This window comes from Rhinolophus hipposideros (assembly GCF_964194185.1).
Source record: "Rhinolophus hipposideros genome assembly, chromosome: 9".
NCBI lineage: Eukaryota > Metazoa > Chordata > Mammalia > Chiroptera > Rhinolophidae > Rhinolophus > Rhinolophus hipposideros.
The window spans coordinates 53194634-53265814 of record NC_138055.1 but is presented as its reverse complement, the minus strand read 5'-3'; the positions used below and the strand labels follow the sequence as shown (position 1 = coordinate 53265814).

Here is a 71181-nt window from a genome sequence, read left to right as displayed (position 1 = left end):
AGCATCTATTAGGTTTAATGAGAAAGAGAAACACTGTCTGATCCTTAGTTTCCACGTGAGCCCCAGGATTCTAGTCTAAAGGATATCTGAGGTGGGGGCCTCAGGAGGAGCGCAAAGGCTTAGTTGTTGCCTCAAACAACCACCATACCCCAGAAACCAAGAGAAGGATTCACGAAGGGTGTTCCTGTGTGCTCCGCACCAGCTTCCCACCCTGCAGGCAGGGCCTGTTAGCGATCGGAGGGGAGCTCCCCTTATGTTCATCTCTCCGAGGCTGTAGGAGCATAGAGGCTGCCTGGAATTCCTCATAGGCTCTACCATTCTTTTTTGGATTGGGAGGGAGGATACCCAGCTAGTTCTACTGCACCACCAAGTTTCCCCTGTAACCTTGGCCAAGTCCTTTCCTCTCTTTATACCTATTTCTTTTTTGTAAAATGAAGGCGTCAGGCTGATGGTTTCTGTCACCTGTCCAGGTCTGACACTCTTTTGCAGGGAGAATAGTGGTCTGTAGGTATGGGAAGTCAGGGCCAGGAGCTTCCATTAAGATTCAGGAAGCTTCTCTCCCTGACTCTTGTCACACCACTGCCTTCCTTTGCTGCCCATGGGTCCAAAAGCTCCTATTTCAAGGAGATTGAAAGCCCCAAACCTACTCCAGGGCTGTAGTTCTGCATTCCTTTCGGGCCAAGGGCCGATGAGTGAAATTCTCCCTCCTTCCCTTTCTCTGCCCGAGGGGCCCTGCCTCTGTCCCACGCCCCTGTCATACTTCTGTGCTTCCCTGTGATATCTACCTCAAGACCTGGGAGATGCAGGGTGACATGGGGAGCAGATCTGCAAGGGCTGCCCCTACCAGTCACACCAGCAACTCCTTTCAAACCCTGCCTCCCACCACTGACCGAGATTGGGATCTGGTGGCTGATAACTGCCCTGGGCCTCTCCCTTTTGGCAGCCCTGGGTTTCAGTACCTGGGAGACAAGCAGGGCAAGCTGGGGACCTCAACTGACTTCTCCCTTTCCTTTTAAGGAGAGCAGGTAAGGGAGAGATGTGGAGAGGAGGAAGGGGGCAGCTCTCTCTCTCTCCAAAGACCCATCTCTTTTGCAACATATGTGGGTTCTGGAGTGGGAGTATCTGGGTTCAAATCTTCATTTCATCACTTTCATTTACGTGTTCTTGAATGAGTTACTTCTCCAAGTCTGTTTTCAACCACCTGTAAAATGAGGACAATAATAAGAATACCTTCCTTATAATGTTGGCTTTTAGATTTAATGAGACTGTTATAGACCTAGCACAGGGCACAGCCCACGGGAAGCACTCCACAAGAGGTTAGCTCTTATGATCATGACTATTATTATTCTTTTGTCCTCAGACTGAATGGAATCTGAAGAAGCCATTTCATTTGTTCTTCTGCTTCCTCCAGGCCAGTGGCGTCTAAATTTCTCTGCCCATTAAAACCACCTGGGAATTGAAAACAATTCCCAAACTCAGACTACACCCAGACCAGTGAAATCCAGTCTCCAGGGGTGGGCTCCAGCACCAGTGGTTTTGAAGGTCTCTGAGTGATATCAACGTGCAGCATTTTTACAAACCACAGCTCTTCGCTGTTCAACCAGTTGAGTGGTTTCCTTTGGGGAGAGCAGATTGCCCTAGAAACCTCATTCTAATATTTACCTGGGGTTAAGTATCTCCGTTGGGACAGTTAAATTTCTCAAGTTAAGCCAATTTTTTTTGTTTTGAGGGAGTAGAGAATGGCTGTCACCTGACGTCAAAAGCTCAGTTAGTCGTATTTGATGGGCACCTTACCCCCAGCCCTTTAAGTGAGTGACAGCAGCCCCTCAGGAGCCACCCAGCTGATGGGAAATAGATTGGAGTGTTGGCACTGGATGATGGCAGCTGGTCATGGCCAGAGACCAGAGAGACTTTCTAAATTCTGCTGCCTGGAGCTTCCGCTTTTGTTTGGTCACAATTGAATAATTCCCCATATTCAGCAGGAGGGTAAATATAAGCTGGGTGAGCTTCCTATGTATTTAGTTGGCAATAGAGACATTTGTGAAGGGGTTAATTATGTGCGTTCTTCACAACAGGGGCTGCAAGTGAGTAATGCAAAAAAAGCCCTGCAGCAGGTGAGAGATAGGTGGGCTCCTGAGGTCTAGAATCTTCATGGATGCTGCGGGAGGTGGCAGGGAAGGAACCCCACTTGTATGACTCTTTGGAGTTTCCAATGTGCTCTTCCATATTTGATCTCAGCTACTCATTATGGTCACCCCGTGAAGCTGGTATTTGATCCTTATTTTATAGGCCAGGAAACTGAGGCTCAATGAATGAAGTGTCCATCCAAGCCACGGGGTCAGAAAGGGCAGAGCTTGGCTTCAAAGCCAGGTATTCAAAGCTGAACTTAAGGATCTTTCACCACACCACTGCCGTTTCCACCCTTTCCCCAGACACCTTCAGTTTTCTGTGTCTTTTCTCTCTGCCTCTTCCTGACTCAGAATCCTTGCCTTCAGGCCGGTCTCTCACATGGACCTATCCCAATCCCTCCCTGCACTTCTCTTTCCTTCCTCTTGCTCTACTGGTTTTCTCCTTATGTTTCCTGCCCCTGGGGATTTCCCTTTCCTACTAGAAGCTCCCTGAGGGGGCTAGGACTAGGGCTGTGCAGACCTGAGGAGCCAAGACTTGGGTGACAACTGTCCTGATTGGCCCGGGACTATCTGGGTTTAAGCACTGAAAGTCCTGGCAAAGTGGGACCATTAGTCATCCGACCAGCATCTGAGAGTAGGTATATTTACGATCATTTAGTATATTACAGTGTTCTGTGTTTTTTCACGGGCCTTACAAGCATTGACTCCTTGAGAAATAGATACTCTGATTCCTTTAAGGATCGGAGACTCTAGAGTAGGCGACTTGCCTAAGATCACAGGCCAGTAGAAGCAAGGCTGGGAGCTGCAACCAGTTCTTGTGACGGTAAATTTCAGGTTCACTCTCTCTTTTATCCCACAGTGGCTCCTGGAGACGGTCCACTAAACAGTTACTGAGTCGCTATGAAGGTGTGGAGGCTTGAGGTTGCCCACAGAGCCCCTCCCAGCCCAAGCATGCCTTCTTCTCACTGCAGCTCCCAAAAACCTCTCGTGTTCTTTCCCACCAACCACCTTTTAAACTTCTCTAGCTGCTGGCAGCTGTGATTTCAGCCCCCACTTTTGCGAAAAATAATGACTTACGGCACAAATACAAAGGAAAAAAACATTAAAAATATTAGGGGAAACCTCTCCTATAATCTTTAATAATCAATTCACTTTCTATGTTACTTTTTAAGTCTGCCTTCTCTGCATTCTTAATTTTTAGGAATTCGCAGCAGACTCCATTCTTTCATTTAATATTGTGTCACAAGCATCTCCAATGCTGCTACATGGTCTCCATGATGATAATTTTAAATAATTGTATCCATGTGAGCAAGCCATTTGTCTGAGTGTGGACATTTAGGTTTCCCCCCGCGCCCCCCCAAATTCTTTGATATTTACCATCATCATCATCATCATCATCAAGTTTGGGATGATAGCTGCCATCTATTGGAGCGTGGAGGGCAAGTGCACATTTTTTGGTGGTCTACACTGATGCTCACTGAATGAGCTTCACCCCCTGGGTACTGTCTGGGACTCAACCGGAATGTGGGCCCACACACGAGTGCTGGTCCAGGGCACTTTGTTATTGGTTTGAGAATAAGAGTTACAGAATTTGAGAAGAAACATTTAGGAACGCAATTAAAATTTTTTTTCCTTTTTTGCAATAGAACAATTTTATGTATGTTGATACTAAATTAAAAAATTGGGGTTTGTATTTTGTATATCTTTAAAACATCTCCCTTTAAAGGTAATTCAGTTTTTATTCCATTTTACAAAAGCATTGGTCTACAATAGATCGGAAATGAAGAGAGAAAAAAACAGAGAGATTTGGGGATACTTGTCTTTGGGGCTAGCAGACAATGGGAGGTCCTGGTAGACGCTCAGTGAATCCACAACCACGGAACTTGAGTGCTACAGGACTTCGTCTGCTCCGTGTTTGAGCAGCCGGAGGCAGAGAAGCAGTGATGCCCCCAGCAAAATGTGGGTGCTTTTGGACATAGTCTCCTAGTTTTCACTTGCACTCAATGCCCACAATCCTGTGTTTTCATGTGATTAAAATTTGTACATGGTGATGGCAACAGTGGGGAGCAGAAGCAGGTAGTGGGGAGGCCAGAACAAACTTTTGCCCCACCATAATCCTATGGCAGCAGATGTCTCCACCTGTGTCCCCACTGTAGTCCCAAGGCAGATGGACATCCCCTACTTTTGCCCCGGATCTCCAGGGCACAGCTCAAAAACAAACAACTCAATGGGGGAGTTTCTTAGGAAGATATCAACTCATGACTTGGGGGAAACTTGTAGAGGAGTTTCCAGCGACTTGATCCTGGGAGATTACTGCACTCTGCTCTCTAAATGGCGAGAGATGAACGATAAATGATCAAGTTGGGGAAGTTTGTCCACAGTGCAATTCCGGCAAGTCATAGGTATGAGGTTTTAAACAGATGTTGCTGGCAGACAAACTAAACATAGATACTCCCTTCTCAGGTTTGGGAGGGTGCCCCGCCCAGCTAATGCGTGTGTGCGTGTGTGCGTGTGTGTATATATAGGGAGTGAGCCAGGCCTCTTGCAAAGGAGTCACCACTCTTTCCCACCCCTGTCTCTGCCTCCTTCCAGCTGTCCTTTCTCGTGTCTGCTTGCCTTTCTCGTGTCTGCTTGCCTGAATGCTCCAGCAACCATGAGCCGCCAGTTTAGCTCTCAGTCAGCGTTTAGCTCAAGGAGCAAGAGGGTTTACAGCCTTGGCTCTTCTGCAGGCTCTGGTGGTGGCAGTCAGGCTGTAGCTTCCGTGTGTCAGGCCCGAGGGAGGTGTGGCGGTAGTGGGTATGGGAGCCTGGGGAGGGGGTTTGGCTCTTGGAGCCTCTACAATTTGGGTGGCAGTAAAAGCATCTCCGTTAACCTAGTGGGGAGAGGCACCAGTGGTTTCTGCCAGGGTGCAGGAGCAGGAAGGGGGTTCGGAGGGGGCAGAAACTTTGGGGGCGGTGGTTTTGGAGGTGCTGGCTCTGGAGGTGGCGGTTTTGGAGGTGCTGCTTTTGGAGGTGGTGCTTTTGGGGGTGGGAGCTTTGGAAGTGGTGGCTATGGACGAGGTGGTTTTGGGGGTGCTGGGTTTGGGAGTAGTAATTTTGGGCTTAGGGCCTTTGGTCCGTCTTGTCCCGTGGGGGGCATCCAAGAGGTGACTGTTAACCAGAGCCTCCTGCAGCCACTTGACCTGGAGGTGGACCCTGAAATTCAGAGAGTCAAGACCCAGGAGCGGGAGCAGATCATGGTTCTCAACAACAAGTTCGCCTCCTTCATCGACAAGGTGAGTGCTCCAGGGGCAGGCGGAGACGCGGGTCCCTGACCAAAGGACCGAGAGGGCCGCGTGCCCGGCCACCTCTCACCGCACTGTGCTGTGTCAGTTGGTGGTGACAATCACTTCCAGATGTGTGTATCCTGGGACCTCAAGAAAACATTTACTTTGTTTAGGCCTCAATTTGACTTAATGAGGGAATTCATTTTTATCTTTTCCTTTTGGCAGGAAAGCAGATAAAAGGTGTGAAAACATCCAACAGACATGGTGTAGTAACCTTATTCTCATTCATCATTATTCACTTTCCATCCTTCCCTCCCTTCCTCCCTCCCTCCACTCATCCATCCCACAAACACTTACTAAGCATCTACTATATGCCAGACACCATACCACAGGGTGACAACAAGGTGACTAGGACACCAGTCCTGCCCTCCAGGAGCCATGGCAGAGCCCAGGTGAATGCCCTGGTGGGTATTGCTGGGGTGTGAAGTCAATAGCATATTAAGTAGGATTCTAACTGAACTCCTCCTTTTAGCTCGTTAAGGGCTCCAAAGAGGCCAGATGAAGCCACTGACGCCCTTTTCCCTAGCCTAGTTTCCTCATTAAATTTCAGATGAGGTCTGGTCCAGGCTGAAACCACTAAGCAGAGGCTGGTGGAAGACCTATGGTAAACACTTTCCTCCAGCGTTTCCTCTTGTCCAGAGGTGTCGGATCCCCAGAAGGTTTTGGCTCTTGGGAAGTAGTGGGAAGCACCCCAAAGGCCGCTGGTTGCTCAGTGACTTTCCCTCAGTCCCCACAGAAGTTCTGTGTTAAGGCCAGAGCTTAACCTGTGAGCTGACTGCAGAGCAGCCATGGCCACAGTCCAGCACTGGGCTGTATTTCTGGGTAAATATACCTGGGTAAATGCTGGGGACAGGCCAGAGTGTGTGAGCTGGGGGAGGAGGAGGCCTAGCGACAGCCACAAAAGAGTTCAACAGAACGAAATGCTTCTGGCTACTTCTGGTTATCTTGGGTGGGAAATTTGGCTGCATATGATCACATCTCAGGCACAGGCAGGGACTGGGACAGCGTGGCTGGAGCAAGGAGGTGACAGGTGAAGGAGAGGTCAAGGATAGGCCAAGGCAGGGTCGGGGACAAGAGCTGGTCGAGCAGTGGGAGTTAGTGACATGGCCGTGGCTGCGTGCAGCTGGTCTCCTGAGAGTCATCTGAGTGTGGTTCCTGTCATTGACAGGACAGCTGCTCAGTTTTGTGGCATGGGGCTGCCCGCAGAGGCCAAGATGCAGGAAACCGTGGCTTCTTGTCCTTCCCCAAGGGCATGGTTTGTGGTGACCACGAGGAGAGAATCTTTATCCAGGAGGGCCCTGGCCTGGTTGGAAGGGAGAAGCCTTCCATTGCAGTGACTCCTCACCCTAGTTTCTGATCTGGCCCTGCTCTCACCCTTAACCCCAGACAGCCTATTCTTAGCACCACACGGGAGACATCCTTCCAAACTATCATATTACTCCTCCGTTGGCTGCTTGCCACAGGTAGAATAAAAGCCAAGATCCTATGAGGCCCTGGATGATCTGGCTCTCCAATCCACAGCTGCTGCTATCCCTCGGCTTGCCGTGGTGAGAATTAGGCAACATTGCTACCATTGGAGGAAACGGCTCTCAAGCTGCACGTGTTAGTGAACAGAATGAGGGCTGGAATTTAGCTCCCCAGGGTACACACTCACGGTCTGCAGTGGTCCTGCACTCCCTCTCTGCTTCCTTTCCTGCTTTCCTCTTACTTACCAGCACACTATTGCATTCTTGTATCCTCCAGCACCCGAAGCGCGGTCCTGCCTCAGGGCCTTTACACTTGCTATTTCTTCTGCTTGGAACTCCTCTCTTCCAAAGAGTGGGTGGGCTTCCCCCATCATCTACTTCAGGTCTTTGCTCAGATGCCACTGTTTCAGTGAGGCCTTTCCTGAAATCTCTATTTAAAGTAACAAGCCCATCCCAGCATCTCTGTCCGCCATTCCTGTGTAATTTTTCTCCACAGCCGCTATCGCCATTTGATACACTGTATATTTCAACAATTTCTTTACAGTTATCTCTCTGAATAGAATGCAAACTCCTGGAAAGCAGGGTTTTTTCCTGTTTTGTTTATTATTGAATCTCTAAGCATCCAGAATAGTGTCTGGCACATGATAATTGTTCAAAAAATCTGTGTTGAATGAAAAACTGAGTCAGCCCTTCAGGTATCGGGCTTGACACTCAGAGAGTGGGAATGGGGACAAAGTCTTTTTTAAAGAACCAATGACAAGGGAAAGAGATCTCAGGAAGGAAAGGGAGGAATTTCAGCCTTTTTCATGGGGATACTGGTTTGTCTTTGTTCAGCTGAACTTGAGTCCTCTATGCCAGGGTAGCGCGTGGCCTGGAAAGTCTACACTAGCAGACAATTTCAAAGCCCTTAGCATTTCTTTAGTCTGTGATGCTTACAAACTGTCTTCTCTGTGTTGGGCACTGTGTGTCCATCGATCTAAACACCTTGTTTACTGGAGAACAAAGCAGACATGATTTGCCTTCCTGGGGCTCACACCAAAAGACATTATAAATGCTGCAGGGAAAGCAGAGGGGAGACACCAGGGGATGACACTTCAGTGGAGGTCTAAAGGATGAATAGGAGTTAGCCAGGCTAAGAATTGGGGAGATCTGGGCTGCTGTAAGTTTTATCTGTGTTAGCTGAGCTTCCCCTGAGTATTGCTGATGGGGAACACAGCTCAGGAGTGTTTTGGGGGCCTGGAGAAAGATCACAATGACTTTTAATGACTTATCTGGTGGTTTAATCCCATTAAAATTGTCTGGCAATCCGTGATGCCAGCCTCTGCCTTTGCAGTTTGGGTGGCCTGATGAGCACCACGAAAGCCAAAGTACCCAGAGGTGTCCTACTGTCCCCTCATTGTTTGATGTGGAAATTCACCGTGGGCCCATAAGATTCTTTCTTTTGATCCCCACAACACAGAGCACAGGGCTGTGAACAAGTGTTCAACAGATTTCTCCACTCCCTGGGAGTGCTGCCAGAGTGAAAAATAGGCCAGGTGGCAAGAATTTCTCACAGGGCTGTTACGAGCTGTGTGGACAAACCTGTGAGAGCTAGTTGCCTTATCTCTGGCTTTGATAAGTTGAACAAAAATAAGCCATGAGTAACAGTGTTCTCTGCACTCATTTTCCAGCCTAGAGTCAGAATCTAAGGGGGATTGAAAAGGACTGGATCCTCAGATGGGCAGTCTCAAGGGCTGGGGATTCTGAGCACCCTCCTTAGTGCCGTATTGTAGGGGGCTGTCTTCAGCCTTCTGAAGCAGGGGGTTTGTCCCCAGATACAGCCCCCAGACAGATCCTGGGGAGTGTGTGTGTGTGTGTGTGTGTGTGTGTGTGTGTGTGTGTGTGTGTGAGTGTACCTGAACAAAGCATAGAGGCATCTAAGGTCTTCACCTAAGACATGGGGGGGCTCCATATGTGTGCCGCCAGTAGAGGTAAGGTGAGGTTTGATCATTATCAGGCAACTTGCTCTTGGTCTGCTCTTGGTCTGCACAGCCCGCAGCCTCTGGACGCTGTACCTGACCTTTGTGTCCACAGTTTTGGGGAACAGATTGTGAGAATATAGGATGATGTCCACTTTCCATTCTCTGTGAGCATGGAGGAAATAGAACCTGGGTAGTCCCTGAATACTACATAACCCCAAAGTTCTGACTGTGGGGCACTGGAATGCATTATATAACATGAAAAAAAAAGAGAACATTTATTTACTGTTAAAATTCTGTCTGGGTTATAAGAGCCTTTACATGAGGTAACCTTCCTGAAAAACATAGTGGCAGACAGCAGAGGTGGTGGGGCCTGCAGGGAGGGGACACCCAGGCAAGTTTGCGCAGGAATCAGTGTAATACTCTAAGTCAAATTGTTCCTTCCCTCCTTTGATTTTTCTCCTCTCCTCAGTCACATAATGTAGTTCAACCACAAAGAGAAATGAGCCTTGGCTGTGTCAGATGCTCTGATCACCATTTCCTCATGTTGGCATGAATAAACTGAGTGACAGCTCTATGATGTAAATGGGGGTAGTTAAAGGAAACAAGGAGCCTGTTGGAGGGATTTACCTTCAACACCGAAGTTAGCTTAGTGTTAATTTCCGGTGAGTTGACCTGACAGCCATTTATCAACCATCAGCCACCACACTGTGCTCATGTGTTCTGGTCCCAGAGAAAGGGGAGCTCTGACCCCTAGAGGGGCCATCCTGATTCTCTGAGTCCTGGATATGCTGTGGGGCTGCCCATCCTCCTCCCCGTGGGGGTACTTCTCAGATCCACAGCCTGGCGTGAACTTGGACGTCTCTTCCTCTTAGGTGCGATTCCTGGAACAGCAGAATCAGGTGCTACAAACGAAATGGGAGCTGCTGCAGCAGGTAAACACGTCGACGTGGACCAACAACGTGGAGCCCTTCTTAGAGAACTACATCAGTGAGCTGAGGAGGCAGGTGGATTTTCTCAACGCGCAGCAGATGCGCCAGAACACGGAGGTCATGAGCATGCAAGATATGGTGGAGGACTACAAGAATAAGTAAGGCTCCAGGCGGGGCGAAGGGCCTGGGGAGAAGCATGGCAGGGAACTGATTCACAGGGCAAGACCTTCTGCTCCAGTGTTAATGTGTAAGGGGTGGGAGCAGGCCCACCAGACACAGCCATGCAGGCTCCGCACTGCACAGCTGCAGGGGGGGGGGCATTTTGCATATGGTCGCCCCGGTAGGATGGCATTGCCAGTCAGCTCTCAATTGCATTGCGTGGGGAGGGGCTGACTAGCTTCGTGGGTGTTGGAACCAGATACGTCTTGGTTCCGGTGTGGGCTTTGCCACTTTCTGGCTGTCTAAGCCTTTAGTTTTCACATTAGTAAAGTGGGGATAGTGAGTACCCTTCTTGTTGGATTGTCGTGAGGGGTAGGTCTGTGGCTTTCGAACATGAGCATGTCTCAGCTTGTGAAAATCAGATTGATCAAGTAGGTCTGGGATGGGGATGGAGTATTTTCGCCTCTAATGTTTCCAAGTGATGCTCATGCTGGGTACTGGGGATCACATTGGGAGAGCCACTGGTTTAGATGAAATTATTCTGAATAAGTTCGTAGGCTGTGCCTGCACTTGCTAAGCGCTCAGTAGGCACTGGCTATTTAATAACGATAGGAGTAACAGGACTTATCTAATTCTAGGTCAGCTGCTCCTACCCCTGCAGACAAGTGGTCTCTCCCTCCCCATGCTGAGGGGCGCAGGGCGCTTCTCTAAACATCACCCTGACATGCTTATTGCCTTGGGCCGGTACACAGTCAAGTGTGTGTGAGTTAATAAGGGAGAAATGAAATTCGCACTGAAGGTGTTGGGGGGCAGAATAATAGATGAAATTTTTTTTCTCTTAAAAAGATTTAGCAAAAGTGGTTACTTTAAGTTCTCAATTAAAAAAATTAAATGATTGAGCTTGACAAATTTACAAATAAAAATGGGGCTGTAGGTTTTCCACGTTGGGTCGTTGTCCCCTTTGTTGACCTGCAGAACCAGGAACTGGCTCCAGCTGCTTGTCAGTGAGAGAAGCAAGCCCTGGTAGGGGGAAGCCAGAGTCCAAGACAGTAATAATTTAAGGAATTCCAAGCCTTCCACTGCAGGAGAAATCTCAAAGAGTCAAGGTCAGCCCCTGCAGCCTGTCCTGTTTCTTATCTCCGCCCACAGATATGAGGAAGAAATCAACCGGAGGACCAACAATGAGAATGACTTTGTCATCCTGAAGAAGGTGAGAAATGGGGGTATCCCGAAGGGGACAGTCGGCCCAGGAGGCTGAATAGAGCGAGGAATTCCTGTGAAATGCTGTGTGACTGAGGGATAGACAGGGTGACCTTGGGGGCCAGCTTGTTGAGTGTGCTGGCCAAATGCTGGGACTCTTACACCAAAGGGGAAAGTCTGAAAGTGATATTAATATGAATCTTTAGGAATCCTTGAGTGTTTAATCTCTCCAGGGTCCTGAAAGTGAAATTAAATTAACGGACAGCTTTTGAGTGTCTGTTATTTGTGGCCTTGGGACCTGGGGAGTGACCTGGGATGTTGTGTGTGATTGACCAAGATGAAGAGCTTGGTGTCACACTTCCTTCTGGCCAGAAGAACCAAGGTTTGTAGGTCTCTTATTTGAATAAGAGAAGGAAACAAACCCAGAGGGGCATTGCCACTTGCCTGGGCCACCCCGCCAGGTGGTATCGGGCAACACCAGGCAAAAAGTCAGACTGTCTTTCCTTGCTCTTCAGGATGTGGATTCTGCCTTTATGAACAAAGTGGACCTGCAGTCCAAGGTGGATTCTCTGTTTGGGGAGGTCAATTTCCTGAAGCAATTATTTGAGATCGTGAGTTCAATCCTCATAAGAAACCCTTGTCTTTTCTCATATCTTACATGGGGAATGGGCTGTTAAAAGGGGAGGCCTGAAACCCAACGTTGCCTACTAGGGACTCCTCTCCCCAGTCACCTCAACTCTGTGGACCAGGAGTCAGCCATTCTCTTAACCCTCAGTGCTTATGATTCCTGGATGGGGGTACTGGAGAAGGGAGGCATGGAGAGTCCTGAGGTAGGAGAAGGTGAAACCGTCCCCACTTCTGTCTAAGAAATGAGGTTAATACCTGGGACATGTAGGGGCAAAACCAACCAGAAATCTTCATCAGCACTGGCACGTTGAGGGGGCTATTGAGGAACTCCATGCAAGAGGGCAGTGTGGATTTTAGAGGGACTGAGGATGAAGACAGTAGTGGTGACAGATAATATGCTCTTAGCACCTCTGGTCCTACAGTCACCCATGTCTAAACTGGGGCCACTGCTCTGGGCCAGATGCTGTGCTAGGAGCTTCACTATATGCTGGGTATCTCCACTCTACAGACGAGGAAACTGAGGCACTGAGAGTCAGTCACTTGCTAGGTTACCTAGCTAGTCAACGGTAGAGCCCAGACTCAGAAGTGAGGGTGAGTGGCAGCAGAGGTGTAGTTTTTTCCTATGGCCTCCGAGAGCTCCTGTGGTTTCAAGGAGCAAGTCTGCCTGTCAGAGGGCCCAGCTCAAGATGGTAGCCAAGCCAGAGTAAGGCAGATATACAGGGCACAGGAGCAGCATGTCGGGCAGGTGGTATCTACAAGGGCTCTGAATTCAGGCTCTCTCTTCTCCCTGGAACTAGGTCTGGGAGCCTTTACCTTTAGTTAAGGTACCTCTCAGTGGACAACAAAAATTCAAAGAATTTTCCCCTAAGACTCCTACCTGGCCCAGGCTTCTGGCTTCTCCAAAGAGCCTCGAGGGGGGGCAGAAAAGGGAAACTGAGGCCTTAGGAGGACAGTGGACGGAGTTAACCTGTGATCCTTGCCTCGCAGGAGCTGTCCCAGATGCAGACCCACATCAGTGACACCAATGTCATCGTGTCCATGGACAACAACCGCTCCCTGGACCTGGACAGCATCATCAGCGCTGTGCAGGCCCAGTATGAGATGATTGCCCAGAAGAGCAAGGAGGAGGCGGAGGCGCTGTACCAGACCAAGGTGAGTGCTGTGGGCCCCTGGCCAGACTTGGTACCCAAAGCCAAACATACCTCCTGGAACTTGTATTGTCTTTCTCTTATTTCTGAAGCAAAACATGCTTGTTACAGAAAACTGCGAAATTACAGGTCAAGATTACTCATCTCTCGCTCCCAATAGTACTATGTCAGCATATGTTCTACCAGTTCTTTGTACCTAACGTTTCTTGAAAACTCATGTGTTCCAGGCACCGCACTAGGGGCTTTATATATATATTGTGTAGTTTACTCCAACCCTATGAGGCAAGGATTTCATTATTCCTACTTTACAGATAATAGAGTATGAGATGACCTAATTTCTCTAAGGTCTTGCGGCTGGGGCAGAACTTAATTAAACTCAGGTGTGTCTTCTAGCAACCCATGCTCTCCACCATTATCATGTTTCTATTCTTATTTGTTCATAGTGAGGTCTTTTAAAATATAGGTTTGTACTTTTTTATTTATCACTTTGAATGTCTTTCTGTGACATTAAATATTCTACATCACCTTTCACAGCAGTGTGGTATCGATGGTAGGAATATACTCTTACTCATCAGATAAACATCTTTGAAATTAAGTCTTTGGGCACAACTTTGTTTACTTCTTTAATATACATTGACTTGGACCTTTTTGGAGGGTGAAGAATCTGTCTTTGAGGATCAAGGGTTAGTCAGTAAATTCTGAACTCCTGGCATTTGAGATCTGATTTGTGGATGGATTACCTGTGGCCAACTCCAATTCCTGCTGGCCTCTGCCCCCTGTCCTGCAGGAGGATGTTCTGAACGGCATGGATTTCAGCAACAGATTGGGGAGGTAGATGGCTAACAGTGAAAACATCAGAATGCAGAGATTTCCTTGAGCCAACCATCCCCCTTGCTTCCTCCAGAGTCATGGCCTGTGGGTAGAGTTCCTATTGCTGGGGCCACATAGACATGGAAAAGGAGATAGAGAAGAAAATGAGAATAAATATGGAGTGTGCCAAGGGCCCCTGAGGAAATGAGGGCCTGACTGCTAGGAAAATCATTCTGGAAAAGGGTAGGAAGGAATATGGCAGAGTGGAAAAAGTGAGGAGGGGTCCCAGTGTGGTAAAGATCAGTGTAAAGTCTTAGATATGGGAAAAAAGAGGTAAAAAGAACATTACCAAGCAACTTTGTTTGTCTGGGACGTGGGGCTGACCCAGAGACCGGTGGGAATGAGGGAGGCTTTATATAGATGTGTGTATGTATGTGTGTTCAGAGCTCAGATGAGGGAGGTTTGGTACAGGTGTGAGTGTGTGTGCATGGGAACATAGCTGGGTTCTCTGGGAACTTTCCCTGGGCAGAGCGGTCTGGGCAGGGTCTGGGAAGGCAGACCCCCTCCCTCCTGGAAGGGCTCATGGTGAGCAGCGGGCTGACTGTTGCTGCTTTTGACCTTCAGTACCAGGAGCTCCAGATGACAGCGGGAAGACATGGAGACGACCTGAAGAACAGCAAGATGGAGATTGCAGAGCTCAACCGCACTATCCAGAGGCTGCAGGCAGAGATCAGCAACGTCAAGAAGCAGGTAAGATGGGTGTTCAGGGTGGGCTGTCCAGACATGTCACCTCCCATAATGCTCTGCCAGATGGGGCTCTTCAAACTCAACCGCCCCCTTCCCCCCTTCCCCGTCCCGGCACTGCCCCGCGTCTTCTCCATGACCATCTCCTGAGCAGATTGACCAGATGCACTCAGTCATTTCGGAAGCAGAGGAGAGAGGACAGCGGGCCCTTCAGGATGCGGGGCAGAAGCTGCAGGGCTTGGAGGTGGCCCTGCAGCAGTCCAAGGAGCACATGGCCCGGCTGCTGCGTGACTACCAGGCACTGCTGGGAGCCAAGCTGTCCCTGGATGTGGAGATTGCCACCTACCGCAGGCTGCTGGAGGGCGAGGAGAGCAGGTGGGCCATATTTTGGGAGCAAAGCGCAGGTTGTACCCTTAGAGCTGTGGGACTGACTATTTGGAGGGAATAGCTTTTCTGGGAAGATTGGTAACCCAGGGTGAGCAGAAACATTCAAGTCAGAAGCGAGCATGTGTGCTTTGGCAGGGTCAGTGTCATTCTCTTATCTCTAAGCAGAATGTTCCTATATCCCAACCCAAGCCATTACAGCCAGGTGGTAACCCCACCCCCCACCTCCCAATGCTAAAGTCTTGAAGAAAATGCTTAAAATCCTTTCTGGCCTCCCTGGCCCCCTGACCTCTCTGCCCATGCACAGACACACCTTTCCCATGTGCAACAAAGCTTGGGGACATCTCCGCTCCTGATGTCACCAGGCTGCTGCCTGCTCTCCTTTTGGCTTTGCAGGTCTGGCTCATGTGTGTGCTTTGCTTTTACAGGATGTCAGGAGAGCTGCAGAGTCACGTGAGCATCTGTAAGTAGCAAAGCCCAGGGCTGGGGCGGGTTGGTACTGAGTGGAGGGAAGGCCCAGCAGGGTTGCCCAGCAGAGAACTGGCAAGGGGGCATTTTAGTTTCCAGTCCCACACCGTGAGAACCAAATGAGCAAACACAACTGCAAAGCCTAGAGAAATTTGTTGAAATAAATGATTTTAGCGCTTCTTAACCTTAGTTTTTATGATCCCAAATACAATAATTTGGGGTATATTAATAATAATTTTGGGTACATTAAGGTTATATCAATACTGCAAATGTACCCGGAATCTTTTTGTAGCATGAAGAATGCTTTGGAAATGAATATACTTTTATCTAGTTTTTGCAAGTCCGATGCTGCCAGTGATGAAGGACATAGGAGGCTGTCCGGAGGGTGGGTGCAGGCAGGTACCCCTGCCCAGTCCTTCTGACCCCTGACTGGGCTGCCCTCTCCCCCAACAGCTGTGCAGAGCAGCCAGATGACCCTCGGTGGCGCAGGAGGCGGAGGTGGTCGAGGCTCTGGAGGGTATAGCGGCGGTGGCCTCGGCGGCAGCAGCTGGGGCTACGGAGGCAGCGGCGCGGGGAGCTCTCTCGGGGGCGGTGCAGGCTACGGAGTGGGCAGTGGAGGTGGTTATGGGATCGGCAGCGGTGGGAACTACGGAGGGAGCAGCAAGTCCAAGGGCAGAAGCGGTGGGGGATCCGCCCGCCTGCAGATCATCCAAACTTCTACCAACACGTCCCACAAGCGAATCGTGGAGTAGAGGTGGCTCACTCCTGATCCCTTTTCTACCTCCTTCTGACTTCCTCTCACTTCCTTTTCCTGATGGGTCTCAGCAGTTTCGCCAATCAAGTCCACTCTAGATGGGGAAGTAGTAGGTCTATCTATGGAGAGCATTGGCTGGCAGTCAGGACACAGCCAGTCTCATTTTCAACTCAGACTCTCCCTGGCCCTGCTCCTGTCCCTGGGGATGCCCAGGGCCCCATTTAGCCATGGAGTGTAGAGCATCTACAAGGCAGATAATGGAGAGTTGATGTCAAGCACACCAGGTTTCTCAGTTCCAGGCCCCCTTTCCTATGCCTGAGCTGCCTGGAAATAAGAATCCATCCCTCAAGGAGCCACAAAACGAGGCCTTTGGGTGAGTGGCTGATGGCAAGGCAAGCCAGCTTGGTATGGGGCAATTCCTGCCTTTTGGTGTATAACCTCACACTGTCATGGAGAGTGTGGATTGGCTGCCCACGTCACATATCTGTAAGTCACGTCTGGGCCTGATTCGCCATCTCTGTCTCAGGAAGCATTATGCCCAGGGTTAGTAACCCCAGGTGGGAGTATTTCAGAGGGCACGAGTCCTTGTCCACAGGGAGGACTGGAATGAGCAGTGAAGGGAGGAGATGACGGACAAGCAAACAAGTTCTGTTCTGTCTTGTGCCTCCTGACAGCTCCATTCTTTGGAAGCCTGGCCCTTCCTGAACTCTGTTCCATAACGACTCATCTGAGACCTGTCCAACATGCTTGGTATATACAGCCTAACTCTACTCTGTCCAGGTGCCCAGACCTTGAAGAGTTTGAGTATCAGACTTGGGTCTTGGGAGGTTCAATTCTAAACCAGGCTGCAAGCTGCCTGTTATTTGCAAGGTAGCTTAATGCTCTTTTCCAGACTGCAAAGTCCCTTCTGCCTCCTGTTCTCTGTGACTGAACACTTTGTGAGAACGACTCTTTGTTTTGGGCCTTACATAAGATGCTTGAGATGTGCTGGAGGGGAAAGGAAGAGGACATTATTGGCCAACTAATGGGTCGTGAGAGAGAGAGGGTGGCTTTGCTTCTAAGATCTGGAGTCACCTTCACTGCTTGCTGAGTCCTAACACAAACTCCCCGTCCATGATTCTCTTGGGGCATCTGATGAGCTCAGCATAGGTCCTTTGGGGAGTGCTGTGACATCATCATTTCCTGGCTGAAGGTGGTACCTCGAAATTTCTGGTGTTTCTACAATAAACTTTTCTGTGATCTCAAACTGCTGTTTGGTCAGGAGATGAGTTATTTCTTCTGTAGTTTCTGCAGGCCTCTGAAATTATTCATATTTGGGAAGTAAAGTTCATTATTTTTTATTGTATTTTTTGCATTTATTGTAGACATAATCTTACAAATCCTTAAAGTGACCAACCATTCAAAAGTCAGTTACACATTTTTCAATAGGCATTTATTTAGCTCCTACTATGTGGTAGACAGTGGTCTGGGCACTGGGAATGCAATGGTGAATGAACACATTTCTTAATCTGAAGGATGCTAAATAACTCAAGTGACATAGGGGAGGTGAGGGGGAGAAATCAGAACAGGGCCTATTCTGTGGACACAGGGAGCTGCAGCACAATAGGAGCAGTGGGATTCACAGCAGTTGACAGTGTTGGGGAAGGGAAGTCCCAACTGATTCCTAGAAGGCTGGAAAGTGGAGCAGGGCTCGGGAACAGAGTTGGGCAGGTATGGGCAGCGAGTCAGGGAAGGGCCCTCCAGAGAGTCTGCTCAGAGACTCATAGATAAGAGAAGGGGAATGTGTGTGAATCAGAGGGGGCAGCTGCAGAGGAGAAACTGAGCTGGGGAGATGAGAGATGAGCCCATTAACCGGGGGTGGGGGTGTTATGGGCATGAGTTTCTTTCATTGATGCCCCTAAGAAAAGTATAGATGCAGAAATTCAAGAATGGAGCAAGATAAGCTATCACCTCATCATTTGTGACATTTTTGAGTCTGTGTAAAGAATTCATATAAAAGATGTGGCCTGGAAGTCCTAGCCACAGCTGTCAGACATGAAAAAGAAATAAACGGCATCCAAATGGGAAAGAAAGAAGTAAAACTGTCATCATTTGCAGATAACATGATACTATACAGAGAGAACCCCAAAGATTCCACCAAAAAACCATTAGAACTGATAAATGAATTTAGGAAAGTAGTGCAATACAAAATTAATATTCAGAAATTGGTTGCATTTTTATACACCAATAACAAACTATCAGAAAGAGAAATTAAGAAAACGATCCCATTTATAATGGCATAAAAAATATTTAGGAATAAATTTAACCAAGGAACTAAAACACCTGTACTCAGTAAATTATAAAACATTGAAGAGAGAAATTAAAGAAGATACAAATAAATGGAAACATATCTCATGCTCATGGATAGGAAGAATTAATATAGTTAAAATGTCCATAATACCCAAAGCAATCTATAGATTCAGTGCAGTCCGTGTCAATGGCATTTTTTACAGCACTAGAACAAATAATCTTACAATTTGTATGGAACCATAAAAGATTCTGAATAGCCACTACAATCCTGAGAAAGAAGAACAAAGCTGGAGGTATCAAGCTTCCTGATATCAAATTATACTATAAGACCATAGTAATCAAAACAGCATGGTGTTGACATAAAAACAGACACATAGATTAATGGAACAGAATGGAGAGTCCAGAAATAAATCTATGCCTATATGGTCATTTAGTCTATGACAAAGAAAACAAGAACTTACGCTGGGGTAAAGACAGTCTTTTCAATAAATGGTGCTGGGAAAACTGGACAGATACATGCAAAAAATGAAACTGGACCCTCTTATTACGCCATATACAAGAATAAACTCAAAATGGATTAAAAACTTAAATGTAAAACCTGAAATGACAAAACTACTAGAAGAAAATATTGGAAGTAAACTCTCAGACATTACCCTTAGTAACACTTTTACTGATATATCTTCTCGGGCAAGGGAAACAAAAGAAAAAATAAACAAACGGGACTACAACAAACTAAAAAGTTTTTGCATAGCACAGGAAACCATCAACAAAATGAAAAGACATCCTGCTGAAAGGGAGAAGATATTTGCCAATGATACATCTGATAAGGGGGTTAATAGCAAAACATTTATAAAAAAGTTCATACAACTCAACACCAAAAAAATCATACAATCCAATTAAAAAAATGGGCTGAGCACCTGAAGAGACATTTCTCCAAACAACACATACAGATGACCAATAGACATATGAAAAGATGCTCAATGTCACTAATCATCAGAGAAAGGCAAATAAATACCATAATAAAATACCACCTCACTCCTGTCAGAATGGCTATCATCAATAAATCAACAAACAACAAGTGTTGGTGAGGATGTGGAGAAAAGGGAAACATGGGGCACTGTTGGTGGGATTGCAAATTGGTGCAGCCACTATGGAAAACAGTATGGCGGTTCCTCAAAAAATTAAAAATAGAACTACCGAATGACCCAGCAATTCCATTCCTGGGTACTTATCCAAAGAAATCCAAAACACTAATTAGAAAAGATATATGCACCCCTATGTTTACTGCAGTGCTAGTCACAATAGCCAAGATATGGCAACAACCGAAATACCCATTGGTAGAAGACTGGATAAAGAAATTGTGGTACATATATACAATGGAGTATTACTTTGCTACAAGTGAGAATGAAATCTTACCATTTGTGACAACATGGATGAAATATTATGCTAAGGGAAATAGTCAGACTGAGAAAGGAAAAATAAACATATGATCTCACTTATAAGTGGAATCTAAAAAACAGAATAAATGAACAAGCAAAACAGAAATAAATTCATGGATACAGTGAACAAACTGATGGTTGCTAGATGGGAGGGGGTGGGTGAGAAAGGTGATAGGAAGTACAAACTGGTAGTCATAAAATAGTCACGGGGATGTGAAATACAACAAGGGGAATATAGTCAATAATGTTGTAAAAACTAAGTAGTGCCAGATGGGTACTAGACTTATGGGGGATCACTTCATAAATTATATAAATGCCTGACCACTGTGCTGTACACCTGAAACTAATATAAAATGGTATTGAATGCCAACTATAATTAAAAAATTATATAGTCACGGAATGCAAAGTGCAGCATAGGGAATATAGTCAATGGTATTGTAATAGCTATGCACAGTGAGTGTCAGGGGGGTAGGAGACTTGTTGGGGTTATTCTTTTGCGAGGGTGTAAATGTCTAATCATTATGTTGTTTTTATCCACCTGAAACTAATAACAAGATAAAAAAGATGTGACCTACTTTCTCATTCCCTGAAGGAATACAGATAGGACTTGGATATGAGAATCACTCAAATATGACTACAACTCATATCGATAAGGCATTGTGTTCTCAGGCACACCCCTACGTTCTCTCTGAGAAGTTTCTGCCCCCTCACTTGTCTTGGCAGCAGGCCTGTGGGAGGAGGGGCTGGGAAAGGGAAAGGTAGATGAGGGGCTGCCTGACGGGAAGGAGAGAGGGGGCAGACAGATAAGCAGTTCTTACGCTTTGAAATCAAAGAGCAAGAGCATGAGGACCAGGACAGGAAGACAGGGATAAACAGCAGTGGGTGTAAACATGATAATTTAGAGTGTTCAGCTGACAGTGACGACACAGGAGAACCAATAGGGTGTGGTGGCTGCTGGGGACAGGCATGGGGACCAGGAAGAGAGTAGTGTGCAGAGCTTGCTTTGGCTCTTTTGTAATCAGACCACTTTGAGGATTTCTAAATAAGAGTCCATTCAGAGGACAGTGGCCAGGGCGGCGGTGGTGGTGAATGAGAAACCCGGCCACGTGAGGACAGTGGAAGGCCCTGGAGGAGAGAAGTCTCGGCGCAGATGTGATGGCTACTGCAAAGATCTGAAGAGTTTCCCTAGCAGAGAGGGGGTTCAGCATAGCTGATGATCCACACGGACAGGTTGGAACTGCAACAGATTTCTCTCAACATAAGAAGCACCTTTTTATTAATCCTGAGATAGGAGAGGCCATGTGGGGAGTTAACACATTTCAAGAAGAGGTTGGCTAATCACTTGGCAGGAGGTTGAGAGAGGACATGAAACATGGGTGGGGATATGTGTATGGCAACACTTCACGTCTTTGCTGCCTTAAGAATTCATGTAATGGAGCCTGAGAAAAAAGGAATTCTAGTCTCTATTTTATATTTGGGAAAATTAAAATCAGATGCCAGGGAAGGATCAAGTCATAGAGAGACCAAGGGCTCTAGCTAGGACTGTAAAATGAACCCAAGTTATCTGGCATCACTAGAACTATTACAGGGTATGATTTGATTATCCCGGTACATGCTTGTGTGTATGATGTTCTTAGGGAATCCACGTTGGCTCGGGGATAAAACACAAGGTCAAGGCCAACCTGAGGTCATCTTTCCCATCCTTCTCCTTCTGCACAGGAATTAGGGTTGTCTCAGAAAACATGGACTGGTCTTTTCTCTTCAGAAGCCTTCACCATCTCAGTCATAGTCATATGTCTGAATTCTAGGAATATTGGAACAGAGATTCCACAGAGTAGGGGTGTGAGAAACGAAGGCCACGGAGAGGGAGTTAATCAAGGAGGATCTTGGAGTCTAAATGAGAAGTCGTGATGTGATATTCTGGGCCTGAGCAATGGGGGCTAGCACTGAAAGATACCAGGAGAGGTTTCCTGGGATAAACACTATTCCTATTACAGGTAAGAAGCAATTCCATTGGGAACAATGAGCAATTCCCTAGCCCTTTACCATATACAAAATGCTCCTACATGCATTATTTCATATGATTCTCAGTGGCCCTGGGAGAGGGCTAGGGAGACCATATGTGGGTGCTCTGTGGTCCTTCTAGGGATCATGGAGCACTCTATTCCTGCTTCTGGTCAATGCTATTCCCACAAGGCAGATACTCAGAGGGAGAACGAAGCAGGCCCATTCATTAATCAACAGAGGGGAAGCAGGAAGGAACATGGCACTCAGTGCAGCAAGATTCCCAGGGTAAGTTTGCCAGCTGCTCCTCCCTCTTAGAGGCCACCCCAGGGCGGTGCACTCTGGGAATCTAAATTTAATTCCACCAGCTTGTCATCTACATAGATTTCAATCTGGGAACATGGTGAACAGGAGGAACAACCGTTGACTTCATAAAATTCCAACTCTGTCTGACCTAGGACAAGGTGCGTTTCTGGGCTGGAGAGTCCTTGGTTTAAGGAAATCTCTCAAGAATGCTGCCTCACACTCAATGCCCAGCCAAGTGGCCCAGGATGTGTCTTCAAATTATGAGCCGTGTGCTTTGACAGTCTCTCTCCCAGCTCAGTAAAGCCCCCATGATTTTGTTGGCTCTGTTGCCCTGGTTTTATCAGTTTCCTGATCAGTGCAGGGTACTGAATGTCTTTGGGTTGGTCAATGTTCTGTTACAAGGCTGAGCTCGGCCCTTGGGATGTTGGCAGGTTCTCCAGCATGGAGGGTCAGTTCTGAATGTCCCAGTGCTGGGCCTGACGGGCTTATGAAGGATTCAGAGTGTGTGGCCAGCTTCCATACTCATCCTAGCGTGCTTAGTCCTGGGGGTCATCCCCACCCTGCCGAGCAGGCATTCCACAGTGGGCGTAATTCCCAGTCTAGCCTCACTTCCTTCTGCTTCAGGTGCGCTCAGCAAGCCTTCCTGTATGCGATGGGCCCCTGGTTTCCCTAGTACAGATTTATGGTCCTCTGAAGGCCTTCTCCTAAAACATGGCCTCTTTTCAAGAATCTAAACTTTCTTTCTGGGTCTTTCCACTGTTTCCAGTGCACCAGGGCTTGTTGGAAAGCTTTACCTAATAGTTAGATCATTTACTGCGTCCGTCTAAGTACAAGGGTGAGAGAGAATTCCTCCTCCTCCCTCTACCTATTATCCACTGCACTTCAATTTTCCTGTAAGGTAGATACAGTCCTTATTTCACAGACGAGGAAACTTAGGCTCAGAGAGGGCAAATGACCTGCTTACAGTCACACAGCTACACATTTGCTGTCAGGAGTGGGGCCCAATCTGGATGACTCCATGCCTCAAAGTAAGACAACCTGCACCTCCTTCCCCTACGTGCTTATCGGCGCCTTCCTCCTTTCCGGGCTCTACTCTGCTCAGCACTATAGTGAGTGGCTCCTGGGTGCTTCCTTCTTTGCTGTCTACCCTGAACAGGCTGCTCCTCGTTCTGTACCTGTCCCTGCTGTATAAGAAGCCTTGGCCCCTCCTCTGCTGGCTGCCAGCTTTCAACATCTCACCCCGCCTCCCCATTGTTTATGATTCTCCTTTACGCCTCCCAGGTTTCAGCTTTCCCCAGTCCCCTGAAATTTCCTTCTCCCACGTTCCTGGTGGAGTCCCGCAGGGCTGGGTGGCTTGTCACTGCTTGCGTCTCTTTAACTTTTTCCTTAGTCCCATCCCCCCAAATGTTCTCAAAACCACCACACCTGTCCCTGCCGTGGCCTGCCTGTGACAGCCTCATCTCCGCGACCAGTTCTGGGGTGTGTGTGTGTGTTCTTGGGGTGGGAGGTACTCTGGCTTTCTGTTATCCAGCACTGATGGGGGTACCCCTCAAGTACAGGGGACCATGTGGGGTAAGCGGCGGTGCTGGGAGGGCACCCAAGGATGTGGAGGACTTAGTCTTGCTTTTACAAGGCTTATAGAGCAATTGAGGGACCAGAAAACACACACACATGCGTGCACTCACATACACACACGCATATGCACACACATATGAAAATGAGCCCATCGGTATATAAATACACACTTGAATCTGGTAGCAACTTGAGTTTAGGAAAAGAAACCAACAGAACAGCTGAGTAGTGTTAATCGAAGAAAACTCCCTGGAAGAGCCAGCCTATCCAGTGCCTGTGGAGCAGAGGAGATGTAGGCATTTGCCCTCAAGGCCTGATGGACCCAAACCAGATTCAGACCCAAATGTCAGGAATTGAACCCTTAGGTGGCTCCAGAGCTAGACTATAGATCTGAGTTTGAAGAGAGTTGCCAAGGCAACTGGAAGGCCTTTCAGAGAAAAGAAGAGCAAGAGTGGGTTTGGAAGATGGAGAGGAACAGAGAAAAAGGGCAGAAGAGGACTGAAGAGTCTCCCTCAGCAAAGCATGGGAATGGAAAAGTCAAGGTGTAAGGCTCGATGAGAAGGTGATCAGGAAAGCTGTAGGTGATGCAGGTTGTTGACAAGAGGGGGCCTATGGGATGAAGGCAGGCATGTACTTGGAGTCCGATAAAATTGGCTTCTCAGTTACCACCTGAGGGAGTTGGGCATGGATCTGGGAACCTAAGTTGTCTTTCCTTTAAAATGAGACTAATAACTACCGTTTTGTGGACTTTTTGTGATGTTTAAATGAGAGGTAGCTCCTCGCACCTGGTTGTTTTCTGCAGATATTAATGCCTCTTTCCTCTTTCATGTAGTCTTTATTTTCATTTGGTCTTTATTTTATAACTTCGAAATACACAAACAAGCCAGGAATGAGAGTGCGTGGTTCACACCTTTCTCCCACTTTAACATCACCACACACCCTCCACAACCCTGGCGACACAGAAAATGATGAGCTTGGTTAACTGGCAGCAGGGCAGTTTCCAGCCTTAGTGGAGTGCCTCAAAAGTAAGCAGTGGAAAGAGAATAGGAGTTTGGTTCAGCAATTGGAAGATTCCCCAAGCATTGATTGCATGACTTGGAGATATGTTTTCGGCTTCTTTGGATCTGGCTTCTCTCTTCTTTGATAGGTAGGTCCGATGGTGAGGACCTTTGAGCTCCTGCAGACGGGAATATGCTGTGATTCTCTGTGCACTCATTTATGAGAGCCAGTTCCAGTTACTTGTTCTTGAGCTTCTTCTCCAGCTTAGGAGGAAGAACACTTGAATCGAAATCACAAAACTCAGGTTCTTGTCCCAGATGTGTCTTTCCCCAGCTCTAATGTCTAAGCCAGTCATTTCATCTCTCTGATCCTCAGTCTTCTGTTCTGTAAAATGGATTAAAAATAGCCCGACCGTCTAGTTCTCAGGGATCTTGTAGGGACAGCATTTGTGTATGTTCTTGGTGAGGTGAGCTATGCAAATACAAGCCGGTAGTGATTTTTATGTCTTCCTGTTCTTTCTAGTTTCGGTGTCTTTTTCTCCTCATGGTAGCAGCTAGAGTAAGTCATATAGCTCTGCAAATTTCTGTCGATTTCCTGACCGTCCACCTCTTTGATTTTTCTCTCTGTTGGTGTCTTAGTTTGAGGATGGAAGCATGAATCACTGCAAAGATTTGTTGTTGGCTGGCAGAGGTGAGAGGATGAATACACACACGCATGCATACACATATGCACACCCCTCCAAAATGCTGGAAGGAATCAATTGCGCAGTGTGATACGTCTCATGAGGGAGGGTGCTGAACTGAAATAATTTCGATTGCCTGTGAGAAGACAATTAGGTAACAGTCATTACCACGCCAAGACTATCCCAGGTAGTCCCATTGTTCCTACTCAGGAACAAGATCTGGATTACTCATTCCCATAGACATAGGTGGCTTAGCAACCCCAGGATGCTGTTAGGACAGTTTCAGACAACAGTGCCATGGAGATGGTAGGGAAGGAGAGGCAGCAGTGGAGAGGTGAGGGGCACTTTCTAGAGGGGTGTAGGGCAAAAACTGGGGGAGAAGAGGAGGGGTGAGTCTCAGTGCCTGGAGAGGCCTGACACTCAGCTGTCTCGGTTCAGAACCATAGGGCAACAGGACAAGATAGTCTTCACAGATTCCTTTTTTCCTGTGTATCTTGTATTCCACAGTGGAGACCACCCATACGGGTCTATGATTCACTGCTTAGAATTGCTTAGAGCGAGCTGAAATTGGCACTGGCTTCTCCACACTGAATCTTCAATTCTGTATTCATATGCAAGTGTGGGGAGCCTGCCAGACTTCTAAGAAGCCTCAGAATGAGTCTGTGTGGGGTTCAGTTCATTCCAGATCTCAATGCTACTACTTCCCATTAAGATTGATGAAATGCTGCTCTCCAGGAAGGGCTTCTAGGATTTCCGGGCCATCGCACTGCATGCGGGGCACTCTTGCACCTGGATGGAAGCAAAATCTCCCCATGATCTCTGTGCCTCCAATCTCCCCTTCTTGGAGTGAATTGAAGAAACGTTTTCCAAGCATGTGTCTGGAGCCAAGGATGCAAAGGGATAAGATGGGCCTCCTGCAGCCCTCTGGAGTGGGACAGCTTCCCATATTGTCTGGCTTCACACACAGTGGGCAGCACACCCTGAATCCAGTCGCTGTGCTGTCACACGACACACTGATTAGGATCTTGCACACTGTAGCTCGGCACGCTGGGTTCTAATCTCAGCCATGCCACCTACCATCTAGGTAACCTTGGGCAGGGGATTCAACCTCTGGGCCTCAGTATCCTCATTTTAAAGATGGGTAGCAGCATAGTGCCAATCTCAAAGTTGTGAAAATCAAGTAAGTTAATATGTATAGAATGTGTAGAACAGTGCCTGGTATGTGGTCAGTTTTGTTTTTTGTTTTTAACTTTTTTATTAGTTTCAGGTGTACAAAGCAACATCATAGTTAGACCCCATAATTTACACCCTTCATATGGTCAGGTTTTTTTTTTTTGTTGTTACATGTTAGCTATTATTACTACTACTACTACTGCCACGACTATTGTCCAGAAACAATTTAAGATTCTCAGCTCAGGCTTCCCAGACTCCCTTCTAAATGTACATTTATCTTTCCATATAGTCTAGTGTGAGACTTAAACCACCTGTCAAGTCGTACCTCCACCCCTTTCTTTACAAAATGTATGAAATAGCTTTTATTGGCTCATCTCACTGCTTTATATGCTTGTCATGCCTTTGTTTGCACCTGTTTTCTGTTACTGGTGACTCTTTGAGGAAAAGGAATCACTGGAACACTTAGAAAAGAACATGTCTTTCCCTCTGGTCCTTCCAGCTCACCTGCCCATTCATCCTGTTTGATGACAGCTTCTCCTCCTCTAATATTAATGCAGTGCACTTATAAAGCTAACATTTAATAAAAATGATTTCTTTTGATTGTTCACTTGTTTAAGCTCTGACTTTGTGTCAGGAGACATAATGTGGTGAGCTCTGGGGTTTGGAGGGCAGATCTCAGAAATGGGTGCGAGAGCTCTTTCTGAGATTCGAGTATGGGGAAGTGTACCTGCCATGCCCGAGGACAGAATGTCTTCGTAGGGCAAGGCAAGAATGGAAAGTTGCATAGCTTTGTGACAGGAGGTTATGAAATCCTATCAAGAAGTACCAGGTGGCAGATGTAGGGTCCTATTTTCCCAAAGTTGCAAGCACTTGAAGAGAGATTTTGTCTGATAAAATGATAACTACAAGAGAAATCTTGCATGCACAGCAATTTTGAGAGCCATCCTGGGAGCGAGGTGTGTTGTGTTTATTGTATTGTCGAGGCTCGTAAAATTCTTGTATGGCTGCAGGCAAGTCAAACCTTTCAGTGGCACTGCACCCCGCTGACTCGAGGACCAAGCCCAATCACTCCCTGTATATAAGGGGAAGTCTCTGTGCTTGGGGTAGAGGAGTGTTTGCTCCTTTCTTTTCTCCACTTTGCTCCTACTCTCTCTAAGACAACATGAGTCGCCACTTTAGTTCCAGGTCTGGGTACCGGCGTGGAGGAGGCTTCAGCTCTGGGTCTGCCGGGGTGGTCAGCTTCCAGCGCAGGGCCACTAGCTCCTGTGCGCGCCGTAGTGGAGGAGGTGGCGGGCGATTTTCAGGTGGAGGATGTGGTGGTGGGGGTGCTGGTGGTGGCTTTGGAAGTCGAAGTCTTGTTAATCTTGGAGGCAGTAAAAGTATCTCCATCAGTGTAGTTGGAGGAGGTAGACGTAGTGGTTTTGGTGGTGGTTATGGTGGCAGTGGCTTTGGAGGTGGCAGTTTTGGCTTTGGGGGTGGTTTTGGCAGTGGTGGTTTAGGTGGTGGCTTTGGCAGTGGAGGTGGTTTTGGGGGAGGTGGTTTTGGGGGTGGTTTTGGGCCTGTCTGCCCCCCTGGTGGCATACAGCAAGTCACCATCAACCAGAGCCTCCTGCAACCCCTCAATGTGGAAATTGACCCTGAGATTCAAAGAGTAAAGTCTCAAGAAAGGGAGCAAATCAAGTCACTCAATAACCAATTTGCCTCCTTCATCGACAAGGTGAGTTTGTCAGCTCAGTGCACCGGGAGAGCTGTTCCTGGTCCATTTGAGATGGGCGCAGCCAAGACGCGTTTGGGTTTGAGCCTCAACTTTCTGTGTTTAGAGGATTAAAAGGTATTTGGTGAAATTGTCTTCTAGGAGGTATGTTAGAAGTATGCTTGTGAATGATGCTAATGACAACTCTCCTTGACAAAGGGGTCTGCGGGCTACCTAAACGCGTGTGAATTTGACATCACCTTAATGTGGTTTTTAATTCAGCCCTTGCACTGAATTGGGACTCACATGAATGAGGATAACAGAGAAGAGGCTAACTCATCCCATTTGTAGGGTGCAAATGAGAGCCCCGGAAAAGTCTTCCTAGCTATAAAAAAGGAGTTGAGTGTAAACAGAGCGCAACGGATATTGTTGTAGAAAGTATGTAGTCAGTGCCAAACATCTTTTGCTGTCAGAAGAAGTCTGCCCTCTGAGAATTTTACACTGGTACCAGATCAGGGTCAAGATATTTTTATACTTATACTTCCAAGTATCTGCTCTGGAAAAACATGTAAACCATTTTTTACTTTTTGATTAATCATCAATAATGCCAACTCAAGTTATCCATGATAGATTTGGAATCCAGTTTTGGATTTTCCCCATATACTTTTGAACTGTGTGCTTAGGGAATGCAAACAAATTTTTACGGCAACCTACCTAAAAAAAATTCGGAAGGCAAACCTCTTAAGCGTCATGTACCTGTTTCAAAGCGTGATTGTAGTCCATTTTTTTAATGTGTATTTTGCTATTTAGTTTTTGTGCAGCTACTCCCTTCTAAAGTTCCAACTGAAATAGTACTTTAACTGCCATTCTCAGGGAAATGAACGCTTGACTGAATTAACAGAGAGTTGGGTTTTACAATGAAGATCATATGAACTTGATCATCTTTTTCCTATTTTTCTGTTTGTCATGGCCAGGAAAACAGGAATCGAAGTTCTTTTCTAAGTCAAGTATGGCCTTGCTGTGTGGTAGCCCTTGGTGCTCAATGGCCATAGGACTCTACTTCTGCACCAGTGAGTAATAGGGTCTTGTGTTTTTAGGTGAGGTTCCTGGAGCAGCAGAACCAGGTGCTGCAAACAAAATGGGAACTGCTGCAGCAGGTGGATACCTCCACTAGGACCCACAGCTTGGAGCCCTACTTTGAGGCATATATCAATAATCTTAGAAAGAGAATGGACCAACTGACGAGTGACCGATCTCGGATGGATATGGAGTTGAAGAACATGCAGGACCTGGTGGAAGATTACCGGAACAAGTAAGGGAAGCTGACGGGGCAACTCTTGACTTTCGTTATAAAATATTTCCAGACAGTGACGAGCGAAGACAACGGTGTGCAACAGTGTCTTGTCTTAGGTTAGAGGCAAATCAATTTGGCCTTTTCAGGTATCTTCATCTTTTCAGAAGCTAGAAAGAGTGTCATGGTTTTTATTGCTGCAAAGAAAGGGGTGGTTAAGATGTCCCAGGCTTATAATACAAAAGCAATGACAGGCAGTGCCAATTTTAGTCTAGAAAGCAGAACTTCAGGGCTCCCCTTCTCTGAGTTCACTTCTGATTTCCTCGCAGATATGAAGAAGAAATCAACAAACGGACTAATGCAGAGAACGAATTTGTGACCATCAAAAAGGTGAGCAACTTCTGTAGGATGGACCTCACATCTGAAATAAACAATAGAAGAAGGTCTCCAAGTACTAAGCAGAAAGAAGTCAAGATGTGGAGAACCAGGTAGTGGGCCTGGTGAATAGCTGAAGGAGAGTTTCCCCATCCCCCCCACATGAGCATGAACCTGGACTTATCCAGGCACTCGACTTCTCCAGATCCCTCAGCACTTCATGTAGTAAGTGGGGAGGCAAGTTCTCAGCAAATCTGGCAAACTCCTTTGTGACTGTGATCCTAGGGGTGGGGCAATTTAGGGATTGTGATCCATCTGTGATATAAAGGTGTAGAGTAGGCCCCAAACAACATTTCTACATGGAAAATCCCCTCACAGCTGGTGAGAGGGACTCACCCTGGAAAGAGTATGACTTCATGATGTCTATTGTTCCTCCAGGATGTGGATACTGCTTATATGACCAAGGTGGACCTTCAGGCCAAAGTTGACAACTTGCATCAGGAAATTGATTTCCTTACAACGCTCTACCAAGTGGTAAGTCCTCTAATTTCGACCATGTTTACCCAAATGGAGAGCTTTTAAGCCTGAACCCACCACTATCCAGAAGAATAGAGCTATACCTTCCACCTTTTTAAAAAATTTATTGGGGTGACAGTTGTTAGTGAAATTACATAGATTTCAGGTGTACAATTCTGTATTACATCATCTATACATCACATCGTGTGTTCACCTCCCAGAGTCAGTTCTCCTTCCATCACCATATATTTGATCCCCCTTACCCTCATCTCCCTCCCCCCACCCCCTTTACCCTCTGGTAACCACTAAACTATTGTCTGTGTCTATGAGTTTTTGTTTCTCATTTGTTTGTCTTGTTCTTTTGTTGTTTTTGGTTTCTATCCCACATATCAGTGAAATCATAGGGTTCTCTGCTTTTTCTGTCTGACTTATTTCGCTTAGCATTATACTCTCAAGATCCATCCATGTTGTCACAAATGTTCCTATATCATCTTTTCTTACCGCCGAATAGTATTCCATTGTGTATATATACCACAACTTCTTTATCCATTCATCTATCGAAGGACATTTTGGCTGTTTCCATGTCTTGGCCACTGTAAACAAAGCTGAAATGAACATTGGAGCACACGTGTCTTTATGTATAAATGTTTTCAGATTTTTTGGATAGATACCCAGGAGAGGGATTGCTGGGTCATATGGTGATTCTATTCGTAATTTTTTGAGGAACCTCCACACTGCCTTCCATAGCGGCTGCACCAGTCTGCATTCCCACCAGCAGTTATACCTTCCATCTTGAGACCCTTCCCTCTGTCTAAGGTGTTTTTTGTGTTAACACTACAAGAGTCACTGAACTATTATGTCTTGCAGGAGCTGTCCCAGATGCAGACTCATATCAGTGACACCAATGTGGTCCTGTCCATGGACAACAACCGCTGCCTGGACCTGGACAGCATCATCGCCGAGGTCAAGGCCCAGTACGAGGAGATCGCCCAGAGGAGCAAGGCTGAGGCCGAGGCCCTGTACCACACCAAGGTGAATGGACTGGCCTGCTTTCCTGAAATGTCTTGTCTTGCTATCCTGTGTTTTCTCTTATATTTGTGTGCGTGAGCCAGAGTGTACTCTGCCACATCTAACTGACTTGATCCACCATCTTTAGTATGAAGAGCTCCAGATCACTGCTGGCCAACATGGGGACAATTTGAAAAATTCAAAGATGGAGATTTCAGAGCTGAATCGGATGATCCAGAGACTTAGATCTGAAATTGACAGTGTCAAGAAACAGGTACTTGCTTCCACCTGCTACTGGACTGGGGAGAAGGGGACCCACAGGTAATTAAGCGGAGGGCATTTTTCTGATTTTGAATCTTGCAATTCACATCAAGGTTATCGTATTATTTCTAGTTCTTTTGGTGACTATACTGATTACCAGAATTCAGCCATCACTGAGGGCTCTCTTTAAGGAAACTTGTGAAAATGACCTAGTAGAGAAATAGAAGGGATTGTCGTGAGTGACCTAGCCCATGAGCCAAAGTGAGACTTACGTGGTGGTGAATGAGAAGAAAGGCAGCCCGAAGGTTTCAGGGTACACAGTTAGAAGAATGTCAAGGGGTAGAGGAGCCTCAACTCATGACCAAGAGAAGCTGCTGTATCACTTTTAAGGGTGTTTAGGAAAATGAACACGGTGATATGCTACGGTATCTGGCAGCAGGAGAATATATGAGATGACTGCAGCTCTGGTGGTTCTGTTGCACCCAGAGTAGAGGCCTCACAGGGTTGAAGAGATCAATTTGATATAAGAAGGCCAAGGTGGGATTAGGTGATAGGAGAGTGTGTAACGTGCTGGATTCTCCTTTCTCAGATATCTGGGCTGCAGCAGTCCATCAGCGATGCTGAACAACGAGGTGAGAATGCCCTCAAAGACGCCCAGGGCAAGCTGAATGAGCTGGAGGACGCCCTGCAGAAGGCCAAGGAGGACATGGCCCGCCTGCTGCGTGACTACCAGGAGCTGATGAATGTCAAGCTGGCCTTGGACGTGGAGATTGCCACCTACAGGACCCTCCTGGAAGGAGAGGAAAGCAGGTGAAAAAGGGACCCTGGACAGTTTGCCCCATCTTATGTTCTTCCTCCCTTGCAAGCTGACTGCTGTTGAAGATGCAAACATGTGATTGCTACTTGTCCTGGGTATGGGGAAAGGAAAGGCAGATGGTGCAGGGGGAAAGGCTCAGTTCACTTTGGGAACCAGGGTCACCCATTTGTCTCTTTTGAGGGCTAAAGCGTCTTTATGAAGTGCTTTGAGGTGGAGAAATGTATTCTTCATCTGGGCTGCTCAGATGGCACCTGGCCTAAAGTTAGTGCCTTTAAAGGAAACCTGCCACTAGCTGCAACACTTGTCTAACTTCTATGGAGATTTCTCCCTGTTTGTGAAAAACATACTAGAGGTTTGGAGGCGAGAGGGGACTGGATTAGATTTCCAATCAAGGAGAAGCCTCAGACAGGGAGTTTTGGGAGGGCTGAGAGGGCTTGGGGAAGAGGTTTGCAAAGCTGGAGAATGATGAGGGATTTGTTATTCCTTCTACAGGATGTCAGGAGAGTGTGCCCCCAACGTGAGTGTGTGTAAGTACAAGCTGATTTCTCTGGGGCCTGTGCAGGTTTTGCTGGGTTGGAAAGGGAGCTGGGTTGGAGATAACTGAGTGTTCCCTTGCAGCTGTGAGCACCAGCCATTCCAGCATCAGTGGAGGAGGTGGCCGAGGAGGCGGGGGTTACGGCTCGGGCGGCGGCGGGGGTAGCTACGGAGGTGGCAGTTACGGTTCCAGAGGTGGCGGCGGCAGTTACGGCTCCGGAGGTGGCGGCGGTGGCAGCTACGGCGGCGCCGGAGGCAGCAGTGGGGGACACAGAGGAGGTTCTGGAGGGGGCGGCGGCAGCTCTGGCGGCAGGGGTGCTGGCGGCGGAGGCAGCTCCGGAGGCAGCTGGGACTCCACGGGAGGCCAGGGTTCCAGCTCTGGGGGCACCAAGACCTCTGGTGGCAGTTCCAGCGTGAAGTTTATTTCCACCAGCTATTCCCGAGGGACCAGATAAAGAGGCACTCTCTATACTGTTAGCTCTCTTTCTCCGTCACTCCCAAATATGCTTGGCAAGACCAAGGTCAATTGTCCCCGCCTTATTGAATCAAAAAGCTATGATTAGTTACATTGGTTGATCATACGGCCCCAGCTCTTTCCTTTCTGCTCTGCTTCCCAAAGAAAATTGTAAGTCAGTGGCAAACTCAGTCTCTGGCGATGACCCTGCTTTGTGCTTTGCCTCAGAAACAGTTCAGCCATCACTACTATACACAATACATTTCAAAGCACCTCCTAAGTCCGCCGGGGGAGGGCTGGTTAGACCCACCCCTTCTTTGTCATGCACGGAGCACATCTGTTCTGGACTCCTTACTATCCTATCTCTTGCAGCAAGCGCTGTTTTTGTACATATGGTGCTTTGGTTTTGTACATATGGTGTAAGCAAGTTGACTGTCTTTTGAGGAGAGATCTTGTGTGGCTGCAATAAACTGCATTTGAAATTCTCTCTGAGTCTTACATTTCTTAGTTCATGGCACTGCCTCTCCGGGATGGGTGCTTTGTGGGAGGGAAAGAAGACCCTCGAACCAGATGGCCTGTGGGGGAGTTGGGACACATGACCATGAGGAAGATGGGAGACTGGTCAGGCAACAGTTAGCTTTAAACATTTCACCAGAACGAGCTCTTTCCCAGAGGGTGGAGATGTTACAGAGAAATGGAGAGACTAGGGTAGCAGGTTTTATTTCTGAGAAGGTTTTCTTGAAAAGAGCAGTGAGCAATCAGGTTGGGAAGGAGGAGTTTAACATTGAGAAGAGGGCAAAGTATTGCATGGAAAAGTAATTGTTCATGTGGAACAGCCGGTGATGGGAAGGGTGTGGGTAATGCAGGGTCAGCAGCTACGACAGCCAGAATACAGACTTTGGCCTGGGGGGTTCAAGAACCAAGAGTGGTAATGGAGAGCTGTATATCCATTTCCCCTCTCTTTCAGACCACTACCCAAAGCTCCACTTAATTCCCTATGGTTATTCCTAAAGTTCATTTGTGGACATACAGCCTGTACTGTATGGAGGCCAGAAGCATGGACATTTGGATTCAGATATACTTGGCTTTGGATATTACCATAGTACCGTTTACCAGCTCTGTGATAATGTACAGGGTACAGACCTCTCTGTACCTCAGTTTTACCATCTCTAAAATGGGGATAATAATGCCTTCCGTATGGGAATTATTGTGAGACTTAAAAAAGATGATCAGCATATAGTAAGCACTCCTTGAGTGTCAATGTTAATGATAATGGTGATGATGATGATGGTGACGATGACCTGGCTGTTGTAACATTGCTGCTCAGTCTCTAGACCGCTCAGTAAATACTTGCTTTAAGGCACAAATGAACATCAGCTTCCCAGTGGTCCTCTGACCATGAAAAAGTCAGTCAATTTCTCTGAGGGTCAGTTTTTATAGCTTCCCATTAGGAAAAATATTTCTAGCTCCAGTGTCAACCAGAGCCGAGGGGACTAGAGAGTATAGATCCACAAGGATTCTGCAAGCACAACTCGGTGAGCTCTATTTCTCCTCCCCATCATGCCTTCATCAGAGCTGCTTCCTGTTTGGACCGATGTGAGAGTCTGGATAACATGACGGTGGATAGAAAAAACAAGGAACTTGGATTCTGAGTTTCATCTACTGTGGTATTTAAGGGGCAGTGACAGGAAAATAATTCACAGCTTACAGAATGTGTGGCTCCTTGGACAAGTCACTTGACCCTTCTGAGCCTCAGTTTTCTGGTAGGTGAAATGGGGATGAGAATATTTACCTCTAGACATTAAGAGGATAAAATACAGAACGTGAAAGTACTTTGTGAACTATAAATGTAGTATATAGAAGTAGTTAAGTGAAATTAAAAGGGAGTGACAAAGAAGTAGAAGGCAGTGGCTGGCTGTCAGGGCCACCAAGGAGGGAAGTTACTTGATATGGTCACTGTGGCCCAGTGATAGCTCTGTAGGGAATGAAATTGATTTTCTCAATGCACTCAAGTTGAATCTGCTCTGGAGAACAGATATTTCTAAATCAAACACATAAGAGATGAATGTGTGAACCAGAATGTCTGTGTATTAGCTTGTGGGGGAATCTACAGTTTCAGTGACTGAAATACCAGCGCCTCCCCATCCTGCTATCAAGGTACCTGGAAAACTGAAGTAGTCACAAAAGGCAGATTTAGAACAATGGGAGTTGGGTGGCCTTGAGGGGGGAGATGGTATGCCTTCTCCACAGCAGAATGGACCTCTGGGGCCATGAGATATAGCATCTAGGACACTGTTGAATGAACAGTGACGTATTCTAGCACTTGGACACATATTTTCTAAATTTTTTCTTAGATTACAACTTTCTTTAGTCACATTTCATCTTGTTTACTTGGTAAGGTCAGACATGAAACAGAGACCAGTACAATTTACAGTGACACTTATCAAAACTTGTAAGGTCATAAGAACTAAAGGAAAACCCGCTGTAAGTCAGTGTACAACATAGAAGTAAACTGAGTAAGATCAAGTGCCCAAATGCATTAGTGTTAGAAAGACAGTAAAGGAAAAATCTGGATTCCGTTCAGTTCAACAAACAGTTCCTGCACACATACCATGTGTGAGGGATGAGGCCACACATTAGACATTGGGGTACTATGATGAGTGTGACATGGTCTTGTTCTCAAAGAGCTTAGATACTTGGGTGACGGGGAGTATGTAAACATGTCATTACAATGCACATGACCCTCGCAATGACAGAAACACAGACAAGGCCTAGAGATGGTACATATGGATGTGAGGGTTATTAAAAGTGATGCTGGGCAGGATTTTAGAGGATAAATAGGAGTTTGTCAGGCAGACAAGGACATTTAAGGCAGAGAAGGACACTCTCGCAGAAGGAATACTATGGGTGAAAACATGGAAGAGTGAAATTGCACAAAGTATTTGATCATCTGAAGGAACATGAAGTTAGTGACAAGAAATGAGTGTGAAGAGTTAGTTAGATCCAATCAAGAAGGACCTTGTAGGCATTCAGTGGAGTCTGGACTATTGTTTGCATGTCAGAAGTTCTCAGATGGGGTTTTGGGACCTACTGACTTATTACAACCTCAACCTACTCTGTATTCGGCCAATGAGAAGGAAAGGGGTTGCTCCAACCCCACAGACCTCACTCTCCACTCCATTCGGATTTGAATTGCATGGTCTTCAGCAGATAAGCCTTTTGGAATCTGGCTGTGGCTTCTGCCCATATGCCCCAGCCTATGACCCAATACCAGCATTTCTCCCTAACCTTAGGATATCTGTACACACCTCTTCTCCCTGGGTCTAGATCCTTGTGTCTTCCTCCTAGAGTTTCAGCTAGAAGGACAGATTGCTTCCCTCGCTTCATTGGCCAACAGAGCGTCGGGGCACCTTTCGGGACATTCTTCTTCTTTGGATGGCTGCAGCATTGCAGCTGTCAGTTTGGTGGACAGTCTCCCTTCCATAACCGGCCAAAGTTTCTTTCCAGAACGGTGTGGCTCTTACGCAGCCATCTCTCTAATAGAGCTCTGGGATTCATCTAACTCTAGAGAAGAACAATCTTCCCACCTTCTCCCCACACACTAACTGCCTCCTCTCCCACAATTCCAGGCCTAAGACAATCATCTAGTGCCCCTGGGAAAACAGCAGAAACCAGCAACTCTTTCTGTAACTCTTGATTCTCAGATGCAAGCTCAGTTTAGTTCAATGCCACCATCCCACTCCTTTCCTTGGGAGAGGGTCTTCATTAGTCTTAGGGGGGTTCACCAGCCCGAAGGAGAGGGAATCCAAAAGATGTTCTTATACAAAAGCCTGTGGGTTTGCATGGAATTTGAGGCACCAAATCCCCAGGACAGACTTCATTGGAATGAGGACTTTCTCGGGGTCCCTTGGAGGGATTATGAGAAAGCCTCATACAACTGGCCAGTTCTATCAAACTGTGTACATTTTAACAGGGACTTTATGGTTATTGATGAAAGTTTCTTTTGAAAAAGAATATTGTTTCTTTAGGTCAGTAATTCTAAAGGTATGACTCTTATTGACCTCTGTTTTATAACAAAAATTAAAGTAACACCGTTTTGCTGCCAAGAAAAGAAAAACATAGATGGTATACCTATGATCACGCATAATTTACAAGTATCAACACAATGCCTTAACTGCAATATAAAGGAGACGCAAAAGGGAAAAACCGAGTAATATTATCATATATATTTTGTAAGTTCTCAGGCAAGACTGTATTAGAAGACGCACTGGAGCATTAGATGTTTGCACTGATAGGTAGAATTACCATGCGTTCAATTAGCTACAAATGCAGGGTAATGCACATATGCTGTACTGGGAACTTAAATAAAATGAGCAAGTTTGCCATTGACAATACAGTTTTCCGAAAAGGTAACAACCTCTGACACTTCCCTCTGAAGAGAACATACAGCCTTTTCTGGATGTACGCAGTAGTTTCATTTCTCAGCAACTCAGTATATCTGAAAACACAGCAAAAGCACTTGGCATGTGTCTGTGATGTGATGTGGGGTAGAATGTCCTGGGCTGAACCATAATAAATGGTGGAGCTTTCAAAGGGCTCCTGCTCACCAAATGTCAGTAACAGCCCTCCATATCACGGAGATAAGCAAGAAATGTCTCCGCAGAATTTCAAAAGATCATTGGGCAGTACTGCTGTTTTGGGACATTTTGTGGCTGAGGACATTTTTAGAGCCTCCAGGGGAGAATATCAGGCACATATTTTCAGTTGTCCTCTTGTGTGTGTGTGTGTGTGTGTGCTGAGGAGGAGAGGCTGTGGAAAGGCCATATCTCCATCTGAGAGTATATTACGTGAACCCCTGAATTGTGTAACTATTTCCATTAGTTTCTGTTTTATTTACCATTAAAAGAACTTATTTTCTTGAGAGAGAGAGAGAGAGGAGAATCAAGAACAAACTCTCAAGACCACTCTGCCTAAGGACCAGACAAAGACAGAGAAATCAGTAATGAGTATAAAGGAGTAGTCATGGAAGATGGGAGAAGTGAGAGAGCACAATGTCATGGAAACCAGGAAGGAAGCACATTTCAAAGGCAGCCAGGAAAAGAAGTCAAGTGTGAGCGGAAGTTTTCTGGAGGAACTACGTTGAGAAGAGCCTAGAAATATGGTCAGGATTTGGGTAGGTGGAAGGGATGCAGTAGCATCACAGGCCCCTTTCCTTGTGAAGAGGGCATGGCTAATACATTGAGTACAGTTGGAAGCCAGAGATGTGGTCTATAAAGTTGCTTCTTGGAGTCAGTTGGCTGGAGTCTTATGCCAAACGAAAGGGAGGGTAAACGTGTCCAAGAGACATTTGGGCGCTGTTGGCAATTTTTCGTTGTTTATTGGAAGTGTGGATACCCAAGATGCCTTGGGATGCTCTGTGTAACTGTGCTTGCCTCTCCCATATCCGCTGGAGTGAACGTGTCACTCCTTGCCGATCCATTATTAGAAAAATGGCACAGTCTTAGACAACTTATGACCTTCTCAGGTTCATGTAGTGTTATTCCCACCCCTCCCTCGTGCCCACGCCCAGTTTCCAATCTGTCAATGGGCCCTGTTAGTTGTGTCTAGACAGTATGGAGTGTCCTCTGCTGGTACAAAGGCTCCTTTACACACAACGATGGGACCTGTATTGGTTACAAGGCAGTAGCTCCCAGGGGTGGTAAGACTGAAGATGATATAATATGGATATTTCGGAAAGCTGCTTGGGAATAACTAAAAAAAAAAAAAAAGACTTTTCCTTGGTTCTGTTCTGTTGGTCATAGAGACATAAAAAAGAAGCTAAATTCTTCTTGGTACAGAGAGTATCTGACAGTGGGAGAAAGATCTCTCCCCTGGGTATTGTGCTCAATCCTGATCAGTTGGAAAGTTCTGAGCGACCCACGGGAAAGCTAGTGTGAGCTCAGGGACAAGAACTGGGGCAGAGAAGGGGCTCGGAAGGAAATCAAAGATGACTGAGGGTGGGTGTGACCGTCACGCTCACTGAAGATGGATCACACCGTTGGTGTATGGAAGACGGTCAGGCTTGTTCTTGCTTGGAAGTGACAGGGGTCACTCTGAAGAACCTTCAGCCAGGTCTGTTGTCTGATGGTGGTAGGGGATGCCCTGTGAGATGCTGAGTGAGTTTCCATTGGAGACACACAAGTCGGCTGGCCTTTCCCGAAGCAGGGGTGCTTCAGAAGAGAAGCAAACCCTGGATGGAACTACTTCCAACTTGAGATCCCATGGTTACCTGCTTTCCCCACAATCTTCCCAAATCCTCCCTAGTCTTCTCCCTCTTTTCCTACCTCAAGTCCCAGATTCAACTTCCAGAATATTTTGACCAGTTATTTAAAAAGTATAAAAGTTTGGTCTTGGTTTGAGCTGATCTGATTGGTGATTTGGAGAACATTTTTGTTTGTTCAATTAAGAAAATAGCAGAATTCAGTCTTTGAGCATGGGTTGTTCATGGCAAGATGTACTCGAGATGAAGACTGAGGGGAGGCCATCTTGCCTCTCTTTCAGCTCTAGGTCCTTAATTAATTTCAATTATTTGGAAGGTGAGAAGGGATGTGGGAGGGGCAGGTCCCTCGCTTAGCTTTTTGGATCTGACAACCTATATATTCCTACTATCCACCTTCCTACTCTGTACGCAATGGGGTAATTGATTAGCCTCTTTCCTTATCAGCCTTAAGTTTCTCCTGTTGTCAGCACATTTGATCTCCTTTTGTTCTAAACCTGGTGGAGCTAGAACAACATTCTGGGCAAGTGGAGAATGCAGTGCATTACCTGCATCCCTGAAGGAAGCATGAGATGGTTCTGCAATTGAAATCACCCCTTATCAACCTTCGTAGGTTAACATTTGAGTGTCTTCACTCATATGTGCTAACTGCTGAGGTGTGCTTGGGATCCAGGGTGAGGACTCTGTTTTTGGCTGCCTTCTCTTCAGCAATTTTCTCTCTTGGTTTGATAATACATAAACAGGGTTTCCATGGTGAGGACATCAATCTATGAGGCAAGGTGGTGTGGCAGATGCCTCATGCCACCTCATTCATTGGCCCTTGTGCCCTGCCATGTGCCACCATGGAGGAGTGTGCCCCCAGCAGGACCAGGGGAAGAAATGCAGTCCATCTCATGGCAGGACAATCACCAACATGTGGTTATTGAGGGTCTGATGAAGCAAGGGTTGGATTTATCTTGCTTCTGGACCCAACCTATTATCCCCTTCCCTGGCCACCCACAGATATGTGACTAGGAAGGAGCAGTTGGTTTGACATCTTAACAGCCCAGGGGAAGTGTTTCAATGTAATATTTAGAAGCCTGGAAAAGACACAGCTCCTGTTTACTTCCTATCTTCTATCATTGTGGGTAGCTGGGTGTTGACTCTGTTTATTAAACCCCTGCTCTTCATCTACCTGAGGCCTTTTCTAGCTATGGAATTCCATGCTGTCGGGTGGTAGGATTTGGTGGCAGAGCTGCTGGGCTGGGTTCCTGCTCTGTTACCCTTTAGTCATGAGACCTTGACAAGTCACTGAACTTAGTCTCTTCATCTTAAAAATGAAGGTATCAGTTGGGGTGATCTCTAACATGTTTCTGAGCTGTTATTTGGTACATATACTAGAGTGGGGGGGAGAGCCATTCAGACGGACAGATTACTTTTATTAAATCTCTGTATTGGGAGCAAGGATTAGGCAGAAGAGGGTGGAGTGGGTAGAAGTGGGGCTCATGAAAGGATGTGGAGCCCGAAGACATTGGTCAAGTCCTAGATCTGCCATGTGCTGATCTGTTGATCTCAGGCAGGTCTCTTTATTCTTTCAGAGGCTCCATTTACTCATGTGTGAAATGGGCATAATAATATTTGCCCAACTTATTTCAGAAGGAGATGGTCAAAATGAAATTACATCTGTGGGGGTGATCTCAAGTGTTACAGGAAGGGAGCTATCATTATCACTGTTGTTCTTCCTGGAGAATATACTGGAGTGTGGGGTGCAGCCATTGATTAGAGGCATTGCTGGGGTACCGTGGAAAGCCTGCTTCCTAGGAGATAAAGGTTGAGTCCTGTCCCTCCTTTTCCCTGTGACTTCATTCTTGTAGGTCTTGAAGCATTCAAGAGTCCTCCTTTTAAAATAAATACTCATTTATGGGGTGAAGTTTCAAATTCTAGAGCCATTACCATGAGATTGCAACAAGCGTCTGGTTAATACCTGAGCAGGGCTGAGCTGACTACCTTCTGGGACCTGAAATGGGGAAGGGACAGGAGCTCCAGGGAGTAGGGGGACTGGGAGGTGGGCACCCCTCAGGAAGGGGTGCATGTCAGGTGGCAAGATGCAGCCTAGGAACTGATGTTGTTTTATTGTATTATCACACAATTTTGGAGTTTTTAGACATTTTCTAGGCAATGGGAAAGTAGACAACTTTGCTTTCTGCCAGAAGGTCTGCTAAGTGCTACATGTATGGTGTCATTTATTTTTCTACAAACTCTCTGAAGTGAATACGACTATGCTGCCCACTTTACAGATAAGGAAAGAGGCCATGAAAGGGTAGGTAACTCTTCTAAGGTCAAGAAGCTAGTAAGTGGTGAGCCGGATTCCATCCAGGTGGGTGACACAAATCCATGTCCTTAACCAGCTCCCAGCACCGCCTTTATCACAAGGCACCGTGCAAGAGTAATTTATCATTATAGCTTTTCTCCCCGTAAACAGAGAATCCCTCCGAATCTTTTCTCTTGGGATACCATAGTCACTTTTTACACTGGACAGAGGGCAAGGAAAAGACCTAAGGGTTAGAAAAAAATCCCCAGAGACCCAGTGTTTGAGCCTGTGGTTTCTGTCACCCAGGCAGAACAAGACAGCTCAGCTTTGGACCCCGCCTCAGAAGCTTCCTTCTCATGCGTTTCCCCACCAGGATGCTCACAGAGGAGGACAAGGAGCCATGCCATCCCTGGTCTGCCCTGGCACAAGGATGCTGCCCCCAGTGCCAGGCAGAGAACCGAGCTGCTGCCGCTAAGATGCCAGTGAGGAAACCTGACCTGACAGCTCTCAGCCTCATCAAAAGGATAACCTAAGTCTCACCTCTCCTCTGGAGGCATCGGTCCTTCCCTGGCTCTCAGGGGAGACAAGTGGAGACCACTCACCCCTTGGCAGGTGGTTGTCCGAGTTTTAGGGCAAAGGCAAAGGCTGCTTTCCCAAGATCATGTAAGCAGCCAGCCTGCTCAGGGATGATGTTCCCGATTGGCTGTCTGGGAAGCAGTTGCCCCTAGCAGGGCTGACCACCAGGCCCTCACTAGGGTCTGGGATGCTAGGACCTTTTGTAGGAACGTGGCTAGGAAGAGGCAGCAGAATCCTGGGGATCCAGCTGAGCTCAACCTCCCAGCTGCTAATCTGGGAAGCAGGGAAGTGGAGGTGGAAAATAACAGGAGGAGGGTAGCTGGTGAGTAAGAGATCAAACCTCAAGGGTGTGGCAGCTGTGGAAATACTGTACAGACAGCCTGCACGGTTTTCGATAGTACTGAGATTAGCAGCACGACCAGCTCCTCACTCTCCCTGCTTCCTCTCTGCGCTGCCCTGCTCCTCCCAGGGGCATTTGCCCAGCTCAGTGTCTGCCCCTGGGTGGCCCTCCAGCTCCCAGAACACTCTTCCAGGTCCCAGCCTTCCCACAACTGCTGAGTCTTCTTCCTCCAGGGAGCTTGGTGGCTCCTGTACAGTGTGAGTGGCAACTTCCCAAGTGGCACCCTGGATCGACTCCTCACTTTCCAGTGCCCCTGGAGCAGGGCTCCTGCTGTGCGACAGGGTGGGCGCCTCTCGCTGCTCTTCTCGTCAAGGCACTGCCTGAGCACTGCTGTGCCAGTGTCTCTGTGTCCACAAAGAGCAGGAGGAAGGCCTTGGAAACTTATTCTTACCAAGGCTCTTGGCACCCTCTGCTGTCTCCCAAAACGCCACACCAAAGGGGCTACTAGCTCTTCTGTTTATTACTGTCGGTTACGGTTCCTATTTCTTGTCTATAGACATATTTATCCTGTTTTTGAGCACGGCGATGTCTTTTTAATTAAAAAAAAAAAGTATTTGCATCTTTCAAAAAAATAACAAATAGAGGATGCCAGCCAAATTCACACTTTGTATAGGGGGGAGGTGCCAAGATTCATCCCTTCCTTTCTAATTTGTGACATACACGCAGCCTGTGACATGGGAATAGGGAAGGGAATATTCCTTTCTCACACTCAATCTGATAATCTATCACACTCCTCCTCCTCCCAGCCCTCCTGGGTCCACACCCACAGCAGCGTCCCCTGGTCTGTGCTCCCTGCCCCCATCTCCACCCTCTTGGGCGTGAGCAGAAACCCAGAACATCCTGCAAAGGTCTCTTCTCGCAGACCCTCTTGTGTGGCCAAAAAGCAGTGTCCAGAGAGAGAGAGTCAGTCATCATATTAGTGGCAATGAGGTGAGCCATCTGGGAGGAAGGGTCTGGGGCAGGTGGCAAGAAATACCAGGAAGTGAGATCAGTTCAGGACAGTGTTGTGTAAATCTATTTGGGTCATGAGCCTCAGTGAGAATCTGGAAGAGCTTTATTCCCTCTTCACAGCGAAACCGCACATTCCTGCATAAGCATCCAATTTTGTAAGAACTTTCCAGAGCCCGGCCAGGGACTCTCCATGGACTTCTGTTTAAGAAGCCAGCTTGGGGGTGTGTGAGCCGAGACCCGTAGACATGGCTTGGCTACTTGCGAAAGGGAAGTAATTAGATAAAGAAGGGGGAAACAAAGCTGCAGGTGTGATAGAGTGAGGGAGCACAAAGTTAAGGGGGAACAGGCACCCCATGGGCTAGCAAAGGGGAATTCCGGACTGGAGAGACTTAGGGAGATGAGAAAGAGGGAGGATATGTGGAAAGGCGCTGGGAGGGTGGCTGTTCCAAACCATCAGCCCCCTGCTGTCTGGAGAGACGCTGGGAAGCCCTGTGACCAACAAAACAACAGGTATCCTGGGCACAAGCCCTGTGTCATTATAGCAAAGCTCCGTTTCCCCATCTGTAATATTCCTCACCTCACAGGATTATCAGCAGATATTAAAAATGACATGAGGAATGTGAAAGAAACAAAAAAACAAACAAACACCTAGTGAAGGACAAAGTGCTGTGCAAATAGGAGATATTCGAGGTCCTGCCAAGGAAGCTAGACAAGTGAATAAACTACTCCTGTTCTCTCCCAGGGTCAGTAACTCCAGATGCTGTGTCCACTGCCCAAGTGGGAGGGGCTCCCCAGGGTGACCTGCTTGGTAAAATATGACACTCCTTTCTGCTGGCTGTGGATGACAGGACTTGTGCTTGGTTACTGTCTACAGGGAACAGGGCAATAGAAAATGACGGCCATGACCTGGGGTCATGATCCTGCCTAGATAACCCTACCACCACGTCCCCATCATAAAATTCTCTCATCGTCACCTCTCTCTGTCTTACCAGAGAAGCATTATTTCTGCCCAATAGTGAATGGCATGGAGAAAAATGCAGGCACCATCCTGGCCCTTTGGGAACCTCCAATGTGTGGACATTAGCCAACAACATGATGTATTCGTGGGTCTCCAGAGGACAGGCCCTGACCAGAGGGTGTGGTTGTGTGGGGTCTGCCCTGAAAAATGGGAGAACAGGAAGTCCTCAGCACATTACACTCTAGTGTTTCGTCACCAACTGAAATGCTGACTTAGGGGAACTGGTAGGGAAGGTGGGGTCCACACATACTCTCCACCTCTACCTCCACCCCCAAGAATCTTCGTTGAGAGGCTCCCTGACATTTCTGTCTTTGGATATTTCTCTGTGTGGGAGAGACGCAGCTCAGAAGCATGCAACACCAGAAAAGTCAGGGTGTTTAAATAAATGCCAGAAACAGCAAAAGTACTTCTGCCCAAGGGAGGAGAGAACGTGGAGATTTTATATCCCAGAGACTCCAAAACTCAGACAGAAAAAACTTTTGTTAAAATTTTTCTGAGTGGCTAAGCCCAAGAAGAAGAGGTAAAGTTTTCTGCCTGCTCCGAGGCCTGCTGGTAAATGCTGATGCAAAGGAGAGGGAAAGAATAAAAGGAGAAGCCACACACCCAGGTCCTCTGCCTGCCTTGCTGCTGCTGTTTCTGCCCTTGTCCCTCAGTGAGAAAATAAATGAAAGTGGGGTCTGGGTCTGCACGTTTTGCTTTCCAACTTCTCCCATAGTTGCTTCAGCTCTCAAGACTTTACCTATTAATATCCATTTGAAGCACAAACTGACTTCTGAACTACTCTGTGATTCAATGTCTCCATTTTGTAGATGAGGAAACCAAGGCTCAGAAAGATTGTGGGCTGCCCCTAGGTTTTACAGGGCTGCAAATAAAATGTAGGTTCTCTGACCCCTCATCTAATGTTCTTCCCGTTCCTGTTGGTTTTCAAACCCCTCAGTCCAGAGATGAGGAAACATAGGCCCGGCAAGATGGGTAACATGGTTTGTTGCTGGCAGAGACTCCACGTTACGACTAGACTTGCTCTTCCCAGTCTATCACACAGTTTCCCTTATAAAAGTACTGTCCATTAGAGACAAATACACTGCTTTGAATACCTGGTGGGCTGTGAAGTGTGTCTACGGTTCATAAAAATATAATTGGCGTCATAAATTTGACACCTCCCAATTGAATAACTATACTAGCTCTATTAAACATTCACTGCTTAATTAGCAATGATTTCACTTGCTTTCTGTAGAATTTAAAAGGCTTTTAAAGAGAGGTTTGGAAGACCCATGATTTTTTATGTCAAACAAAGAAGCTGTCCAGAGAGTTTTAAACAGTTATCTTTTTTGTTGTTGTTAAAAATCCCTTACCAAGCGAGTCATCCAGAATCAAATCCTTTGGCCATTCTTTCCAAGAGGAGGTAACCCAGTGCCCACAGGTGTGAAGGTACCTTGAGAGCTTTGTCACTAAACTGAGGAGCAGGAGTCTCTTGAAATAAGGGACAATTTTTCTGATTTTTACAATTTCTTTTGTTTTCATTCTTTCCTCTCTCTTTTTTTACTGGTGTGTGTACCTCTACCTGACTCTTCCTACCATTCTCCCCAGCCAACACAAGAAGCCTTGAAAGCAATAGAAGAGGTCATCTGGGGGGTAGCTTTAAGTGATGGGGCAGGGTGAAGTGGGGGCTGAGGGTGGGAGGAAAAGTGTGGGCTGAAAGCATCTGATGAGATTCTCTGTGGGCACTTGGCATGGGCATGCTGCTGAATAAATAGCAGGTGTCCAGATAGAGGTACTGATGGTGAATTACAGCTGTGAATGGCAGCAGTGCGATAGAGAATTAGCAGGACGCCTCCCCAAGAGTGAGGGGTTGGGTAGGGAGGATGCAGCACTAAATCTGGGGAAAACTGGAGGAGTCTCTGCACTGTGAGGAAGGCATGACTGATATAATTATGGTGACCCCGCTTTTCTGAAATCACAACCAGGATGGGATGGACTATTTGATGGCTGTCTTGTCCTTCCATGTTGGAGTGGCTATATGGTAAAGGGCAAGAGTAAGGATACTGGTGCCTGGGACGAGGGTTGGGACTGGGAATGGCAAGAAATTTTCATGGAAAGCCCCCTTTTGGCTCTCTTGTGAATGCACACATGTAGGTGAGAACACACATGCACACGTCAGAGTGAGTTCAGTAGCTAGACAACATTTTAGCAAACAAGGTACATGCCTCAGTGGACCTTGTCAGTAGCAGTGAGGGGACCTCATTCAGTTGTGGATTCATCCCTTAGAGAGCGAAGCCAGGATGTGTAACTTCCCATTGCCTGGGTCAGAGCTGCTGGGGCCCCATTAGAAAATTAGAACTACATGTGACACTTTGGCCATTGCAATGGGAAGAAAAGCGGTACGGTTGAGCACCTACTATGTGCCAGGCATGATGCTGGAGGCTTCCTTTGTTGATTTCTGGATTGCCTTGTTCAACCAACATGTGATGAGCCCCCACTGTGTCCTGGGCAGTGTCCCTGCCCTCATTCCTCCTGTTTCTGGGGTCCTACTTGTTTCCGAGAGGTGGGCACATCCTGCTTTCCTGATGAGTCTGGGAGTCTCTGCATTCCAAAATGAACTTTTCTACACAGGGGGCGTCGGGCACTTCACGCGGTGGGTAGGCCTGGCTGCTCACCAGCCTGGCTTCTCAGTTAAAATCAATTTGCCCAGAGCACCTTAAAATCAATAGCCAGGGCATTGGTGCTAAGAAAAAGTAGTTGATTGAAAAACAAAACAGAAACAAAACTTAAAAGGACATGGTAGTGAAGAAAGAAAGGGAGGCCAATGGCTGTGATGGAGAATTGGGTCAGGGATTAAGGACTATAGATGAGTGAGCAGTTTTAACATATCACTTACAAAGAAACGCCCCAGAGGAGATATTGAGCAAGTGATTCCTGCTGGGAGCCTGGAAGTCTCCTGTCCCACCTTCCTGTAGAGCGGCTGGGGCGGTTCTGACGGAATGCGCCAGGTTTAGCAGGCAGTAGGGGACTTGGGACAGCTATCTTGAGAGGTTTGTGCTGCAGGATGGCCTGTGGACAGCTCGTTTACAGCCTGCTGCTGGCCATCCTCTCTGCTTTCTGAACTTCTTTCTTGGTATTATTGTATGCTATTGGTATTGGTCCCTTGAGCAGCCTGAACTCAGCAGCAGGAGCTGGAAGAGGAGAATTTGTGGCTGGTTTGGTTTTGTTTTTGAAATCTAAACACTTGGTTTCCATTCCTGGGCCATGTGAACAGATAGCTTGAGCTTCTCAGCAGCTCTGTTCCGCCAATGCTTTGAGGATTTGGAGAGACTTACCTTGCTGGCCTGTGGCGGGAAGCCCTGTAGGGGTAGAGGGTGTGAGACAGAAACCTGAGACAATCTGCAGGTGGGATCTTTAGGGAACAGGTACATGGCAAACTGAAGAAAACTCACGCATTGCTACATCATATTGCCACGTCAGGGAAGAGCTGCAATTCCAAACCCGAGACGCTAAAAATAATTTTTGGATTGTCGGCGTATTCCCTGAGTGCTCTATGCTGAGGTGACAGAGGTTTGGAGTAAAGGTAAACATAAGCCTGGCTCTGCCCTGTGGAAATCCAGGGATGGGGCTACTGTAACACAAGGAGAACTGTAACGAGGCCGTAAGGGAGTACACACGCTCAGGGAGACGAGAGGGGAGACTAGTTCGTACCAGGAGAATCTGGTGTTAGCACACACGTTTATTTCCCACGGGCTAAATAGTTCACCCCCCTCTCTTCTTAACTCTGGGAGCTTGCTTTTTTGCTCCACCGGCCAAGGGATATGCTTTTGAAAACCTATGAGAAAAAGCATTCAGCAGCCTCTGCTTGCTGGCAGCTTCTTGAAAGAAGGAATTTGTCCTGTAGGATCCCTGTTCTGATGTCAGAGGCAGCAAAGCTAAAACCCATTACACTGACAGATCAATACCCTGTGGGACCCAGGATAAATTCCCATTTTATAGATGAAGAAATTGAGGACCACTGTGGAAATCAGCCCCCAAAATCACAGCTGGCACCAAGTGTCTTAACTCCCATTTCACTCCCTTAAAAAAGGCAGAACATGTTATCCAGACAAGCACATGGAGATAATGTAAAAGACAAAGTTTAAAAAGTATGGAAATAAAATATGTTACATAATATTTATGTTGTATTATTCCACTTTCTCCATTTCAAGAGAAGAGGAGAACTCTCCCTCTTCAACTTGACTTTCAAAAACTGGCAAGTGGGTCTAGAAAGGAAAGGTGCTCAGCAGAGAGACTGGGAAGGGAGATTTGGTCTGAGAGAAGAATTAGAGTACTAAAACAGGCCGATTGTGTGCCCAGCAGAATCCTGGCACACAGTACATGCTCAATTAATGTTCGTTCCTGTCCGCCACTGAGGAACTAAGACCCCCCTGAAGCTGGCATGGCCTCAGCACAGTCATGATGGAGTAATGGACAATTAGGGCGTAGTTCAGATATCTACAGATAACAACACATTTGATTTTGGATTGAGATTCTCACCAATGCTTTTAGCTTTATGATTTATTCACATAATTATGATTAAGCCCGAGTAGGGAAAATAAATTAAGGAGACACAAGGACTTATTTCCTTTAGCATTTTCTTATTGCAAATCAAATCTCTTGAATAACTAGCTCCCTGTTCTTTACCCTCATCTCCACCTTGGCCGTGTAGTTCAGACAGAGGATTGGAAACTTGGGGGAGGTGGTACAAGAAGGTAAATGATACTTACTGAATTTCTGCTGCTAACTAGGAACTGTGCTTAGCAGATGTATTAATTATCTTGTTCTGTTTTTACAACAGCCATATTCTTCTTCTTATTCACATTTCATAGTTGAGGAATCTAAAGCTCAAAGAGGTTTATGAATTATCCAAGGTCATTTAACTAAAATACAATGCAACTGAGGCTTCAGCTCAAAGCTTATGTTTTTTACATGATTGTATGCTAACTCTGACCTAGGATCTGAGACACCCTGGTTCTGTAACTTAGCTGACAGTGTGGAGGGCATGGTCATAGCCCATGAAAGGAAAAGGAGATATCTTTGCTTCACCCCAAAACATCAATGATATCTAATATTTTTATTGTGCCTGTTATTTTCAAAATACTTCAGGTGAATTCCCCATAGTATGGCTTAGACTATAGGACTCAAGAGTTTAAATCCATGCCACAGAGACAATAAAAGCAAAACTTGGACTCAGACCCAGAACTTCTGTCTTTAAACTCAATTCTAGTACTCAATAGTGCCTCTCCCATGTACTTGGCCACGTGGACAAAGAAAGGACTGTGCTTGAGTTTAGGTGATGGTGCCCTGTGCATTTGAAGAATTGATGGGTCTTTGGTATTCATCTATCCTGGGTATCATTGAGGAGCCCAACTTTCTAATTGCTTAACAGAATCACTGGGCAGTACATGATTACTGGCTGGCTAAATCAATATACACTTGGGTATTGGAGTTGTGGAAAGCCTTTGACCACAACATTTTGTTGGGTGCCCAGAGTGAGACAGACCCAGGAATACGGGAACTTTCCTCAAGATCCTTATCCTCTGAGTTTTCATGTAGGAAAATGACAGGGTTGCTGGCTATAAAAACTTCTGGTTGCAGGTAAGAAAATCGTCCTCTCTTCAGTGCGTGGCTATTGTGCATTCCTGCTGTGGCATGGGAAGGAAAGAGTCAAGATATTCTGAAGAGTGGCAACTCTTTTGCAGTATCTTGAGCCAACTTCTTTCTGTAAGAGGATGACTATTTCTCCAACATCACATGGTTAAAACTCCTCCCGGGGCAGATGGAATAGCAAGGAGATCTCTCGGGCTGGTGCTAAGGGGCTCCCACAGACTCCAAAGCATCATCTCTTTTATCAGCTGAACTGGGGTGATGAGCCTGCACAGGCCTGAGTGGTAGCTGGCCTCCCTTGGGTTGGTCCAGGGCAGGAGCTGCATTCTGCAGAAGGTTCTTTTTCAGATTGAGAAACCCACATTCTGATTGCCTCTTCTGATGATTTTACAAAAATCAAATTGCACGACAGATGACAGATGCCTAGATAAACAGAAGTGTGCAATCAAAGCGAGTTCTGGTATGGGGCTGATTGTAGATTTTTAATAGCTATTACTCTGATAATCACACACCAGGAATAGCTTCCAGGCAGACCAAACCCATGAATAAGTGGGCCCACACCCATGCACACCAACACCTAGTTCATCTATAAAAAGGGACCCTGACAGTCTCCCAACAGCAGAGTCGAATCTCCAGCCTTAACTCTTTCTCAGGAACCTTCAACTTTCCTTCCTGGGCACAGGCATCATGAGTTGTCAGATCACGTGCAAACCTCGAAGGAGAGGAGTTGGAGGAGGACTCCAGGGCTTTAGCAGCGGTTCGGCCGTGGTCTCTGGTGTGAGCCGGAGATCAGGCACCAGCTTCTCCTGCTTGAGCCGCCATGGTGGAGGCGGAGGGGGCTTCGGTGGAGGTGGCTTTGGCAGTCGGAGTCTTGTTGGCCTTGGAGGGACAAAGAGCATCTCCATTAGTGTGGCTGGAGGAGGTGGAAGCTTTGGCTCCGGTGGCGGATTTGGTGGCAGAGGAGGTGGCTTCGGAGGTGGCAGCGGCTTCGGAGGTGGCAGCGGCTTTGGAGGTGGCGGCGGCTTCGGAGGTGGCAGTGGCTTCGGAGGTGGCAGTGGCTTCGGAGGCGGTGGTTTTGGAGGCGGCGGCTTTGGTGGAGGCCGTTTTGGAGGTGGCGGTGGCTTTGGAGGTCCTGGTGGCTTTGGGCCTGGAGGACTCCCTGGTGGCGGCATCCATGAAGTCTCCGTCAACCAGAGCCTCCTGCAGCCTCTCAACGTGAAAGTTGACCCCGAGATCCAGAATGTGAAGTCTCAGGAGCGGGAGCAGATCAAAACTCTCAACAACAAATTTGCCACCTTCATCGACAAGGTGAGTCCTGAGAAGCTGGCTCAGGATGACAGGGCTAATTGAAAAGCAAATGATGGAGATTTGTTTCTTCTAGGAGCCATCAGTGTAGTCATACAGGCCTGAATTACTAGCACTATCCCAATGGGAGAGGTGCTGGCTTCATGGGTTACATCTTCTATAATGGCCTGCAGTTAGGAATTACTTTCCCTCTTGACTTTATTGTTTTTGCCTAAATAATATTAATGGAAAATTCTGAAAATCCTAGAAAACATGATATAGACAAATAATGGAGTGAGTAGTTCGGGTCCTGTAACAGCCAGTTCTGGAAAGGATTAGTAAGATATCTTCTGAGATCATCCTTCCTTCCCTAGAAGTTATTACTCTATTAAATAAAGGGAAGCTGAATCTGAAATATCTGCTTGAGGATGAATGAAGTTCCTGCCCTGAAGAGAAGCAGTCTCGGTTTTGTGATCCTTAAACTATTGGTGTCACTTTGGACTTGCTATAAGGTTTTTGTCTGTTTCAAGGTGGTTGAACCTGTCTCAGGAATTTACAAGGCTCTTAAAAACCAGACTGAGAAGCCCTACCTTCCAGTTCTTGTTCACCACCCTTAGGTGCAGTGCCAGTGGGTGCCTGCTTTTGGTTTTCCCCAGAATTTATGGGACCTTTGCCGGAACTCAACTTGGATGGGGGAGGAAAATGCCTTGGAGTCTTGGGAACAGCTGCAAACAAAATAGTGGGCGGTAAAGTAGGAAAAGAAGTGCTGTGAGTGGAAAGTGCTGGATATAACATTAGGAGTCTGTACGACTTTCCCAGTGTGGGGGCAGGGAGCTCAGAAGCTCTGTTGGGTGTTATCCACCATCTAGCTGAGGAGGATAAAGCCACGTAGACTTCTCTATGTTCCGAAGTAGGGAAATCCAGAACTCATGTGCCCTTCTTCTGGTCATGGCAGGTGCGGTTCCTGGAGCAGCAGAACCAGGTGTTGCAGACCAAATGGGAGCTGCTGCAGCAAATGGATGTCAACACCCAAACTACCAACCTGAATCCCATCTTTCATGCGTATATTGGCCAACTGAAGAAATATGTGGATTCGCTCTCTGCAGAAAGAACATCACAAGATTCAGAGCTGAACAACATGCAAGATCTTGTTGAGGAATACAAGAAAAAGTAGGTGGCAGAGTAAATGCTAAGTGGAGGACAAATATTATTCTGAGCCATCTGATCATTTCCCCAGCGAGACACTCACCTCCCAATTGCATTTGTGGTGATAAAGGGGAGAGGATCTTTGTTGATTATTTGTGAGGAAGACATTTAGAGCTTTAGAGATCAGGATAGTTCATATTTGAGAGTTAATTTATAGAAAACCATCCTCGTTTGGGGTATCATAGTTTCAATTTAGACAGTTAAAGAATGCTTAATATTCTAAGAGAATGGGGTATTTCTGGGGTACCCCACTAGAAAAAGGAAAATTTAAAAAGGAAACAAAGTAGAACTAATTTAACTGTTGTGTCCTTTGGGTCCCAACAGGTATGAGGATGAAATCAACAAGCGCACAGCTGCTGAGAATGATTTTGTGACACTTAAAAAGGTGAGTAAGAGAATGTCATGGCTGACGGGGAATGAGGGAGCTTCAGAACCCTGTTGTGTCCAAACACACAGGCTGGAGAATAACTCTGAGTGAAAAGAGCAGTGGTCAGGGAAAGGGGTGAGGTGTGTCTGTGGCTGGTTCTCTTAGACCCAAGTGTTTCTGTAGTTCAAGCTTCTGGAGACAATTTTCAAAGATGTTGTGCAATTTGATAGAAACTTTCCCATTAATAACCTACTTAAAATCTGTATTGGATCATAAAAAATGCAAACAGAGAGAACACTTAATTCTTCAAAAGATCTAGGTAAGGAATGAGACTTCCTTTAGAATGCCTACTGGAAGAGGTTGTTGGTTGTGCTGACGAAGGGTTGAGCTTGAAGGCAAAAGTGTGGGTTCCCAAACTGGTTCCTGCAGAGGTTTTGGTATAAAATCCAGAGAAATTCAGGAGAGGTGGGATAGACAGACAAGATGAGAGAGTTGAGGACTGTTAAAAGTCACAGACGCCATTATGTCCCACAGTGGGAACACACAGTGTCTCAAGCAGGAGGGGGAGAATGGCTGACAAAGCTTGGCCTTCATGCCCAATGAGGGCTCATCTGGAGGTGCCTGGGATATTGGAGAGCAGCTAACAGGGACTGGGTGGAGTGGAGTCACAGACAGAGGGTGGGGTCCACACGCAGAAAGCTACAAGGGGGGTGGGGGGGCATGAGTTTCACCCAGGCCCCTGACCTTTCTTGTAGGACGTGGACAACACCTACATGAATAAGGTGGAGCTGCAGTCCAAGGTGGACGTGCTGAGCCAGGAGCTTGAGTTCATGAAGGTCCTCTTTGATGCGGTAAGGAGGCTGTTGCTGGATAGAACAAAGGAAAGTCCTTCCCAATTGGTGAAAAGCTGTGTTGAGTGGGGTTTCTGGACGGCCTGACTTCAACTTCCCATCATTCCAGGCCACTGGGGGGCTTCTATGGCATAGGTCTTAGAGGAGAGAAACTTTCTTCTCTGATGTCACAGGAAGTGAGGCTCATGTAACACTCGGACAATTTCCCCTCACTCCACTCCCCGAATGTCCATCTCCCCTTAGGAAGAGATCTGTCTTGTTCCCATCCCTATGTCCAATATACTTTGGAGGTCAAATGTAACATACCTCTCCACTCCGTGCCCAAGTGCACACACAAGACTTCTGAAACAGGAAGTAAAATTTGAGGCATTTTCCGTCAACTGGCTTCTTTCTCGGGTCACTTAGCAAAATTGTACAAATGGTGAAGGCTATTAACTTGAAGGCTCAGTAATACAGACCTCTCTCCCACAATTCTCAGGATAACGCTGGCACGGGCCTAGGAGTGGTGGTTATACCACTTAATCCCCCACAGTGCACACTGAGTCTGAGAGGCTGTGTTTCCTGAACACCAGGGAAGGGGTGCCTCCTCCATGGGCAGGGAAGCTATGGCTAGACTTCTCCTGTGTTGCAGGAGCTGTCCCAGACGCATCAGACTATCACCGACACCAACGTGGTCCTGTCCATGGACAACAACCGCTCCCTGGACCTGGACAGCATCATCGCCGAGGTGCAGAGCCAGTACGAGGAGATCGCCCACAAGAGCAAGGCCGAGGCCGAGGCCCTGTACCAGAGCAAGGCAAGTACCAGGAGTACAGGGAGAACCACGGCTTCCAGCCAGCCCATGTACAGGAAGAGTGTTGCTGTTTTTATTTAACGGAAGTTAGGCATCATTCCTTAGAAACAGTGTCCATAGTACCCCAAATGCCCTCAGGCGAGAATGGCACTGAGTCCTTCTGGGGATGTGAGATGGTCCCTCACCTCCCATGAATGCAGCTGTGACATGAAGCTGGGTTGACCCTCCCTGGACCAGTATCAAATTTTCCTTGACTCAAGCTTCTGGGACTGTCCTCTTCCCATACAGTACGAGGAACTCCAGATCACTGCTGGGAAACACGGAGATAGTTTGAAAGAGCTCAAGATGGAGATCAACGAGCTGAACCGCATGATCCAGAGACTGAAAGGGGAGATTGAGCATGTGAAAAAGCAGGTGGGTGTGGCCCTGAGGACTGGTGAGCTCCACTGGTGGAGCGGGGGCTGGGGTGGGGTGGGAGGTTGTGTATAGGTGTGTGTGTGTGTAAGAGAGAGAGAAAGAGAGAGAGGAAATTGAGAAGTTCTAACCTAGCATATGTTAATCCCAAATATTTTGGACTTCACATAATTTAAGGTTTATAACAATTTTTAAAGTGGCCTAAGAGACATCCTAAAGCGAGGAATAGTTCAGGGAAAGAATTGTTTTCACTTTTGATTGCTTCTACCAGTGGAAGGGAATAATAACAAAGCAAGAGGTCATTGAATTTGCCATGGATTGCAGTTGTAGCTTCCAACTTGTGTTTAGCACATCCCTGAGCATAGCTGGCTGTGTGATGGAGGGGTAACGAGTATTGCAGGGAGGTGGCCTGGGGCTGGACATTAGCTTTGGAAGAGATGAGGTGGGGCAGATAATCTATTTCACGAGCAACAGAATTCTGTGAAGCACGCCACATCAGATGTTTCCACTGGTAACTATAAAATGGGATAATGACTCTGGCCCTGTGTTGTGAGGATCAAAGGTCTTTGTGGGGAAAGCATAAGGGGTCCAGTGAAAGGAGACTTGGGAAAACATTGCCCCAGAGACAGCAGCAAGTCTTAGCAGTTATTCATGACTTCCCTTAACTCCAGGGGGGACCCGACACTTTCAGAGCCAGTGATTCTGGCTTCCCACACCCTAAGCACTGCTGTTCCCTCTCCCCCTCTGCCAGGTAGACTCCACTCTCTGTCCAAACAGAAACCTTTTCTCCTTCTCTCCTAGTGTAAGAATGTGCAAGACAACATTGCGGACGCTGAACAGAGGGGAGAGCATGCTATCAAAGATGCTAAGAACAAGCTCACAGACCTGGAGGAGGCCCTGCAGCAGGCCCGGGAGGAGCTGGCCCGGCTGCTGCGTGACTACCAGGAGCTCATGAATGTCAAGCTGGCCCTGGATGTTGAAATTGCCACCTACCGCAAGCTGCTGGAGGGCGAGGAATACAGGTGAGGGGCACTGGGAGGGCAGAAGGGACCCTGGTCCACCTTCCCTTCTCTTTTAGAATCAGGGCTTGAGGCAAAGGCAGGGAAAGCAGGGGTGGGGCAGAGCCTTCTGATGGCTGGGAACTGATGTCATTATGTTCCCCAAGCAGAGATTTAGGGCATAAAACATTATTGTACAGTGGTAGATTTATCAACATGGAATGACTCACAAGGTAGAGTAAATTGGATTAAATTAATTTAAATGAAATTTAGCAATAGGTGAATCTTAGCCTTTTTTGAAAGAGAAAAGGGGTCCTGTGAAAACAGCTTTGTCCTTGACAGTGTGAAACCTGGATCTCTGGGCCTGTCGAGTGTGCAGTCTCTTCTCTCTCCACCTTGTGACCTAGAAAGGGGAAACGGGGTGTTGGAACGTGCGGACTGGCTGAGGCATGCTCACCAAGAGCAGCCGCCAGACCTAATTCTCTGCAGGTTTCTGGAGGGACAGACAGAACCATTTGCTAACCCCCTAAAAGGGAACATTTCTGTCCTCTGTGGTCTGAAAACTTTGTCAGTGCTGTTAGCACTGCTGCTGATTTAATCTGGCTGAAGCAACTGGAGGCGGAAAGCTACCCTGGGCCACCAGCAAGCCAGTGTGACAGAGAGGGAGCCTCTTAGCTCAGGCTGTCACACCGTCCCTGTGTGCGAGGCCAGGCCTCTTACCTCCAGCTTGCATGAGGCAGTGGAAACGAGTTCAGATGAAGCAGAGGACGGTGGGGCAGGGAGGCTGTAGAAATTTGCAGTTCTTTCTGAACTGAATGTTCACACATAGCAGCCTGATTTCAAAATTCCTGGTGTGGCTGGTCTTCTGAATATCAGACTCCCTTAAATCCTTTAAGATGGATTTAAATACAAACATGGGGTGCAAAGTCAGTTGCTTTTTTATCGTTTTCATCAGAGCGGAAAGCTGAGATGGATTGAGAGGCCGGGCTGTATGGAAATGTGGGGCCCGCTCCATCTCTGTGATCTGGCAGCGCAGAAGAGAGGGGGCTTTGTCGGGCTCTGGTGGCCCATGTTCGAGGCTAACCTGCCCGTTTGTAGGTGGCAGTTGTAAAACAACATGTGCGCTGAACCAAACGCTCTGCCATGAATCCTTTTCTCTCTCTCCCCGACAGGATGTCTGGAGACCTCAGCAACAACGTGACTGTGTGTAAGTGGGGCACGGGGTCCTGTCCTACGTGTGGTGTGTTGGGTGGAGGCGGGCGCAGAAAGTCAGAACTTCTCTGGTGACACTGTGTCTCTCTGCAGCGGTGACAAGCAGCACCATTTCTTCAAGCGTGGCGTCCAGGTCGGGCATAGGAGGCCATGGTTCTGGAGGTAGAGGATCTGGTTCTGGAGGAGGAGGATTCAGCTCTGGAAGTTACGGCTCTGGAGGCAGAGGGTCAAGCTCCAGAAGTGGAGGCGGAGGCGGAGGCGGCTACGGCTCTGGAGGAGGCTATGGCTCTGGAGGAGGTTCTAGAGGAGGCTCTGGAGGCGGCTACGGCTCTGGAGGAGGTTCTAGAGGAGGCTCTGGAGGAGGATACGGCTCTGGTGGCGGCTCCAGGGGAGGCTCTGGCTCTGGAGGAGGCTATGGCTCTGGAGGGGGCTCTAGAGGAGGCTCCGGAGGGGGCTATAGCTCCGGGGGTGGCTCTAAAGGGGGTGGTTCTAAGTCCGACAGGGCAGGTGAAGTTTACCTTTCCAACACAAACTCCTCTTTTAGATAAAGATGGAGTCCCGCCCTTGACTCTCCTACTCCAGAATGTAGAAGCTTGTCTCTGTACATCTAATTGACAGCAGATCTAAACTTGTCATCCACCTTTGACAGCATTTTTGGGGAAAGGGATGCCCACATAGTTTTTGAAGTATCTCCTCTCCAAGCAAATTAGTTGGAGCCAGTGACACTGTCTGTTCTCTGGGGAAGAATCTGCATTGTCTAGGTCTGTGCTTCCGTTCCCAGCCCCTCCTTGCATTGCCCCGTTGGTGATCCCTTTCCCCTCTGACAGGTCTTCTGTTGAGGACCCCATTTCAAAGCCTGCGCCTGTCCCCGGGCAGTGGCCCAGGGAAAGGTGTTTCTGTGTATATAGTCTTGCTGGTTCTGCCTCTAAAATGCTGTGGTCTTGGTGTCTGCACAATAAACTTTATTTGCAATTCATAGCATGTGATGTGTGTTTAATGTCGAGCCTTGGCAGCAATGGGTAGCCAGGAGCTATTACTCATTGCCTTTTAACTTAAGACACCAGAAAATGAAAAGATTTGGAAAGGAGAAAAGAGAAGCTTCCTGGAGGAGGCATGCATTGCCCTGAGGCAGTGTGGCTGGGAGAAGCCAAGAGATGTTTTTCTCCTGGAAGTCTTTAAAAACCGTGATGAAGAGGGGCATGCCGTGGAGTCAGGGGACGAGTGTGATATTCTCAGAAAGTATTTGCCAGATCTGGGGCCTGTGATATTGCCAGGACATCAACAGGGGTATTTGTGGACAATTCCTGGGCATAGAACCCAGGTCTTCACCCCCAATTCATGCACTGTTCAAAGTCTTCAGGAATAATGAATTGTTTTATAACTTTCTGAGGGGAAAGGAGGAGGCAGGTAAAGTGGCAGCTTTTATTTCCAACTACCTTCATTCTTGAGACTAGCAGTGGTCTCCTACGGCTCTAGCTCCTCACTCTTACCCCACCTAGGGCACAGCCTTTCTTTTCAGATCTACTCAGACACATGTTACTTTCATGTTGGATGCCAAGCAAAATTAATCTTGTAAATTAACTCGGGGATACAGGCCCGAGGCCTGAAACAAATCTGGCTGTGAGCAGGTAATGGAGTGAGGGGCCAGGTCAGAGGAGAGGTTCTCCTCTCCCTCGTAGGAGTCCCAGGAGAGACTAGTCCTGAATCAGGATCACACCCGTCCCACTAAATCTGGTAATTGACTTGTCAGGTCCTGGGCTTTAAAAGGAGATGGGCACAGCAGAAGGGTTTTTACGAGCTTTATTTCCATAGGGAACTGGGCTAAATATTTATATCCTGATGATGTTGCAGAATATTTGGGACACCCTCCCTTCCGTGGTTCACTCCCTTTATTTGCCTGTGAGTCCTGGTATGAATTCAAATGAGCCTCTTTCCTCCCCTTTACCCAACTCTTTCTTCCTTGTCAACTGAAATGAGAATCCGTAGACAGCTCACCTCCTCCTGGAAGTCCCCTTGAATGGAACGCTCATGCTTCTTTTATTTGCTGTGAAGTGGGGAAGGCCCATTTTATTTTAGTTCAGTGGCTGTCTGACAATGACTGTGGGCAAAGCACTGCATTTGGCTATTTTGAGAATACCGACACTCATGAGACGCTGCATCTTACAGAGAGCTTACAGTACAGTTAGGAGGATGGAAGCGAAATTTACAAATAGCTATTAACACAAGGCATCCTGTAATTAAGAGCTACTCTGGGAGTAGAAGTGGTACATCCAAAGCAGCTGGGAACCGCATTCCAAATACACATTCCTGGCTCCAACAGACCTCCTCCCCTGAGTTTCCACTACAGGAGATTGGATTGGAGCCTGGGAATATGCATTTTTAAACAAACTTCTAGGTGACTCTGAGGCTGGTGATGCCAGGGCCACACTTTGAGAAGCACTAAGGAAAGATAAGGGAGCAGATGCCGTGTGGTTCAGTTCTTGACTCCTTAAAATTTGGTAGGCACTCAATAAAAACTTGGTGATTGGATAAAAGAATGTGTAAACTTGGGCAAGTTATTTAGTAACTCTGAGCCTTGATTTTCTTGAGCATTTATAAAGAAGTAACAATAATACCTCCTTCAGAGGGTTTCTGGGAATGTTCTATACAATAATAAATGTTTATTATATGGGACCTGTGCCATCATAAGCATGCAGGACTGTAAGCTTCTTCTTCTCTTCTCCTTCTTCTTTTCTCCTTCTCTTTCTCCCCCTCCTCCTCCTCCTTTTTACCATTACTAGAGTTAAAGACAGTTCTGTGGGACTGGGGAAGGCTTCATGGATGAGATGATTTTATATTCAGGCAATGGGGAATATGTGGGATTAAGAAATAATAATAATTTATATGAAGTTTTCCAGAAGATAGAAGAGGAAGAGACACTTTTCATCTTGTTTTATGAGGCCAGCATTATCCTGATACCAAAATCAGACCAAGACATTGTAAGAAAAGAAACCAAAGACCAAATATAATACCCTGGTTAAGTAGCAAGGACAGGTGTTATTATCACCCTATTTTACAGACGACAAAACTGAGGCTGAAAAGCCGACAGACACAAAACTTGGAAGTAGTGGAGCTGGAATAAAAAGTCAAGGCTATGATCTTACATCTCACACTATTTCTACTATACTCCACGTTGTTTTCCCCCTTTGCCTGGATCTCCTCCCAGTGATGGGATTAGGGAGTTCATACAATGGGTGGGGCCTGCTACTGAGGCCTGGGCTGAGTAGGGAGGGTACAGGATTACCAGTGGGGGAGACATCCCAGCTTCTTGGCCTGGCTCTAGAGAAGGAGACCAACTGGGTCGCTGAGCCCTGCCCGTGCAGATGTATATGTGCAGGTGTACAAAGTGACTTCTGCCAGCCTGTACATTCCAGGGAAGAGGAGAATTAAGGATCGGAGATGGGACTCCTAGTCAGTGTGGTAACCTGTATTTTCCTGTCCTGGGTGAAAAGTAGTGAGAGGAGCTAGAGTCCAGAAGGTTCCCTCAGGCAGCTGCCCTCATAGTTATGGAGTAACCAAAAGAAAGGATCAGGGTCCTTGGCCTGCCTGAGTATTTTCTAAAGGAAGGGCTGCCTTATTTCCCTGCAGGGGAGTTGGCAGCCTTACAGGACTTGATGGCTTCTATTATAAATGCAATACCTGCTCATTATTTTAAACTTGGAAAAATGGAAAGATGGAAAATTTAAAAATCAACCATTACACTAAACAACTGCCATTAACACTTTGACACACACATACACACACACACTAGGTTGGACAATTTAGTTTGCGAACTTGTCCTAGAAAAATATTCATTGCTGAATATCATTATGGTCACCTCTGAAGTACTCCTCTTGGGAAGATACGCACCGACACCAGCACCTAGTCCACCTTTCAAAGCAATTTTGGAACTCTTTTTCTGGAATGGCCATCAGAGCTGTCATCGTATTACCCTTGATGTCCTGAATGTCATCAAAATGTCTTCCTTTCAATATTTCCTTTATCTTTGAGTAAGGAAAGAAGTCATTGGGGGCCAGATCAGGTGAGTAGGGAGGGTGTTCCAATACAGTGATTTGTTTACTGGCTAAAAACTCCCTCACAGACAGTGCTGTGTGAGCTGGTGCATTGTCGTGATGCAAGGGCCATGAATTGTTGGTGAAAAGTTCAGGTCGTCTAACTTTTTCACACAGCCTTTTCAGCACTTCCAAATAATAATTTAGTTAACTGTTTGTCCAGTTGGTATAAATTCATAATGAATAATCTCTCTGAGATAAAAAAGAGGTTATACCAGGGGAGCCAAAAAAATATATACACATTTTAAGAGATGTTAACACTTTGGTCAGCGTTGCTCAAGCAGTAGTTCTCCGTAATCAGAAGTGTCTGGACGCTGATGGTAACCACTGTGTGTGTGTGTGTGTGTGTGTGTGTGTGTGTGTGTATTTTGAACATATTTTTCTAAAATATTTAGCTTTAGTCAGTTTTTAAAAAGAATATAGCTATGCTCATACTATATCTCCAGTCTTAATGCAAGCCTTCTTTTCTGTGCCTTGGATTTAGTGGTCATACAGATTATTCAGTTTTGATTTCTCCTTTTATCACTGAACATTGAAACAATTTTTTTTATGCTTGCATAAACAAACCCGGTAACCATAATTTTTATTATCTATTTAACATTCCATCGATGGACATAGTTTATTTAACTAGTCTCTATTTTTTTTTGGACTTTTTTTGGGGAAAAAGTATTTCTTTGGTAGGGAGGCAGAAACAATTCCCACCAACTATCAAAAATTTAATTGAGTGGGTCTCTCTGAATCACTATTATTTCTAGATATTAGTTTCTAATTCATCAGCATCACTGTTCTAAAGCTTCTAGGAGATGTATCTTGAGTTTCAATACCACTCTGGTAGAAACTAGAAATGTTGAAATATGAACCATCTCAGAAAACACCCTATATAAGAGCTTTTGGGTATAATTGCACACACCTCCTATTGCCGAGGTCAGCTGATAGTTGACAGATAAATAATGATAAGCAAACCCTGCTAACTAACCCTGCTAACAACTCCTTGACATGCTGTTCCCAAGTAGATGGTATTATTTATTTTCTAGTCACTTTTAGCTTCAGGAGAACCAAACCCAGTAACCTATCCTTGGCCCCCTGACAACTCTGGGAAATACATAAAGAAAGCCCTCCATGCTCTAGCAGGGAAACATTGAGACACCTCTTTCCTCCTCTCAGTGTCACTCACTCTCCTTAGTCACTGTGAGCAGGCCAGTCTATGCCTTGAGGTGCCAGAGTGGAAGCTTCAGCAACGGGTCAGCCACCCTGTCAGGAGGGTGCCGGAGATGGACAGGAAGCTCGCTGTCGGTCCTTAAGAGCAGTGCCCGCTGCCAAGGCTATGCCGGGCGAGGAGGTTACAGTAGCCGGAGTCTCATTAGCCTTGCGGGGAGCAGGAGTATCTCCACCATTGTAGCTGGAGGCCTGGCCCATGGCGACAGTCTGGGGAACAATGGGGGTGGACATTTTGGGGTAGGCAACCTAGGTGGGGTGGGCTTTGGCCTTGGCAGTGGTTTTGGGGGGCTGGGGTGGATAGGCCCAGCAGTCTGCCGTGAGGGCATTGTAAGTTGTAATCAGGAAGTTGTAATCCACCCAAGTTTGTCTGAGCCTCTGGATGTGAAGATTGGCCCTGAGGTCCAGGAGGTGAAACAACAGGAGAGGGAGCAGATTAAGAAACTCAACAACAGTTTTGCCTCCTTCATTGACAAGGTGAGTGCTGATGCCTGGAGGCCAGACAACCAGACCCGAATACCTCCAGGGACGTGCAGACAAGGCCTTTCTGCCATGATGGGAATGTGGCTAGTGGCTACCATATTGGACAGTGCAGCTCAACCAGTTCAGTCCCTGGGTCTTAAAGTTGGTCCTGGTGGAAGGTGCCCACTTTGTTTTCCATGTTCTCCGAACCTCCCTAGGAGACTGGACCTGAACCTCAGCAACTTGTCACTGCCATGTCAAATATAGGGCCTCGCAGTCCAGGCTTGAAGTAAAGGTGACCCCTCCAGCATGAATAGTAAATCAAAACGCGCTAATAGTAAATCAAACCGGTCTTTAAAAAGTCAAAACTGTCCGTGGGTGTCTTGTAAGTGGACACATTAAGACGTTCGCAAATGGTTTTCCCCCCCATAAGGTGCCATGTGATTCTGAGTCTAGAAGTTTCTCTCCGAGCAAACTGGCATTTCTGCTGTCCAAGCCAATGGATGAAGACCACCAGAATCAAATGGTGCCCAGCTAACGGGTTCTGGAAAAGGAGAGTGGGGCCAGTGCAAATGGTTTGGCCAGACGACTTTTAAATTCTGTTGGTCAGGCTGCGAATGGTGAGCTATGTCCATAGCCTTGAGAAATCCTGACTTTCAGATCTCATCTCGTCTTCACACCAAAAGGAGGCCAGATTTCTTATACTGGGTAATCAACAATCTGCTCTTGAACCAGCCTTGGATTGGGGTTTACTTTGAATAGCCCTGGGGAAAATGGTGGTCAGGAAGGCTGCATCTTGAGTTTGCACCAATGGGACACTCAGGATTGTCTGGGAGAAATGCTCTAATTCTACCTAGGGTGCTTTTCCTTAGGGAAGAACAGCTATGGATTCACACTATTGTGTGGACTTGGAGCTGGACTAATATAAGGAGAAGCCAGTAAGAAGTACAGAATTAATGAATGTGCCCAGAGCTCTGGGTTTGGGGCAGTTTTACCACTATAATGGTGCACTGAGGAACTATGATCTTTCATGGTGACTATAGTTGATAACACTGTACTGTATAATTGAAACTTGTACAATTTATGGATTTATTTATAATTTATAAATTTAAAAATAAATTTGCACAGTGAAACAAGGGCAACTATGTGAGGTGATGGATGTGTTAATTAACTTGATAGTGGGGATTATTTCACAATATCGTGCACTTTAAATATTTTATACTTTTATTTGTCCATTATACCTCAATAAAACTGAAGAAAGAAGAGGTGGGAAATTGTGCGGGGTTCTTGCTTGAGGAAAGCTCTGGCTTGGGGAAATAAAACGGCAGGTATGTTTTTATTTGTTCTTTCTTTGTGGGCTGTGGTGGGCTGCTGGGCTGTTTGATGGGGTTTGGGTGGGTGGGTGTGGGGGGATGAGTAGCGGGGAGATTTGCTGTACAGACAAATGGCTCTTGATCTTTACCAGCAAGGCGCTCAACAAATTTAAATTTAAATTATTAGTTAATACTTCTCTTTTGCTCCTCATTGCTGCTGCTGCTTGCAATGCCATGAAAACTTTGAGAAGTGTGAGGAAAGGGAATATTTTGTTCACATCAAATAGTTGTGGCTATTTGTAAAAGAACATTCCTGAGAGTGAGTTACTTTGCTTCCTCACTGATGAGTCTCTTCCTGATGTCTGCTCTTCCCTAATGATCTAGGCCAATGCTTCTCAAACTTTGATGGGAATCAGAATCAGCTAGGGAATTTGGTCAACACACAAAGGCCTCGACCCTGTGCTACATTAAGAAACCTGGACCTCTGTGTTGTTTGTGATCTTCCAAATGATTGATTCTAATACTCTCTAGAGTTTGAGCCCCACTGCTCTAAGAAATTGGCCATTTACACGTACCTGAAATTTCTCCAAATAATAGGGCTAACCAAACTTAATCATAGTACGTCGGCAATTAATGCCAAACTGGAATCTCTTGTGCCTCTTGCCAGGTGAACAAGAACTCCTCAAGCCCACTACGGCTGTCCCCTGGGGCTGTCCTTGGAATTCCTGTCTGCAGGTGCAGTTCCTAGAGCAGCAGAACCAGGTGCTAAAAACCAAATGGGAGCTGCTGCAGCAGCTGCATGTCAGCACCTATACCAGCAGCCTGGAGGCCATCTTGGAGGGCTGCATCGGGCATCTCAGGAGGCAGGTGGACAAGGTCATGGCAGAGATGACCAGGCAGCAAGCAGGGTTGACAGATACCCAGGGTTCCGTAGAGGAATACAGGAAGGTGGGACAGTGGTGTTTGGCCAAAATACCTGTGGCTGCCAGTCTAGGTCTGAAAGAAGTGCTATGGCATAGAACTGGCCTCCCTTTCTAGGAATGCTTGTTTGTTTTCCTTTTCGTGAATCTGTTTGTGGATGTCTGTTCAGGGGTAGAGGAGAATAGAGAAATAAGAGTCTTTTTATCTACTGAATCTTACCAGATACAAAGCAGAAATCAACAATAGGATAGATGCGGAAAACGATCACAGCCCTGGAAAAGGTAAGAGGCAGCTGGCTTTCACCCCCAGAGCTCAGTTCTGGCCCTCTGCACCCTCCTCTGTGTTTTGGACTCAGTTTCCTCTGCTGCTAATCACTCCCTCCCCAGTTAACCTCTGATAGCTCTGTGCTGACTGCAGGACTGCAAAAGAAGAGAGAAGAATGAAGGCAACTGATTTCTGGCTCAAAAGTCCTGTTTTCAACTTAGGGATATCACCACTAGGTTACAAGTGCACTTGGCATTGCACCCATTATGTTAGTTTTTGGATGATTTTAGAGTAGCCTGATTGATGCCGTTTTCCCTCTGGCATCCTGACAGTGCAGGTAAAGCTCTTCCAGCCCACGGGGGCCGCTGCCTCCTTTCTTTCAGGATGTTCACAGTAACTGAGGTCAAGGTGGACCTCAGGGTCAAAGTGCAAGCCCTGCAGCAGGAGAGTGAATTCCTCCAAGTCTTCTATGTGGCTGTAAGTTTGGGGTCTAAGCTCCCTGGGAGCCTCTGGGATGCTTGGAAAACAGAAAGAGAGAGAAGGTTCCCTGGACTGCCCCTGAGCTTCCACGTGGCTGGCGGCAAGGTGGCCCTGGGAACCCTAAAAGGTGGTTGCTGAGCATTTCCTGAGGACCGATCCCTGTCCTGCTGCACAGGGATTGGCTCAGGTGCAGCAGACAGGGACACCGACGTGCACTGACCAGATGGGCCCTGCATATTGTTACCCCCCTGTTGGCGCCCTGGAACACACACAGACACACACACATACCCACCAGCTCACTCGCTGTTCTGCCTGCTCCATTATCTGTGCTGACGGAAGGGCATGTTATTTTTGTTTAACTTTGGAAGGGGGGTAAAAATGACCCTTATTTCCCCTCTTTATTGGGAAAGCTCTGTTTTTGAAAAATAATTAACTTTAAGTTTTTGAGCCTTGCTTGGCAGCCAAGCTGGTGTCATTATTGCCTAATTAAGGGGTAACAGTGTTGCCATCTTTATTTACTTATTTTTTAAAGTTATTAACAAAAATATTTTATTGAGGAATATTAGGGAACAGTGTGTTTCTCCAGGGCCCAATCAGCTCCAAGTCGTTGTCCTTCAATCTGGTTGTGGAGGGCGCAGCTCAGCTTCAAGTCCAGTTGCCGTTTTCAATTTTAGTAGTTACAGGGGCTCAGCCCACCATCTCATGCGGGAATTGAACCAGCACCCTTGTTATTGAGGGCTCACGCTCTAACCAACTGAGCCATCCGGCCTCCCTGCTATCATTATTATTATTATAAGGATTATTATCAGGTAAATGACCAGACGGTGCAGAGTGGGAAGCAGCAGCCTGGGGACTTAGGTCACAAGGGCAACTCTGTTGCTTTGTCTCCTGCTTTTCCCAGAAGGCAGTTCTCAGCCCAGCACCCCATGGAGTCCGGTGGCGTTGGATTGGGAAGGGCGGAGGGGTGTCATCAGTTCCCTGTTATGAGCACTTAGAGGAGGGAAGATGGCTAGGGAGAGGATGGACATAGCTCCTCGTATGAGCAAGCCCTAGGCTCCTAGAGAGGCAGCATTCATGCAACAATCATTAATTGAGCACCTACTGTGTGCTAGACTCTGTTCTCCACACTGGTACTAAAAGGTGACCAAGAACTTCGTCTACTAGGAAGGCAGGCAAGAGAATATGCAATCAAAGTTCAGTGTTATCCTAAGGAAGTGCCTGTCAGGAGCCAGGGGCCAGACGAGGGGGAAAGGGGAGACTTCCTTGATGAGCCCTGGAATCTGACTGACACCTGAAACCTGAAAGATGAGCAAGAATTAGCCAAGGGGAAGGGAGTGTTTTAGGTAGAGGCGCTGTATCCCCAGGGAGAACAAAGCTCATAGTAGATAGTCAATAAATACAGGCTGAATAAATGAGAAGGAGGTTGACAAGAGCATGGCTTATTGGGCTCTTTCAAGAAAGTGAGGTCTGGGGGAGCTTGGAAAGAGAAGTGGTAGGAGAGCTGGGTGGGGCCAGCTCATGACATGAGAGGCTTTCTGGGTAGATCGACTAACTTGTTCTGTTTTCCTGGGACATTCCTGGTTTTAATATTGAAAATCCCATATCCTGAGAACCCACTGAATCCCAGGTAAACTGGGATGGCTGGTCATCCTGCTGCTGCATTACCTCAAGAGATTTGGACGCTGTTGCGTAGTTTTAAACAGTGGAGTGATACAGGAACAAGGCTGATTATCTAGTGACAGTGGCCTCGGCTTTGCTGTTTGTCCTGCAATATCCTTTCTCCTCTTCTGCTATAGGAATTGTAGTTGAGACCTGACCACCCAACTAAAGACTACATTTCCAAGCTTCCTTTACAAATAATTGTGGCTGTGACACTAAGTTCTGGACATTGGAACGTGAGAACTTTCCATATTCCAATGTGAGCTGAAATTGTATCATACTCCCGATTGTAACCTTCAAAGGCAGAGCGTCTGCTAGGGGGTTCCCGCTCTGAAGAAAAAGATGTGAGGAAGGATAAGTAACTCTACAAGCTCAGGCTCTGCCCCAGACCTTTTGAATAAGAATCTCAGGGTCAGGGAAGTGGATGATTTTAAAAAGATTTCAGGCAGCAGTGGTTAAGTGCACAGGCTCTGCAGTGGACTGCCTGGCTTCTATGCCGGGCTCCCAGCTGTGTGACTTTGTCCCAGTGACTTAACCTCTCTGTGCCTCGGTTTCCGTACTTGTAAAAAGTGTATGGTAATTGTGCCTCTTTGATAGGGTTATTTTGAGGATTAATGTGCTTAGTCCTGTACCTGGCACATGGTAAGTGCTCAGTAAATGTCGCGAGATGATAACACCTTGTAAGGCTGTAGGACAATATCACCACCGGGATATTGACATGGATACAGTCCAGATACAGAAAATCTCCATCACCACAAAGATCCTTCATATCCTTTTATAGATATACGCACTTCCTTCCTGTGACACCTCCTCCTTTACCTCTGGCAACCACTAACCTGTTTCCCGTTTTCGTATTTCAGGAATGTTATATCAGTGGAATCACACAGTTTGGATTCTTTTGTGACTGGCTTTTTTTCACTCAGCATGATTCTCTGGAGATTCATCCAGGCTGTTGCAGGCATTGATAGTTCGTTCCTTTTCACTGATGAGGATACTCCAGGGTATGGATGTATCACAGTTGGTCACCCATTGAAGGGCACTGGGGTGTTTGCACTTTTTGGCTATTACAAATAAAGCTGCTATCCATATCCGTGTGAAGGTTTTTGTGTGAACATAAAATTTCATTTCTGTTGGATAAATGCCCAGGTGTGTAATGGCTGGGATATATAGCAGTTGCATATTTAGTGTTTTAGCAATTGCCAAGCTGTTTTTCAGAGTGGCTGTACCATTTTACATTCCCATTAGCACTGTACGAGTGATTCTGTTTCTCTGAATCCTCACCAGTGTTTGGTGTTGTCACTAAGTTTTATTTTAGCCATCCTGATAAACGTGTAGTGATTCTCATTGTGGCTTAAACTTGCATTTCCTTAATGGCTAACGATGTTGAAATCTTTTCATGTGCTCAGTTGCCATCTGTATATACTCTTTAAGGAAATGTCTCTTCAGATGTTTTGCCTGCTTTTTAAAGAGATTGCTTGCTCTTTTATTGTTGAGTTTTGAGTGTTCATTATATATTTGAGATGTAAGTCCTTTGTTCGACGTGTGGTTTGCAAATAATTTCTCCCAGTCTGTGGATTGTCTTTTTATCCTCTTAGCAGGGTCTTTTGTAGAGCAAAGCTTTTATTGTTTTTTTATGTTGATGAAGTCCGATTGATTTTCCTTTTATGGACCATACTTTTGACAACACGTCAAAGAACTCTTTATCTAAACCTAGACCCAACAGGTTTTTAGCTTACAGTTTAGGTGTAAGTCTGTGATCCATTTTGAGTTAATTTTTGTATAAAGTATGACTTAGGTTGAAGTTTCGTTTGTTAAATTTTGGCTTATGGATGTGCAATTGCTCCAACACTATTTGTTGAAAAGGCTACCTTTCCTCCATTGAATCGCTTTTGATCCTATGTCAAAAATTACTTGGGGTCCATTCATCCATTATTTCTTTTGTTTCTTGTGCATTTGATGTCTGTTATGGGTTGAATTGTATCCTCCAAGAAAGATACGTTGAAGTCTTAACATCCGGTACCTGTCAATGGGACCTTACTTGGAAATAATGTGTTTTTAAAAACTCCCCTTGAGACTTCTTTGACCCATTGACTTCCAGTTTGATTCCGTGTGGTCAGAGAATATGGTTTGTATGATTTAAATTCTTTTCAATGTGCTGTGCTTTGTTTTATAGCCCAAGATACAGGCTATCTTGCTATATGTGCTGTGGGAACTTGAAAAGAACATTGATTCTGCGTTTGCTGGTTGTAGTATTCTATAAATGTCAATTAGATCCTGTTGTTTGATAGCGTTGGTGAGTTCTTTTGTATCTGTGATGGTTTTCTCTCTAGTAGCTTTATTCATTGTTGAGAGAGAATATTGAAATCTCTACCTTGACTTGTGTATATTCTCCTTAATGAAATGTGTCTTCATATGTTTTGCCCATTTTCTAAAGAGATTGCTTGTTCTTTCATTGCTGAGTTTTGAGTGTTCGTTATATATTTTAGATGCAAGTCCTTTTTGGACGTGTGGTTTGCAAATAATTTCTCCCAGTCTGTGGATTGTCTTTTTATTCTCTTAGCAGGGTCTTTTGTAGAGCAAAGTTTTTTATTTTTTTATTTTGATGAAGGTCTATTTTTTCTTTTAGTTTTCTCAGTTTTGATTCACATATTTTATATTATATAAATATAACATAATATTTGGAGTAGTTTGGCTGGGGTAGAGTGGTAACTATCTAAACGTTTTCTGCCTTGCTGGGCTGCCCCATTCCTCTAGTTTGGCTAGAGAGATTAGACTTTTGTTAGGGCTTTAAAAAAAAAAACACCTGTGCCCTTCCAGATTGCTGCTTTCTGGAATATATGAAACAAATAGAAAACCAGGGGACTCACCACTATATCGCTCTTTGGCTCCTGAAGTCCCTGGCTGGTATGCCTTCTTTTCTACACCTTTCAGTCTTTTTGCATTTGTTTTATAAATAATAGCCAGGATTTTAGTTGTAATAAATGGAAGAATGATGTTCACACCATTTCCCTTGCT

At 46.6% G+C, this 71181-nt stretch overlaps 3 protein-coding genes across 3 annotated transcripts; all 3 read left to right on the top strand.

Moving 5' to 3' along the window:
* Window positions 1-4782: 4782 nt before the first annotated feature.
* Window positions 4783-17347, top strand: KRT77 (keratin 77; the record flags this gene model as incomplete). The annotated part of the gene is made up of 9 exons (XM_081060318.1): window positions 4783-5403; window positions 9754-9968; window positions 11119-11179; window positions 11685-11780; window positions 12784-12948; window positions 14379-14504; window positions 14653-14873; window positions 15311-15345; window positions 15804-17347. The coding sequence occupies 9 exons, from the start codon at window positions 4783-4785 to the stop codon at window positions 16100-16102; spliced, it is 1839 nt and encodes a 612-aa protein (XP_080916444.1). The 3' UTR covers window positions 16103-17347.
* Window positions 17348-27730: 10383 nt separating this feature from the next.
* KRT1 (keratin 1) lies at window positions 27731-33862 on the top strand (the record flags this gene model as incomplete). The annotated part of the gene is made up of 9 exons (XM_081060323.1): window positions 27731-28285; window positions 29359-29573; window positions 29882-29942; window positions 30366-30461; window positions 31311-31475; window positions 31600-31725; window positions 32302-32522; window positions 33022-33056; window positions 33148-33862. The coding sequence occupies 9 exons, from the start codon at window positions 27731-27733 to the stop codon at window positions 33516-33518; spliced, it is 1845 nt and encodes a 614-aa protein (XP_080916449.1). The 3' UTR covers window positions 33519-33862.
* Window positions 33863-51323: 17461 nt separating this feature from the next.
* On the top strand, window positions 51324-67671 carry LOC308501888 (keratin, type II cytoskeletal 2 epidermal-like; the record flags this gene model as incomplete). Its single annotated transcript, XM_081058970.1, has 15 exons — window positions 51324-51944; window positions 52876-53090; window positions 53451-53511; window positions 54249-54344; window positions 54976-55140; window positions 55426-55551; window positions 56353-56573; window positions 57722-57756; window positions 57855-58268; window positions 63036-63307; window positions 63458-63544; window positions 65578-65790; window positions 66360-66364; window positions 66411-66504; window positions 67648-67671. 15 exons carry the CDS (start codon window positions 51324-51326, stop codon window positions 67669-67671), a joined length of 2649 nt encoding a protein of 882 aa, XP_080915096.1.
* Between the last annotated feature and the right edge of the window lie 3510 nt (window positions 67672-71181).